At 38.4% G+C, this 72,089-nt stretch overlaps 2 protein-coding genes and 1 long non-coding RNA gene across 3 annotated transcripts; 1 reads left to right on the top strand and 2 right to left on the bottom strand.

The window, feature by feature from the left end:
* Window positions 1–19,267: 19,267 nt before the first annotated feature.
* Window positions 19,268–30,455, top strand: LOC120421105 (wee1-like protein kinase). Its single transcript, XM_039584257.2, has 4 exons — window positions 19,268–19,719; window positions 23,163–24,779; window positions 24,844–24,986; window positions 29,353–30,455. Coding segments are annotated over exons 1-4 (1,953 nt in total). The 5' UTR covers window positions 19,268–19,717; the 3' UTR covers window positions 29,544–30,455.
* A 446-nt stretch (window positions 30,456–30,901) lies between these two features.
* On the bottom strand, window positions 30,902–63,644 carry LOC120421107 (cilia- and flagella-associated protein 251-like). Its single transcript, XM_039584261.2, has 11 exons — window positions 63,430–63,644; window positions 63,221–63,376; window positions 62,388–63,162; window positions 62,126–62,330; window positions 58,113–58,252; window positions 57,763–58,049; window positions 57,466–57,702; window positions 57,205–57,410; window positions 56,988–57,147; window positions 33,730–33,804; window positions 30,902–31,273 (listed from the first exon to the last, which is right to left on the bottom strand). Exons 1-11 carry the CDS (start codon window positions 63,499–63,501, stop codon window positions 30,944–30,946), a joined length of 2,643 nt encoding a protein of 880 aa, XP_039440195.1. The 5' UTR covers window positions 63,502–63,644; the 3' UTR covers window positions 30,902–30,943.
* Window positions 63,645–65,427: 1,783 nt separating this feature from the next.
* On the bottom strand, window positions 65,428–65,857 carry LOC128092845 (uncharacterized). The gene is made up of 2 exons (XR_008212039.1): window positions 65,671–65,857; window positions 65,428–65,602 (listed from the first exon to the last, which is right to left on the bottom strand). It is a non-coding gene; the product is annotated as an uncharacterized LOC128092845 (long non-coding RNA).
* Window positions 65,858–72,089: the final 6,232 nt, after the last annotated feature.

The raw sequence follows: 72,089 nt of genomic DNA, 5'->3' as shown, positions 1-72,089 counted from the left end.
GAAACTCTATAAATGTCACCCAGTTTATAATTTTTATAAAAACTGCTATTTATAATTTTCAACTCAAGGGATTTCACATTTAAAAATAAAACATTTTTATTCCTAAGTCTTAAAAATATCATGAGATTCCTTTGAATAGTAAATTACAAGAGATGATTTACACCATTTACCCCTTTTTTTGAGTGATTTTTTGTCAAATAACTTAAGCTACCACAATCTCATTTTTTCTTATTTTTAATTGTTGAGCTTAAGTGTAACGCAACGCTATGTGATATACTGCCCATGTTCGCATAAATTTCCCATCTAATCTAAACTAATCTAATCTAATCAGACCCTAGCGCAGCCAATCTTTCGAAGGGATCCTGGAGAGTGCCTTAGGTTAGATGACGCCTAGCACTCTTCTTGTCATTTTATTAACATTTGCAGTGCGCCATTGCATTAGAATGCATTGAAACATCACAAGCGTTAAAACGGCCAGGCCTACTGCGTAAAGCCCTATCGCAGAGATGATTCGTAATTGGGTTGAGTTTGAGCACTGAGTGTTCGAACAACAACACAATTCTGAATCGACAGGGGAGGAAGAAGCGTGGGGACACACCACCATACGCTCCGAGATTTGGTTATATTCGTTGGGAGCACCATGCTAAGAAGGTTTGGTACTCCGGGACCCTCTGGGATGGGACATTGTATTTCCACGAATGCCCTGGACACTATTTGCCGTGGTTATAGCGCCACAACTCGCTCTCTGTAACAGTAGTCCTAATTCCAGTCCAAGCTTACCAAGTCGTCATGGCCTAGTGGTTAGCATTTTTGCTTACCAACCCAAAGGACGGGGGATCGAACCCCGCCTTGAGCGACTTTGATTTTTCGTTCATATTCATCATTTCAAATTCTAAGTACTTAACTTTCTCGTTGGGAGCAGATGGGAATCGAACCCAGAACCATTCGCTTACAAAGCGAACACCGTAACCAGTCAGCCACGGCCGCTCCTCAACCATGTTCGCATAAATGTCCCATATGAAAAAACAGCATGCTGAGAAAAACGCATTTGAAGTTTGTCCCACACATAAGGCTACGTGCTAAGTTTTCGCGAAAAACCTGGATTTCTTCCTGATTTTTAGAACAAAGTACTGGATGTTATAGGCTTTTCTGAAAGAGCACACGATTTTGAACCAAACTGCATCATTAACTCAAAAACGATGAAAATGCATATGGGACATTTATGCGATCATGGACAGTATAGAACGTTTAAATCCAAGATGGCGGCAAAAATGGCGACGATAAAATATTGAAAAATGCATCTTGTAATTGAAAAAGCAATCAATTATTTAAATTAGACTGAAATGGAGTCACAGAACTCGAATTTAAAATTAAGGTCGTAGATGGTGTATTTTAATTTTGGGACAATGACTGTCAATGATGGTTCTGAATTCAGGGTCCAGAAATAGTAAATTGAAATGAAAAAATAATCACTACATGTAAAATTCTTCTACAAACAACACAAAGAAAACGATCTTTTGATTGATACATTCTGGATCAAGATTTGAATGTTTTTCTAAAACAAATGGCCGATCGGGAATGATGCCTTTAAAAAGCATGAAAATAAAAAAAATACGAAAGAAAATGTTTCGTTCATAATTCTTTTTTCTAAAGTCCTATACAATCGGGCCACTAATCGAGTTTACTGAACTGTTTACTTATAGTTAAACACTGGTTGAATTTTACAATAACTTTGCAGTTTAACCCCAGGATAGCATTTGATATGCTTAAAGTCTTTTTTTCCTTGATGAATTGTTCCAACTGTTGGCAACACTGCTACTGCAACTGTGACTCATGCATGAAGGTTGCAAATGCAAACGATTTCTCCGGGTACTTTAATCCAGCAAGGATTCATGATACGGAAATTGTTTCTCAGTGCGCCCGTGTGTGTTCGTAGGGGAAATAAACCCATTTTAAGCCAATAAGCGGTCATGTTTGAATGATGCTGGATAATCTGGAGTGTTCCTTGAAATTTACTAAAACCAAGTATACCAACGAGTAGAGCAACTTTTTGTGAACATTTCTGTTTATTTTCACTTTTACTAAAAGTTATTCTATTCCTTTTACAAGCATTTGAAAAAAATATTTCCAAAATGTATTCTAATCAAACGAATGCATTGGGCCACGCCCATCTTCCTATTTTCAGCTTAGTTTTTTTTACTTCCACCGCTCTTTTGGGTCTGCCTAGTGCTGCCAAAATTGATGAAATTTTAAGCGAACACTCACGAAAAGTAGCATTTATAGAGAAAATTTCCTGGCAACACTGGCTCACTCCAACAGGCGCTGCGGTGGTGTTGGTAGCCACCCTTTGTTCTTTATTTGCCTTCGCTTCTCGTTCGGTTTTCTTCAGCCTTCGATTGGAATGGGTAGTCAAAATTGAAACGTCAAAAGACTTAGCGCGTTTGTTTTCTTTTTTTTTTTTTTGTTGGTGCTTGTTAATTTTTAACATGTTTCGGGATTATTTTTCAAGTGAGTGACTAACTAATGTGCAAAAGAACATGTTGCCGAAAGATGGGGCAGTTTTGTATCGAAAGCGCCGTGAAAATGTAAGCAATAGTGAAAGTTGATTTTGGCGATATTAAGCGTTTGAGGGTTTCTCTTTTTTTCTCTTTGTGGCCAACAAATGGCATAAATTTACGTGCTTACTTGAGGCGGTGCTGTTGCAGGGTAGTTTATAGCTTAAATAGTATTTTTGGAGCTTTAATCGAGTATTAAACCACAGACCACAAACTCTCCATATGACGAAGATAGGTGTTTGATTGGAAAGGGTATATTTCCCCTACTGAGTGTGCTGTACTTCATACTACAACACAAGTGTGAAAAGAGTGTGCGAGATAAACTGGGACGAAACCGATTCAGTCCTTGCCAGCAGGAACGTTACCGTAATTGGTAGCTTATTTAGTTCTAAACCCGGAGGATACAGAGGATAATATGTCAAATTCGGACTGTTTGACAAAGGTTTTAAGGTTTCTTTGCAAAAAATACCATAGATATATTATAGTTTTTTTAAAATTTAATTTAGGAATTGTGGGATCCAAAGGTCTTCAGTTCGAATCCCGGGGTGGATGGAAACAAAGGTGTAAAAAGAGGTTTGCAATTGCCTCAACTATCAAGTCTTCGAACACTTAGTTTCGAGTAGGAATCTCGCAATCGAGAACGCCAAGGCATTGCTGTAGAGCGAATAATTTGATTTGATTTTTGGATTGGGGACACTCCGAAAACCTCTTGGACACTTTGTTGGATATTTCAAAATCCCTTCAGTTGATCTTAAAAAAGGTTAATTATGGAATTTGGACTAAATTAGTATCGATAGAAGTTGACTAAAATTTTAAGAAATACAAATCTCCTCCATCCAACAGTGCATAAACCAAAAGGGGACCATGCATGCATGAGGAGCAGCAATCGTAAAGGACCCAAAGCAAGGAAATGGTCAAAAGTGGCAGCATCCTCGTCGAAGGCGCTACTCCATGGAGATAAACCCCCTCCAAAAATGCTGCCCCTGCTCGTGAAACCATCAGAACACAGACGCAAGAACTGCGGCGCCACATTAGTTCTATTTCTATAATATTTTATTTCTTTTCGTCTGGGAAAATTTGCCAAAAAAAAGCATACGAACGAGTATACGAGTGAACACAAGCGGTATATTATTTATCATCTTGTGCTTGAATGATCCACACGGCGTGAGGGACTGGGGCTTGGGATCGCCAACCCTGCGGACCTCGTGAGGAACTGGACACGTGAACACTAATTCCACCAAGCATATCTCTATTTTTCATTTTTCTTTCTACATTTAATTTATCTGTTAATATTAAATCTATTTTAAAACTTCATGATCAGAAAATTAACGGTTAATTTGAAATTTCGGAAACTCACCACCGTAATTCTGAACTCATCACAGCTCATTAACATGAAAAGTAAATAATCTTTTTTCCACTTGAAAGTACAAGTGTTAATAGGAAAAGGGAAGCCCCAGACACGCTGCATGTCATTGCGGGTCGAGTTGTGGCTTGCCAGACGCTCGCTCTGTTGGTGATTTGAGTTAGAACTTTCGATGACCCTGTAACAAGTTGAAGTCCAATCGGGAGCTTCTTTATTTGTCCCCCCAGAATGTCATTTCAGACGATTGCGAGACGGTTCCTGATGGGTGTCATTGACGGGACACACTCCATTGAACCCCCCCGCTGGCAACCCCTTTTTCGAATGTCCTTTCGAGCGACTGACGAATGGTCCAAAAATCGTCATTTAGGCGAACTCGTCTTAGAAGTCGCATTTGCCGACGGGGTTGCATACTTTGGGGCGGATTCGATTCTTGGGCAGCAGGGACATTTGCAATGCAAGTTGGCGGCGCTTGGCAGCAAATATATCGTTATTCAGCCAAATAAATATCTCGAGCCCCCCCTTCCTCGGACTGGAGACAAATAAAATAAACACTTTGGCTGTTTTGCAGCTTGCCAAACGACACTCCTCCCCTGATTTTGAGATTGCCTTTCTTTTTAGAAAGTATTGGAACGAATTGTTGAGAAAAAAAAATCAATACATAGGTTTAATCACATGCTTTACTTTAACATAATCTTGTTTTAAAGCAGGATTAAGCTCAAAATAAAAACGACAAATTCATAGTTAAATATTTGAGAATTTTGCAGTTTTTTTTTTGCATTTTTGTTTTCATTGATAACAAAATATCCTGATTTAATCAATAGAAATTACGCCAAAACAGTCCAACAAAACACTGCTAGGTGAATTAAAGTCTACAACACATCCAACAAACACATTCTGGGTTGAGCTGCAACATTATTTATTTGATTTGTAGTTTTGAATGATTAATGGAACTCATTTTTGGCACTTTAGGCAGTTGGCGACTAAATTCTCGGCAGCCTTTTTAAATTGAGTTTTTATGTGTACGTTTTTCCTGATTTGATGAACTGCAACAAATCGGAGCCAATGTCCGAGCTAATTGTGGTGTAATGGTCATTTCGGGTGGACATTAACTTGAAAGAATTATTCGAATGGGGGGGACCGCTTGGACAGTGATGCATTTTAAGTTATTGTGCTAGACATCAGTTTATCATGTTGGTTGGTGTGTAGACGCAATTCTAAATGATCCCAAAAGCAATTGGGCACTCATTATTTGTCTGACAAGCATGAACCAAAATTATATGTATTTGATTTATTAAATTTGTAAATTGAATGCAGTATTTGGACACTGGAACTTTTTAATAAGATAAAAACAATTCTCACCACATTTTTTCCTTTATTAGTTTTTGAACTAATCATTCAATTATTTTTTTTTCGAATTTCAATAACTGTATTTTTAAAACAATTCTAAAAAACTATTTTATATCACAGGTTCTTCCATACAAGTTTGTAAGTAGTTTATGAAAAAGTTTATGAAAAAATCGAAAAACCTGTATTTTTTCTTTAGAAAGATAGAAATATGATTCTGAAAAACTTCACCTCATTTTTTAAATGTTGGAACAAAAAACAAAAAACCATCAAAAATACATTTAAGAAAACTCACCAAATGAACGGGTGATTTTGTATTATTATTTAAATTTTCAAGCTTCATACAAGCTGTAAAAAACAAATTTATTTGAGTTATTTTCATAAATTATTGTGTAAAACTGTATTGTATAGAATAATGGTTTTCATCGATTAGAATGCAATTCCCTTTTTTCATTTACTTAAAAAAAACTGTGAAATTACTATGGTCGTTGCAAATATTTGTAAATTTAAGGTCCCAATACTTTTTTTTACGAAACACATTTTTTTGCGGTGCTGGTCATCGTAATTCCAATATTGCACAAAATATTTTTTAATGATTTCAAATATTCAAAAAATATAGCAATATATAGCAATATCCATCATTTAATTTAATTTAGTTTTGAATCTTTGAAAAATATTCGCAGCGATCTTTTTTTCAAAACTATGAATTTGCTAATATTTTGTAACTTTTTTCAAGCTAAATTTTATCCCTTAAAGTCATTCTAAAAAAACAAAAACATTATTTAAGGCAAGCTAGCTTACACATTTCCTAAAAAAATAAAAAAATCATAAAAAAAACTTATAAAAATATCAGAATTTAAAATTTGGATTTTGTTCGGTATATTTGTAGCCAACAATCCAAGTTTTTTCATATATGATATTCACAATTTTTACGAGTGCGCTGACCACGGGGACGCGCTGTCTTGTTTTTGCATGCTCATTTTCATTTCTTTTGTGTCGCTGTTTGTGTGCTTGGGTGCGTGGTTATTATATATAGGTGAAGGGATTTTATTAAATGATCATTATATTGCATTATTATATTTAATTGATTATATAACCACACTATATTATACACATTATACAAAACTGTGAAACTGTAAACAGGAGCGTTTGGTACGGTATGTCCACGCATCCTTCCTCCCCTGTAGATTTTGTGAAATGTGCTCCGTTCACAGAATCTGTCTCTACGGTTAATGCAACGCAGTAGGCCTGGCCGCTTTAATTTATGCAATACATCTTCGGGGTTACTCAAGTGTACTGCAATAATTAATATTGACAAGAAAGAACTTGGGGCGTAATCTAACCCCAAGTTCTTCCAGGATGCTTTCTTCGGACTGGCTGCGCTTGTGTTCGATTAGATTAGATTAGATTAGATTAGATATGATATTCACAATTTTTACGAAATCGAAACTTTTGGCTATGGTGTATTTTTTTCAATTAGGAGCGAGTCCACGAACAGGGCATATCCCTTTGAATGGGATGTTGTTTGGACCTCACCAATCTGCATGGGGTGTCACAAATTTCAGGGGTTATTTGTACGTATATAGAACTTGCATCTGGCCAAAATATGAGCACTCAAGGTCAACGGGAAGTGGGAAAAATCGGGACACAAAATTTTATGAAAAGGCTATAACTAAGGAAATTCAATTAAATTTCAAAATTTGAAATGCATTTCAAAGGGCTTAAAAATGCAACAAAATGCGGGGTAAAACATCTCAATTGGTTTAAACTAAAGAGAGTTATTGGCATTTTAGGGAAAAATAGCACAATTTTAAACTCAAATATAAAAGTGGTCCATCCAGATATCAACTCGATTCCACCTGGGGACATACAGTATGTAAAAAAAGTATTTACACCCCTTGGGCACTATGCACATTTTGTGATGAAACATGTAAAAAATTTAAAGTTTGACAGGAACCTAGTACTACGTTTTGTTCAGAAACTCATGCCAAAAATTTTGCTACAAAAAGCTCATGAAAAGATGATTTCTATAAAAAGTTATATAACAAATACTATTACGAAAATAAAAAAGGTGCAAAAAAAGTTTGTACACCTTTCGAAAAATTAACATAAATAATGTTATTTGTTGACAAATCACCATAAATCCAGTCTCCCAACTCCAAATAGGCATCCTTGACTGATTAAAAAATAATTTGGATGGAATATAAAGTTTACTAACTACTTAGTAAAAAAGTTTATATAACTCTGGAAATTCTATATAAAACTTATCTAAACTTAATTTTGCAAACTTTTAATTCAACTAAATGTCAATATATTACCATATAATTGCTAAATAAACATTTTGGAGTGGGTATAATACCGTTTTGGGGGTATTTGTATCGATAGAATAGATTTTTCGTTGGAATTTCGTACCAACCCGGAATTACGTCGTAGGAAAATCCGCCGGCATCCGAACCGGTCCACGATTCACAAGTCAACCTATGTGGAATCGGAAAGGGCTTAAAATTTCCGATCTTTTGATACCCAAACATCTAGTTTTTCTTTAAAACCTACGTTTTTAAATACCTGGGCAAAAAGTAAGTTTGATCCACGAGAACAAAAATTACGAAATTCCATACATTTTTGGCAGGTTGCTCAAACGAAACCATTACAACGTTTTTGCTTAGGTATTTAAAAACGTAGGTTTTAAAGAAAACCTAGATGTTTGGGTATCAAAAGATCGGAAATTTTAAGCGCTTTCCGATTCCACATAGGTTGACTTGTGAATCGTGGACCGGTTCGGATGCCGGCGGATTTTCCTACGACGTAATTCCGGGTTGGTACGAAATTGGGTCTCGTGGCGCAGGGGTAGCGGCTTCGGCTGCCGATCCCGATGATGCTATGAGACGCGGGTTCGATTCCCGCCTTATCCACTGAGCTTCTATCGGATGGTGAAGTAAAACGTCGGTCCCGGTTTCTCCTGTCTCGTCAGAGGCGCTGGAGCAGAAATCCCACGTTAGAGGAAGGCCATGCCCCGGGGGGCGTAGTGCCAATAGTTTCGTTTTTTTTTTTACGAAATTCCAACGAAAAATCTATTCTATCGATACAAATACCCCCAAAACGGTGTTGTACCCACTCCAAAATGTTTATTTAGCAATTATATGGTAATATATTGACATTTAGTTGAATTAAAAGTTTGCAAAATTAAGTTTAGATAAGTTTTATATAGAATTTCCAGAGTTATATAAACTTTCATACTAAGTAGTTAGTAAACTTTATATTCAATCCAAATTATTTTTTTAATCAGTCAAGGATGCCTATTTGGAGTTGGGAGACTGGATTTATGGTGATTTGTCAACAAATAACATTATTTATGTTAATTTTTCGAAAGGTGTACAAATTTTTTTTGCACCTTTTTTATTTTCGTAATAGTATTTGTTATATAACTTTTTATAGAAATCATCTTTTTATGAGCTTTTTGTAGCAAATTTTTTGGCATGAGTTTCTGAACAAAACGTAGTACTAGGTTCCTGTCAAACTCTAAATTTTTTACATGTTTCATCACAAAATGTGCATAGTGCCCAAGGGGTGTAAATACTTTTTTTACATACTGTATGGGACTACCATCTGAGACTGATAATGTTTTGAGTAAGGCAATTTAACATATATAATAGACAATTTTTCTTCCAGTGAATTTTTTGCTTGTACATTTTTGCTCGAGGAACCCCTTAGATCCCATTTTCTGGTGGTAATTTTATCAAACTCGTTTTCTTGAGTCAATTTCACAATAGAAACATGCATAACAATGTTTATTATCATCCATTTTAACGCATTAAAAAATTAAAGAAAAAATGTCTTTTTAAATGCTTTCAAATGCATTTTGAATTTTAAAATTTAATCAAATTTTGCCTAAGATACCGCCTTTTAGAAAATTTTGACGTTTTTTAATCCTCAAACTTTACGTCCCGATTTGCCCGACTTCCTGTTGACCTAGAGTTATTTTGGCCAGAAAACCTTGAAAATTTCAGGCAGATTGTTGAGGTCGATGCTTTGCTCGTGGACTCGCTCTTGAATAATTGGCTCTAAAAATATTATTTTAGAATAAAAAATAATTGAATTCTGAAGTAGTTTTAAACAAATTTGTAACCAACATATTTAGATGTATCAACCACAATCACGTGACCTTAGTGCTCGTTAAGCACTCAACGAAAAAAAATCACAACTTGTGAAATAAACAAAAAACAATTTTCACTAGATTGATATTCAACGACCGCGAGCCTACACTGCTAACCAAGCATCAAACCTAACTAAATGATTCATATTTAGGCCAAAGTGTGTTAGTTTTCTTTTATTTTCAAAAAGGTGTTACATGCTTGAATTTTTGTATACATTTGCAATTCAGAGAGTTGGAAAACCTTTCAACTGAGATCAATTCACAAGCCTTTACAGGGAGGTTAGAGGGAGGGTACATAATTCTAAGTTAGATTTAGATTTTGTTAGCTGAGTGCTTTTTTAGGGAAAATAAATTTTGAGAAATTATAAGTACGTTTGAAAAGTAAATTCGAAGCTTAGAAGAAGATGTTCAAAAGGTCGATAGGAAGTATATAATTACGCGTTTTCATTTAAATAAAAATATGTCTAGATCCTAAAAATCCAACAAAATCAAGCAAAAACCAGCCGAAAATCTCAATTACTTCAAATTTCAGACTGACCCTTTGATCTTTTTCAAACCATTTTTATTTGGATGATTGGATAATTTAAAGTTTCCTTTTAAAGACACCAAATTGAAATGGATGCGTTTTCGAGTGTTTCTATCAAAATTACTGTTTATTTCTGTTTTTCTCTCAAATAACTCTAAATTATTTTTTTTCGAAAAAATTTAAAATATAAATATGATTAGTTGCACGTGAATAGGTGGCATTTGTACCGTAATCTGGGGCGAATCGGGACTACAGTCTGAATAGGGACAGCAGTTTTTAGAGCACTTAACGTGAAGACTTCCATCATTGTCATGATTTTTCGTTCAAAGATATAAATTTTGCATCGCTTTCAATATTTTGACAAAATTCCTTCAACAAGTTGTTTAGAATAGTGCCCTACACATGCTGATTCCTTTTGGTAACGATTATTCCATTCCTTGCAGGCCAAGGGTGCATGATACTGATGATACTCGTCGGTTGACACACCTAGGCGAGGAACATCCCGGAAAGAGCCCAACTACATCCGTAGTGCTGTTTGGACAAAACAGCATGGCTCTGGTTCCTTGCATGTGTCCTATTTTCTCTCCACGTTGGCTTGGTTTAGTCATCATGATGACAAGGTGTAACCTAGCTGGTGGCCTGTGGAAACGACTCGTAAACCTTTGACCAGCGAGGTTCAGAGTCGAGACGGCTAGAAGAAAGGGGCGCGTCAATGTGGGAAAGGGAAGTAATTTGTGATTGTAGACGGTATTGTTTTGATTCGCAGTATGTTGAGTCAACTGCTGTGGATGTACCTGAGCATCGCAGAACGGGGTTTCTCTTCTTTCCATTTCAGCTAACAGCTATCTTTTGTTTATTTATGCTGTAACAAACTGTCTGCTTTCCCTTAATTTGGCAGCGATGTCAATTTGTTTATCATGTGCCTTTTCTTTATTTATCTATTTGAATAATTTCTCATCTTCCCTGTAAATTGCCCTCAATACAATCTCAGCTTGTTTGTTAATTTCTTTATCTACTTCATAAATTACTATCTTTCTTTTACTATTGAGCAATTCTCTACGAAAACCGGAAATGGGTTTTATTTGTATTTTTGATTTGGCTTAAACTTTGTAAGTGACCAAATAAGCTATTTTGTGTCATTGGTTCACCCATACAAGTCTCCATACAATTTTGGCTGCTGTCCATACAAAAATGGTATGTAAATATTCAAACAGCTGTAACTTTTGAGTGAATTTTCTGATTAATTTGGTGTCTTCGGCAAAGTTGTAGGTATTGTTGAGGACAATTGAGAAAAAAATAGGTACACGGAAAAAAAAAATTTGCAGATTTTTTTATCAACTTTTTTTTCACTAAAACTCAATTTCCCAAAATAAATATTTTTTGATTTTCGAGATTTTTTTATATGTTTTAGGGGACTAAAATCCGCAACTTTTGAGCTATCGAGAAACATGGTAAAAAAATCTGCCGCCAAGTTATGAATTTTTGAAAAATAGTGATTTTTGTAAAAAAATCCAAATTTCATGCAAAAACAAATTTGAAGTAATTTTTTAATGCAAAATTGAATTTGCAATCGAAAACTACTCTACAATTTTTTTGATAAAGGGCTTCGTTTTCAAGATATAGCCACCGAAAGTTTGATTTTAGCAAAATATTTACAGTTTTTCGATTTTTAAAAATAGTGAGCATGAGCGACCATTTCTAAAAATATTTTTTTTGAAAAGTTCAGAAAATTTGCTAAAAAATTGTCTCAGAGACATTGAAGATTGGACCTCGGGTTGCTGAGATACAGCCGCTTTAAGAAAAAGAAACACGAAAATTGAAGTTTTCTAAGTCTCACCAAAACAACCCACCATTTTTTAATGTCGATATCTCAGCAACTAATGGTCCGATTTTCAATGACAATGCATGAAACATTCGTAAAATTTTCCGATCTTTTCGAAAAAAATATTTTGAAAATAAATAAATCAAGACTAACATTTTAAAAGGGCCAAACAATGAATATTACGCCCATTTAAAATGTCAGTCTTGATCTATTTTTTTTTCAAAATATTTTTTTCGAAAAGATCGGAAAATTTCACGAATGTTTCATATTTAAACATTGAAAATCGTACCATTAGTTGCTGAGATATCGTCATAAGAAAATGGTGGGTTGTTTTGGTGAGACTTAGAAAACTTCAATTTTCGTATTTCTTTTTCTTAAAGGAGGTGTATCTCAGCAACCCGAGGTCCAATCTTCAATGTCTCTTAGACAATTTTATAGCAAATTTTCTGAACCTTTCAAAAAAAAATATTTTTAGAAATGGTCGCTCATGGTCACTATTTTTAAAAATCAAAAAACTGTAAATATTTTGCTAAAATCAAACTTTCGGTGGCTATATCTTGAAAACGAAGCCCTTTATCAAAAAAAATGTAGAGTAGTTTTCGATTGCAAATTCAATTTTGCATTAAAAAATAACTTCAAATTTGTTTTTGCATGAAATTTAGATTTTTTTTTTTTGCAAAAATCACTATTTTTCAAAAATTCATAACTTGGCGGCAGATTTTTTGACCATGTTTCTCTATGGCTCAAAAGTTGCGGATTTTAGTCCCCTAAAACATATCAAAAAAATCTCGAAAATCAAAAAATACGTATTTTGGGAAATTGAGTTTTAGTGAAAAAAAAGTTGATAAAAAATCTGCAATTTTTTTTCCGTATACCTATTTTTTTCTCAATTGTCCTCAACAATACCTACAACTTTGCCAAAGACACCAAATTGATCAGAAAATTCACTCAAAAGTTACAGCTGTTTGAATATTTACATACCATTTTTGTATGGACAGCAGCCAAAATTGTATGGAGACTTGTATGGGTGAACCAAAGACACAAAATAGCTTATTTGGTCATAGGGAAGGCCCCCACAAAGTTTGAGTCAAATCAAAAAATACAACAAAAAAGGTGCAGTGGTAATGCTACAGGCATAACCATCATGACGAAGAACTTCGGACACAAAAGTTAATGATTTTTTTTATAGTTTTATTATTTGCGTTTCTTGGCCACAAAATCAATCACGAAACGGTTATTTCTTAAGATCTATTTATTTCTGCTTTAAGATCTTATGGTATTTCTGCTCTAAGATCTTATGGTATTTTGACGTTGGATAACGTCTAAAGTTTTGAAACGCTTCACAGCTAATCGTAATGTCTAGATTTTCGTGCCAGTTGATTTGAAATCATTTCATCAATTAAACTTTTGGCATTGAACAATTTTTTAGAAATATTTTGAAATAATAAAAAGCCATTATCAGGACTCCAATTCATTACAGAGAGCCAGTCTGAACCATGTGTTAAAGATTTTCTTTGCGTCACAACAAATTTGAATCACATTAAACGATTTATTCCCACACATTACAAGACTTTTTTCTCGTTTTGACGTTTCTACGGTGTTCTCTCTGCCTTCCTACAGCATTCGCCACCTAGATTTCTTCGTTCCACGAAATCCCAAAACGAAAATCTATTTCATTTGCGTACTCAAATCACTCTCGACAGTCTACGAGGAAGGGACGACACAGCGGCAACAAAGATAGCTGAAGGCGGAGAAGCATCGCGGCGAAGGGGCAGACCGAACCTGGAAGGGTTCAATGTTGTTCGCGATGGGGAAATGTTTTGGCAAGGCTCTAGCCAGCCATCGGCGACAGCCAAGTAAATTTCAACAGCAAGCATTAAAAAGCCCTTTTTAGGGCTCAAATTGATTACGAAAGAGTTATTCTCAATTTCAATAATTTCGCAATTATCGATTTTTTACCCCCAGCGATTTATTACTCATATTGCCAAAAAGTTCAAGATGGTATGTCAGAGACAAAACCGAAAGACATAGGACCAAACATTTTGAATGAGTTTTTGGATTGCTAGTGAAATCTGGGATAAGATTATTGTATTTTGTTTCATAGATTTGTCGGCAAAATTGTCCTAAATGTTCCCCCAAGGTGAACTTTCCATGAGGGCACCGGCAACTCCAGGTTGTGGCCACTACTGTCGAAATGGCCATTTGCAGGTTCAATATCAAAACAATGAATTTTGATACCCATATTGCAACAACCCGTATGTTTCGGTTAATGTTACCCTGGGCCCAAGAGGAACCTGCTTTGAGGGCACCGGCCACTCCAGGTTGTGGCCACTACTGTCGAAATGTCAATTTTAGTTCAGTATCAAAAACCATGAATTTTGATACCCATACTGCCACAACTCGTATGGTTCTGTAAATGTCCCCCGGGCCCCGGGAGAACCTGCTTCGAGGGCACCACCCAGTACAGGTTGTGGCCACTACTGCCGAAATGGCCATTTTCATGTTCAGTATCAAAAACCATGAATTTTGATACCCATATTGCCAAAACTCGTATGGTTCTTTAAAAGGCCCTCCGGGCCCCGGGGGAACCTTCTTTGAGGGCACCGGCCACTCCAGGTTTTAGCCACCACTGCCGAAATGGCCATTATCATGTTCAGTATCAAAAACCATGAATTTTGATACCCATATTGCCACAACTCATATGGTTCTGTAAATGTCCCCCCTAGACCCCGGGGGAACCTGCTTTGAGATCACCGGCCACTCCAGGTTTTGGCCACCACTGTCGAAATGGCCATTTTCATGTTCAGTATCAAAAACCATAAATTTTGATACCCATATTGCCAAAACTCGTATGGTTCTGTAAAAGGCCCTCCGGGCCCCGGGGGAACCTTCTTTGAGGGCACCGGCCACTCCAGGTTTTGGCCACCACTGTCGCGAAATGGCCATTTTCATGTTCAGTATCAAAAACCATAAATTTTGATACCCATATTGCCAAAACTCGTATGGTTCTGTAAATGTCCCCCCAGGCCCCGGGGGAACCTTCTTTGAGGGCACCGGCCACTCCAGGTTTTGGCCACCACTGGCGTAAACAAAATCTTTGAACGAATTGGGGGAAGCTTCCTGGCTGACCCGGCTGTGCATCCCGGGGCCGTGACTAATTACACGAGCTCGTAGTAGATTCGTTCGTTCATACAACAGGGCTACAACAATTTTCACACAGTCTACAGTTAAACGATTTTACTCCACTGCCTAAAAGTTGCCTCCGCTGGCGGTTTTGCTCTTCCCCGGGTGTATCTGTAGTTAGTCGCAGTCTTTGATGGCCTTTTCAGGTGACGAATTTAGATACATCAATCGAACATCCGTGGAAGGGAAACTCGACGCATCGAACCCAATCAGCGTGTACCATGAAACGGGAGTGTGTATGTATGGTGTGTCATTCTACGGCATTCGCACACAATTCTCTCTCTCTCTCTAGATTCTAGAGTCTAGAAAATAAAGGTAATTTTTCAGAAGAAATCCTTCTCCGGAAGAGAGAATTTGGGGCTCTCTCTCTCCCTGCTGCTGCTGCTTCACCCGTCTGCGGCTCAGATATTATGAGCCGACCCGACTTGTTCAGCATCTCGGTGGCAACTTAGTGGAGTGGAAAGGGTAGAATGCATTTTTATACTTCTACTTCGCTATTACTTCCCCTCTTTTCACAAGCACGCAAGATTTTTTCCTCATTTTGCCGTTCCTACTGCATTCGCTCTGCCTTCCTACTGCATTCGCCACCAAGATTTGATCGTTCCGCGATATGCCAAAACAAAAATCTATAAATATAGGTCGATTTGTCATTTTCGCAATCATTTCACTCTCGACTTTCAACGAGGAAGGGACGACGCGTCAGCAAATGAGGAAAGGTGAAAAACGAGAAACAGACACGGTAGTCTCGAGCTGGGCCGCAGTTCCCGGTCGGACGAGTCAACCAAACCGGGAATACCTGACGGCGGAGATGCTTGAGCTGAGGATAAAGTTGAAGCGTTCAACGTCGTTTCGATGGGGCTTTTTCTGAGCCAGTGTTTTTTGAAGGCTGTTGCCAGCAATCAGCGACGGCTCCAAATTTTCGAAAAAGTTATTCTGACTTGTGCATTTTTGCAGCAGGCGATTTTTCCCTCTCCGTGCTCACACACACACACACACACACACACACAAGCGCGTATGACATTCTACCACACAGAAACAGTGGTTTCATGCTAACTCTGTGGTGAAATGATATTTATTCGATCTTTTTTTAAATTTTTAGGGAACATTCTTAGAGGGAAATTTTGAAGGAACAACTCTTTCGTGAGATATTTGGTAGCCCTGAAAAGGGCCGTTTGTTTATCAAATCTTCCGCGAGGTGTAGTGCTTCATTCGAGCCGCTTCTCCGGTCAACGTTGAGGAAGATGTCCATGGCTTTGGTCTGGGTCAACCTGCATCAGCACCACGTTCCTAAGTGCTACTTGCGGCGGGGCTTTTGCTTCTTGTCCGTTACACTTGCGATGGTGGAGGAGCTGCTCTTCTTCTTTCCCGATGGTCTGCAGTGGCGATTCGTTCCGAAGTTCCGATCCTTCGGGGTGATGGCGGCCAGATTCGTTTCGTCAACCAGCGGACGGGCCGCGGGCTTGGCCGGTTTCCTCTCTCCTTCGGAACCTTGGCCTGTGGTTTGCTTCTCCTGCGGTGCAGCGTTTGTTCTTCGTTGTTTGTCCGTTGGGCTGCCTAGGGAAATTTTCGCCTTCTGCGCCCTCTTCTGCTGCAGCTGATGTGGCCTCGACGACGATCCAAAAATTATGAGCTGAAGTGGGGCGCAGCAGGCTGAGATTTTTGGACTGCACGCGCTTACACTCACACACACACATATGTAATCGCTCGTAAATTTCGAGGTGATTCTGATAGAGTTATCTAAGCCCGCTCTCACGCACACTAGCACGCCATTTGTTTTGCTGGACTGTACAAAATTTAACCTCAATCTTTTTCGTGTACGTACACGCAATACATACGCACGTAGATAACTTTATTCCGAGGCTGGATTTAATTTCATTTCCGTTTTGCGTAACCGTGCAGCAACATCACAGAGGAGCAGCTACATTTTGATACCTTTATTGCCCCAACTCTTATGGTTCCGCCAATTTCAAATTTCATGTCCAGTATCAAAAACCCTGAAGTTTGATACTTATATTGCCGCAACTCGTATGGTTCCGCAAATGTCCCCCCATCGGAACACGCCCGAGGGATCCGGTCATTCCGGATTGTGGCCACTACTGCCGAAATGTCAAATTTCATGTCCAGTATCAAAAACCCTGAAGTTTGATACCCATATTGCCCCAACTCTTATGGTTCCGCAAATGTCCCCTCATCGGAACACCCCCGAGGGCTCCGGTCACTCCGGATTGCGGCCACTACAAATTTCATGTCCAGTATCAAAAACCCTGAAGTTTGATACCCATATTGCCCCAACTCTTATGGTTCCGCAAATGTCCCCTTATCGGAACATCCCCGGGGCCTCCGGCCACTCCAGGTGGTGGCCACTACTACCAAAATGTCAAATTTCATGTCCAGTATCAAAATCCCTTAAGTTTGATACCCATATTGCCCCAACTCTTATGGTTCCGCAAATGTCCCCTTATCGGAACATCCCCGGGGCCTCCGGCCACTCTAGGTTGCGGCCATTACTGCCAAAATGTCAAATTTCATGTCCAGTATCAAAATCCCTAAAGTTTGATACCCATATTCCCCCAACTCTTATGGTTCCGCAAATGTCCCCCTATCGGAACACCCCCGGGGCCTCCGGCCACTCCAGGTGGTGGCCACTACTGCCAAAATGTTATATTTCATGTCCAGTATCAAAATCCCTTAAGTTTGATACCCATATTGCCCCAACTCTTATGGTTCCCCAAATGTCCCCTTATCGGAACATTCCCGGGGCCTCCGGCCACTCCAGGTGGTGGCCACTACTGCCAAAATGTCATATTTCATGTCCAGTATCAAAATCCCTTAATTTTGATACCCATATTGCCCCAACTCTTATGGTTCGGCAAATGTCCCCTTATCGGAACATCCCCGGGGCCTCCGGCCACTCTAGGTTGCGGCCATTACTGCCAAAATGTCAAATTTCATGTCCAGTATCAAAATCCCTAAAGTTTGATACCAATATTGCCCCCACACTTATGGTTCCGCAAATGTCCCCTTATCGGAACATTCCCGGGGCCTCCAGTAGGTGGCCGCTACTGCCAAGCGCTTGCGAGAGGAGCTGAGCTCCTCTCGCTTCGGTGGTAGACCACCGACTGAAGCCAGCCTTCAAATTTCCCGTGGTTTTGTAGGAAAGAGAGAAGGCTGGCGCTCGCGAGAAGAGCTGAGCTCCTCTCGCTTCGGTGGTAGACCACCGACTAAACTAATGCTGTGGAGGGGGTGGCGTTTATATTTATATCAAAACCGTCGGCCGCGCTGCTTCTGTGATTTTCCCCTCTGCTTGGGGAAGGTGTTTCATTTTTCGGTTTCATTTCGCTTCGCGAAATTTTGGATTGCTACCCTGTATAGAGCCCTAAGACGAAGTTCTTCGTCAAAAAAATTGTTGAAATCGGCCGATTTCGTAGAGAGTTGCTCTATTGATTCTTTACATAGTATATTTCCTTCACTGTCCATTGTTTTGAAACTTCACATTTTTCTTAAGCCCTAACTCAATTTATGGAATGATTAAAGGATTAACACAAATATTACTATTGTACTTTTGAAATCGAGTGCCACAATATCACATCACTACGTTGACCAAATATATTTGGAAAAAGACTCGCCAACAAAAATCCCGCTTGCATGACGAAGACCGATTAAAACAAAATTAAATATATTGCACACAAATTGACTAAAATAACATACTGCCAGTTCTAGTCTGCCCCCGTCATCAATCACGTGTTCTTCTCCAGTTTCAAAAATTTGAATTTATTCCACGCGCTTCACTCTCCCAAACGCCAAAATGCACGCAACCGGCACAACCAGCACCGTTGGTACCAGGCTTCTCGGTTCAGCCGCCAGAGGCAGCACCGCTGCCTGACGGTTTGAACTTCCGGTCAAATCAAAACACGCTCACGCACACACCCTCAAACGTGGTGCAAAACAACTTCAAACTGGACCAGTGCTGCCGGTTTCACTGCCGTTTGAGGGGTGTCAATTTTGTTTGGTATTTTCAAACACTGTTCTGTGGATTTTTTTGAGTAAAATTGGACAAAACTGGACATGGAATTTATAAAATGATTTGATTTGTGCAAGTCAGTTGAAATGCTGGGGAAGTTTTGAGGATTTCGCGTTATTTTGCTGAGCGTTTAATTATTATCTCGTAATCCCCCCTGGCATCACTTCCGTTGACGGGCAGCCCTCTGCCGGCTCGCGAACCAAACAACGAGAGAGAAAACAAGAAAGAACGCGTCATCTGGCCGGAGAGCGAGCGAAAAGGAAGGAGAGAAGAAAACACACCAACCGAACTCACGCACACAAACAAACAGTTTCAACTTCAACTTCAAACGGACGTTTTTTTTCGGCTGCCCGTCAAATTGCAGCTGCCTGGTTCTAAAATCGCAGAATTTACCCGTTAAAAGTGATCGCAAGTGCTCGAAATCCGCGTCGGAACGTGTCCGCGAGTGTCGTGCGTCGGGGAAAAGTGAAGTTTGGCCGGAAGTGCGAAGCAATCGGTGGGAAAAAGTGACCTTAAATTTCGAACCCGGTGGTTGTTTTCGTTTGTGAAGGGGAGGTGTGTGTGTGCGTGTGTGTGGCCTTGCCAAACGGCTTGCCCTCTCCTGTGAAGCGATTTTTGCGTTGCCTGCTGCGCGGCGGCCGAAATTTTGACGGTTGCTCTGCTGCGATATGTTTGTTTGGTTGGACGAATTCCGCAAGTTTTAGAAAGTGAAGAGTTATTGGAATTTTGAAGTGAGCTGGTTGTGGATTCATGTGAGTATAAATTAAATTTTTGGTTAAGTTGGGCCTTAGGTTAAACATATTTTTGTGTCGGTCTGTTTCGCATTATAACAGGTAATTTTCATGTTGTATCAAGTTTGAAGCATTCAATAGTTTTAATTTCAAAGGTTGAATTATTTAAACCCAACATTTGTATGTGTCGATAGAATATTTTTTAACTTTGCCTGTAAATTTGCAACTAGTTAGGCTTTTAAGCAATTTTTTTTGTGAAATTGTGAAAGTTGTCATGGCAAAAAGGTGTACAAACCAAGTACAAACCCTAAATAATCAGCTTTAAAAATGTTAACCCTCTAACGACCATGGTAATGCTGCACTGAAATTTCAACTTCGAAATTAATTATGTAATGTAAAATAAACTATTTTTTTTTGTAAACTATATTTTAGTTCAGTTCATATTATATCTTTGCACTAGTGCACTTGAAATTACAAGCCAACACTTTAACAAAGCAAAGTTTTTTAAATGCATTTTACACTAGTTCAGTTATCTTCACAGTTCAGTTTTCGAAAAATTTAAGATTCGACAAAAACAAATACCTCATTTAGCAAAAACAAAACTTTCCGTTTTCGTTTTTTTTTTCTCAAAAATTATAAAGCTTATGCTTGAAAGAATGGAAAAACTCAAAAAATATTGCAACAAGCTAGAATATTTTCTGGACTGGAAAAAAAGCAAACCGTTTACTCAAATTTAAACAACTTCATGAAAAATACAGTTCTTTTTAAGTTTAATTTTCTTATATTTAGGTTTAATTCGGATGTTTTTTTTTTTAAATTGAATTTTCTAATATTTAGGTTTAATTTTGCTGATTTTTTTAATTCAGTTGAGACAATCCGGGCTCAAAAGACTCTTGTCTTAGGTGATCTTAAAATGCAAATCAATAATATAAAACTTTATGAAAAGTTTGTTTTTTATCCACAAACAGATAAAACTATGAAAAAAAAAACATTTTCAAACACATTTTTTTTAAATAATTGTGTACAGGAATTGCTTGGTAAAAATTTTCAGAAAAGTATTTTTTGTTTAAATCGTTTTTGGTTCTTCGATGTCGAAAATCTTGAACAGGGACCATCCATAAACCACATGTTGCTTTTTTATAATTCAAAATACCTTTTTTGCAAAAATCGTATCTTTTATCAAAATTTGAGGTAATTTGTAAAACTTTGAGTATTCAACAAGAAAAAACAACTCTAATAGTTAAAATGAATACAAAATTTTGCTTCGTTTGATATCCGTATTGCAAATTATGAAAATTTTGGTATTTTCGAAAAAAAAAACAGATGTTTTGAGATTGTATGCTTTAAAAATGTCTATATAATATCAAAAAATATATTTTTAGAAATGGTTCCACATTTTAAAAATCAAAAAACTGCAACTATTTCACTGAAATCAAACTTTCGGTGGCAATATCTTGAAAACGAGGCATTTTATCAAAAAAAATCTGTTAAATACTTTTTGATTGCAAATTCAAATTTACATAAACAATGAGGACATAAAATTTTAAGTGTGAAACTTCGATTGTGTAATTCACTATTTCTTCATAAGTTCATTACTAGGCGGCAATGCAGGCCAAGTGCGAATGATGCTGATAATACCTCTTCAGTTGACGCTCAGGCGAGGAACATCCTGGAAGGAGCGTCACTGACTACGTCCGTAGTCCTGTTAGATCATACTTGATCAAGACAGTATAGCTCTGGTTCCTTGCAAGTGTCCTATTTTCTTACCTCCACGTTGGCTTGGTTTTCATGATGACCTAGCTGGTGGCCTGTGGAAACGGATCGTAAACCTTTGACCACCGCGGGTCAGAGTCGAGACGGCTAAAAGAAAGGGGCGCGACAATGTGGGAAAGGGAAGTAATTTGTGATTGTAGACGGTATTGTTTTGATTCGCAGTATGTTGAGTCAACTGCTGTGGATGTACCTGAAACATCGCACAACGGGGTTTCTCTTCTCTTCATTCTCAGCTACCACCTATCTTCTGTTTATTTTGTTTCACTGATTTTCTAACGCGGCTTCTGTTTACTATCCTCCATTTGATTTCGATTTTACTCATTTGATTCTCTTATTTCTCAACGCTTTTTCACTCTATTTTACCAATTGATGCTGCTGTAACATACTTTCTGCTTTCCCTTAATTTGGCAGCGATGTCAATTTTGTTTATCATGTGCCTTTTCTTTATTTTTCTATTTGAATAATTTTTCATCTGCCCTATAAATTGCCCTAATACAATCTAAGCTTGTTTGTTACCTCTATTTATTAACTATTGTTAATTTCTTACTTCATACATAAATATCTTTCTTTTACTATTGATTCTTCAAATAGTATATTTCTTTCACTGTACATTGTTTTCAATCTTCACCCTTTTCTTTAAAAACAAGTGAGGTTTGAGCCCTTACTCAATTTATGGAATGGTTTAAGGATTAACACAAATATTACTATTGTATTTTTGGTAAACTTTTATAACATGCTTAGGACCAAAAATTGTAACAAAACACCGCGACAAAAGAAATAGCAACATATAAACACGACTCAACACTAGGAAATACTTAAGGAGAAAACAATACACAGTAAAATAACAATAAGTTTTTGATTTCAAACTAAAAATAAAACAGTTTTTGCTTTAATGAAAATTGATAGGCACACTATAGACGGTTAGGCGCTTATACTTACATCAAACCCTACGTAATGTACCACCCCCGGCCGAGTTAAAATGCGTAACCGGAAAAGAAGGTGTGCATGCCTGGCACGAACACTCAAAGCGTGTTCTAGCGTGCTGCTCGTACTGACTCAGAGCAAGGGTGAGATGTAGGTGTAAGGGCAGTGCGTGTTCGTCGGGAACCTGGTGCATAAGATCGGTCAAGGCCCGTTCTTACACTGAAAATTGCGAATTGCGAATTGCGAAGTTCATTACTAGGCGGCAATTTTTTTTACCATACTTCTAAATGGCTCAAATATGGCGGGGTTTCGTCCTCTAAAACATATGAAAGTACCTTGAAAATCAAAACTACGGATTTTTTTTGGAAATTGAGTTTCTGTAAAAATAAGTTAAAAAAGTTTCCGTGTACCGATTTTTCTGCTTGCCAGAAAATTTCTTGAAAAGTTACAGGTTTTCGAATATTTATGTACCATTTTTGTATGGACAGCTGACAAAATTGTATGGAGACTCGTATGGGTGAACCAACGACACAAAATGGCTTCTTTGGTCATAGGGAAGAAGTTTGAGCCAAATAAAAAAATACAAAAAATAAAAATGTTCGAAATCGGCCGATTTTGTAGACTTGTTGTAAAAGTAGTCCTCTCCTGAAAAATTCATGGAGCTATCAGTAGAGGGTTAATATCAGTCTTCTTATATTTCTTGGTATTGTATGTTAAAGAATAATATTTACAATTTTCTCCCTTTCTTCTCCTTCCCCCGCACACAGGTCGATGGATACCTACACGGAGAGCAGCGGAGTGGACTCATCGCCGGACATGAACTCTAGCGTGGAACTGCCCTCGCCACCGGACGCACGGTGCGTCGTAATGCCGCGCAAGCTCACGTTCGGCCTGTCGCCAGACGGTAACAGCAACGGTGGCGGCGGCAACACTGCCGACTATCGGCGCGCCGGTCTCACCGTCAGCCCACGGAAGCAACCCTCGGTTTCACCACCCTACCGGAAGGTCCGAGCGCTGCGACTGTTCGACTCGCCGGCCACACCCAAGACGATTCTGCAGAAGAGCAAGTTTGGGAAGACGCTTGGCGCTGCCGGGGGAGGGGACGTGTTGGCCAAACCGATCGACGGGACGACGACGGGGTCGTTGATTTGCGAGAAGCCTCGGGCGGTGCCGTTGCACCGGAATTACGAGAATGTGCTGCCACCGGCGAATGTGAACCCGTTCACGCCGCCGGGCATGTTTATGCGGACGAAGAAGCGGACGCGGTCCGGCCAGGACAACAACAATGACAACGGGCTGAACGTGAGTCTGCCGGTGGCGTTCGCCTGCAACAGGATCAATCAGCAGCAGCCGACGGCGGCGGTGGCCGCGGCACCACATCGGGCTAGCTTTGGTCACTTTGGCCAGGTGCAGAAACCCCCGGCGGCGAGTGGTGGCGGGGACGTGCTGAAACCACTCGAGGATGATTACGGAGAAGTTCGACAGGCTCCGAAGCGATTGGCCCTGCAAGACTCGAACATTTCCCGGTACGAGAAGGAGTTTGTCGAGTTGTCGCTGCTGGGCGTTGGCGAGTTTGGGTTGGTCTATCAGTGCCTGAACCGGTTGGACGGATGCGTGTACGCGATCAAGAAGAGCATCAAACCGGTCGCCGGAAGTTCGTTCGAGAAGACGGCCCTCAACGAAGTGTACGCCCACGCCGTGCTCGGCAAGCATGACAACGTCGTCCGCTACTACTCGGCCTGGGCGGAAAACAACCACATGCTCATCCAGAACGAGTTCTGCAACGGCGGAAGTCTGCAGACGCTGCTGCAGGAACGCCCCCTCAAAGAATCCGAACTCCGCACGCTGCTCCTTCACATCGCCGAAGGGCTCAAGTACATCCATTCCAACGATCTCGTCCACATGGACCTGAAGGCCGGCAACATCTTCCTCACCAAAGTGCCAATCCGTCCGGCGTACTCGTCCTCCTCGTCAACCTCCTCCGCCGCCCATCACCCGGACGCCGCCGACGACGGCTTCGAGGACATCTTCGACGACCTCGAGAACGAGTTCGTCATCACGTACAAAATCGGCGACCTCGGCCACGTCACGTCCGTCAACGACCCGCAGGTCGAGGAAGGCGACTGTCGCTACCTGCCGAACGAGATCCTCCAGGAGGACTTCTCGAACCTGCCCAAGGCGGACATCTTCTCGCTCGGAATAACCCTGTACGAGGCGGCCGGCGGCGGTCCGCTGCCCAAGAACGGCGACCAGTGGCACCTGCTGCGGAAGGGCAGCTTCCCGGACGTGCCCACGCTCAGCCGGGAGTTTAACGAGCTGATCAAGCTGATGATGCACCCCGACCCGGAGAAGCGACCGTCCTCGACGACCATCTTCAACCATGCGTAAGTTGTGACGATCTCAGCTTGGGTTAGAACCAATCCTAATTATTGCTCTTTTGTCAAACAGGGTGCTCTCGCCGATCGACTCGAAGACGAAGGCCCAACTCTGCCTCGAGCTCAGCATGGAGCGGCAGAAGAACGAGGTGCTGCTGCGGAAGCTCAAGGAGCAGAGCAAGATGCTCAAGTCGTACGAGCAGGCGCAGACGCCAAGTAAGTAGAGTTGGTTTTTCGTTTTGTTTATGTTGTGTTTTATTGCTGAGAGAAGAAGAATGTCTGGAAGCGATCGTTTTTGCTATGTGAACCTAAATTTAGTTTTGTATTTTATGAATTTTGAGCGTACCTTATATAGAAGGTATTGAATAAATGAAGTGGTCTTCAATCTTAATTTAAAACAATCTCTTATTACTTATATCCGAGCTTTGGACTTAACGAGGGTTATGATGTGAAATATTAGAAGAAATTGAGGAAAAATCTTTAGTACCCAAATACAGGTTATACCGTCACCATTGGGTCTGGGAGGTGAGATTGGGTCATACAAAAATGCTGAAATTTGTATTACCCAATCGCACCCCCAGAACCAATGTCACCCCTGATGACGGAACGGTTTTTATCGTGATTGGGTGTTGGCCAGTCAACGACAGACTGTGCCGGTTGAGAATCAAGGGCCGATTCTGCAACATGAGCATCATGGAAATCGACGCCAATAGCGAGCTTCTTGGCCATGAGTACAGCAAGTGTCCAAAACACGACGTCAAGTTTGTCAACGGCGACTCAAACGCTCAAGTTGGCAAGGAGGAGGAGTTCAGACCGACTTTTGGAATGTTCAGCGCTCACCAGCAGACGGACCAGAACGACCGGCGACTCAACGATTTCGCTACCTCCCGAAACATGGCCATACGTAGTACCTTCTTCCAGCACACCCCCCTATACAAGTACACCTGGAGACCATCAAATGACACGTAGACACAAATCGACCACTTCTCTGACATAATCGACGTCAGAATCTACAGTGGCACGGACCACTGCCTGGTGGCGGCAAAGCAAGAATTTCTCTCGAAAAAACATCTAAAATAAATTGCCGCCAAAGCTAATACCATCATCTTATAGGAAATTTTCATCTGAAAAAAAAAACGCGAGTTCTAAACGATTTTTGAGAATTTTTCGTTGCACAAAAACCTATCGAAATCCGGGTGAGTCCGAAGGTTTCCACCAAATCGCAATTTTTTTTGGGACACACTAGTCTTGATGTCTCATTAGTGATTGTTTAGTAAAGTTATGGTAAGATTGTTTTGTGAAAAATGGAACCTATGATATTGCATATATTTAGAAAGGTATTAAAAAGCATTCGACTATGACAAACAAACAAACTCTTTTTTGACACCGGTTCTCAGAAAATTTTGATGAAAATAATGGATCCATTGCGACTCATCCTTGGATGTGTAATAGGAAAACTCATGAAGAAATCGAAGCGAAATTTTGTATGCTTTTTAATTTTGATTTATGATTGGTTTACTTTTATTTTTTGTTAAAAAAAATACATATTTTAACAAAATACTTTTTTTCAAAAATGTTCAAATTTTCATAATTTGCAATATGGGTCACAAACGTTTTCACAAAAAAAAACTTATTTTTTCGAAATCGGGCCGTGGCAAATATATTTCTAGGTTTCGAAAAACTTTACAAATTGTAATGAAAATTAAAGTTTATTCAACTGAAAAGCAGTTCAAATACATTTTCCTGCGTTTGTAATCATATTTAGCATGTTTGAACTCCTTTGAAAACATTTAAAATTTTCATGAAATACAGTCAGAAAAACGTTTTTTTCGCGAAAAAAAAATTCCGTCGTTACCTCGATATTTCAAAAAACTAATGACTGGAAAGCTACTGAGTGCTTGTAAAATGCATTTTAAAACACTTCTCTCATCCAAATGTTAAAACCTAGGCTTGTAATTTAAATTTCTATTTTTTTTTTTTCAAACGCTTTGAAAGATTTTATGGATTTTTATTATTTTAGATTTTTTTATGAAAATACTTTAATTTTCACAAAATATTTTATTTTTCTGAAAATACTCAAAAATTTCATAATTTGCAATCTGTGTATCAAACGATGCGAAATTCCGATAGATTCGTTCACCGAAATTGTGCAGAATAATGCAGAAGGGTTTAAATCATATATTTCATTCTAAATACTAAAACAGTGAAAATGCGTGCAAAATTTCGAATCGCCTGACACCCGTATAGTAAATTATGATAATTTGAGTATTTTAATGAAATGCTGTATTATTAAAAAAAAATTACAAAATAAAATTTCAATAAAAGTGAAAAGGCATACAAATTTTTAGCTTTGTGTGAAACCCATATTGCAAATTATGAAAATTTTAGTATTTCAGAAAACTGCGGTATTTTTTTGTTTAAGGGGTTACATACATGTAGAAAATCACAAAATTTTATATTACAGAATCTTTGTTAAATCCACTCACAAGATGATTATTAATCACTCCTGAAAGTTTCATGAAGATATTTCATGATTAAACTGAGTAAGAGACGATTTAAGCTCAAAATTTTGCCATGCGCAAAGCGGGCTGTCAAACTTTGTTGGCGTTTTTCTCTAAACCCTGAGTTGATTTACGGGTGCCACGATATCTCGAGATGGGATGGACCAAATTGGCTGAAATTTGAGGTGAAGACTCTCAAGATGTATCCCGTGTGCATGACGAAGCCTAATTTTTAAAATCTGCTTTTTAAAAAATACAAAAATCAAAAACTAACCGTTTTTCATATGAAAAACACAAAAATATTTTTATCTTTTTTTAAAATAAACTTTTTGAAAATCGGGCTTCGTCATGCACACGGAATCGGTTTAACGAGTCTTCACCAAAATTTTGAGCCGATTTGGTCAAGACAGTGTTGAGATATCGTGGCACCCGTTTTTTGAAACTGCTAACTTGAAATTGATATATCCCGGCAATGATGCAACCAAATTTCTTCAAATTTGTTTTGTTAGTAGGTGAAAATGTATATTTCAATGCCCTGAAAAAAAGGATTAAAAAAAGATGCGGTGTGTGCTCATACTAACCCTTGACTTTTTGCCGATATACATGTATGTAACCCTTTAATTATGTTTTGAAAATATATTATATTCTTAGTAAAACATTAACAATTTAACATGATATTCTGTAAGTTTTTTTTATAGTTTTTTCCTACTCTTGCTAGTGCTTTTAGTTAAAGAAATAATTGTTCCTAAATGGATTATGATGCAACACACAGCTGTAAGGAACTCCAAAACTCTGTTATGCACTTCAAAATAACTCATTGTATCTTGATTATTCACAGATAAAACCGAATTGAATTGAATTGAATTTAACATGATATTGGTAGATTAAACAAATTTTAGAAAGGTTTAACAAATGAGTTATCGTCCGTTATCGTTGCGTCAATAATACTATCGTAAACAACCTTGAGCACTATATCTGCTCTTATTTTTGAACTGTAGTTTTTTTTTTAATGGTGACGGCTTTTTTGAAGTTTTTGTACTACGATTTGTATGGAAAATAATAAGCCTCTAAATCTGAAATAAAGGGCACTAAATAGCCTTAAATCAGCACTAAATTTTGACCTACAGGTTTGCCAAAATGTCCGCATGTATTTTCAACTTTGTATGGCGTTTTGTAGGCGCACTAAATCTGGTATCTGGAGCACTAAATAGCATTAAATAAGAACTTTTCTGCTCTTTGATTTTTTCGGACCTTTGACTAATTCTGTCATTTAATTTTCTGCTGATTTAGAATTTAAATTTCTGTCAATTGACCTATTCTGCTATCTCACCTTTCTGTATGTGAACTTCTGTCATTTGGCATTCTGTCGAACAATTTTCTGCCAATTGACCCAACCCGAAGGTATCAACTATCTAAAGGTGGATTAGACAAAGTTTTTTTTAATCCTCTACAACCTAACCCCGCCTTTAGACGGGCTTCGATCTAGAAAATAGCCAAAAATCCATTTTTCAACCAATTTTCGATCTTTAAAAAGCTTTGGATAGAAGACAGGTTGAATGTTTAACTTGTTTTACGTTACTTTGCCAATGTTGTTTTTTTTTTTTGTTACTTTTTAGGGGTCAACTTTGGCTGTTTTTCCAACATTTCCTATATTTTCAGTAAAAAGAAGTATGCAGTAATTATTGTAGTGCCCGAGACTATGCCCCTACGCATTTTTTACAATTAAAATGATGATTGTGCCCTTCTATAGCAGAAAATGTGAAAACAAGCAAAAAATTGAAAAAGTGACTGTTCAAACGTGAAAAAATTAGATAGGCAAAATGTAATTATATAAGGTGGTAGAATATGCCAAATATGTACTACCAAAAACAAACATAAACTAAACAAGACAAAAGCAAATTAAAATACTAAAAATAAAACAAGAAAAACATAAAACAAGAGAAATGAAGTTTTTCGTAGAACAAAAGTTGCTCTAATTGACCTCCTGAACACGGGAAAAATAAAAAAAATCGAAAAAATAGAGGGTTAACCAAAGTCTATTTAACTAATGTTTACTCTAATTTTTCTCTCACCTCTTCCAGTTGGCCGCAAGTGCCGCGGCGTCAACTCAACCGGCGGCGGCACCACGGTCACCACGACGACGACCGTCTCGAGCCGCGACCTGACCGTGTCGGACCGCAAGCTACGCTCGTACTCGCGCAAGAAGCGCCTCGGCAGCCTGATGACGACGCGGCGCGGCATCCGGGACAACAGCAAGGGCAAGGAGTATTGAGGAGAAAATTTTTCGGACGTTGTTTACTCTTTTTTATATTTTTCTAGCACTTTTTTCGGTTATTTAGTTTTTTTTGGTCGTCGAAACAGCAGCACTTTAATTTCTTTTACTAACGTCACTTTACCTTTATTTTTCGATACTCTTTTAATTTTCTAAATTTTAACTCTTTTTTCGCTTTTAAATCATTAATTCCCTTTTCTTTTTGTTTAAACTAATTGAACTCTCTGCTACAAAGTTAGGATTACCTGAAAAATTGCACCCATCTAAAAGTAAAAAAAACAAAGTGTTTCAAAGTTACATTCGTTTTGTTTTCGGAAAAAAAAGTTGAACTAAAGCTAAAAGTTTAAATTGTAAGTGTTCGAATTGTTTTCAAAGAAAAAGATAAGAAGAAAAAAAATACGAACAGAAGCTGTGACTCGTTGTTAAGAGAGAGAAGAGAAAAAGAAGAACGCGTGCCTTTCACCCGCAGATGAAATCATCAATGTGTTACAAATTATACTCCGCTGCACGGTTAATTCTTCGCCTTTTTTTTTGTAGGGCGAAGAAAAGCGCAGCGTTCCAAACCCTAATTGTGATTGTTGATATGAGAGAGAAGGAGAGATATCCCATCGAATGAGAGAGAAAGAGAGAAAAAAAAGTTTCGAAACAGGATAGACTTTAGAGATTAGGATTAGTTGCAAGAGGCACACTCACGCGAAGGTCGCCTTTATAGATTCCAAAAAGAAAGAGAGAGATAGAGGAGGAAGCAAGAATTTAAAACGAGGATGAAAAGTCCAAAGTTGTGTGAAAACAAACGAAAGAAAAAATAATTTGTGATCTAAACTGTAAGCGCAAACAAAGGCGAAAACCGATCTGTATCTGTCCAAATAAAAAGCAAACAAAACTAGCTAAGATAGAATGTGAGCAAATAGAGCAAGATTTAAGCACCTTTTATTATAATGAAAGCAACAAAAGAAAATGAAAAAACAAACATTCAAAGAGAGATGTCTTCTAGGTTCGTAGGTTTAAGCAGCAAACTAGTAACGTGTAAATAATCCATTAAGTTTCTTCCACTCCAGGTTAGCGTGTAGGGAATGTGGCGCCGCGCTGCGGCGATCGAACCCCGTTCGTGGATTCTCGCCGCTCGCGTGCGCCACTTATGTTTAACTGTCTCGCCAATAATGCCATAGAACAGAGAAAAGGTAGTCGTTCCGCTTTTCTAGCTTTTAAGAAAAACTCTCAGAAAGAAAATGTTCCCAAATAAAGGTATATTTTTGTAATAAGTGATCACCCCCCCAATCCCCCACCCCCTCTAAGATTAACCAAAACTATTGTAAACCCCGCCCCCCGTCGTCGCAAGACGAAAAGAGAAAAAAAGATTTTAAATAAAGAGAATATTCAAACCAGAAAAAACACAAATCTCAACACAATTTCTCCGCCAGCTCATCGAGCGGCACCAAAAACGAACCACCCTCTTCATCCCCCCTTGGAACGCACTCGGGAAACAGAACCTCCCCATAGAAATTCAATTCCCGAGCGTCGATTCGTTCGCCCAGCGACGAGAGCGCCCCCACAAAGGAGCCCAGCTCCACCGACTCGAAGATGCCACCGGTGACGCAGGTGAGGGCGGCCTGGATGTCCTCGCAGCTGGGATTTAGCAGGGAGCGATGGTTCAGGAACAGTTGGACCACCTCGGCGAAGGTTAGGGAGGGAGTGTTGAGGAGGGCGATTTCGGCGGTGAGGTTGTCTTCCTGGAATGAAAAATGAAAAGGGTATTACAGTCCAGACTCGATTCTATGAAGGTCTGGAAAAATTTCACTTCAGATGATCGAATCACGGAAAAAATATAATTTTCGTTGCCTTGCTTCTGATTGTCAAGCGCACCGCAACGAATCTTTGCCGACTGAAGCGCGCGCAACCATTCGTGAGCGAACACGACTTGCTAGCTGCCAGCGACTTGCGACAATCGCTTAAGAGCAATGCTCTACCACAACCGGAAATAGATTTTATTTGTATTTTTTTATTTGGCTCAAACTTTGTGGGGGCCTTCCCTATGACCAAATAAGCTATTTTGCGTCATTGGTTCACCCATACAAGTCTCCATACAATTTTGGCTGCTGCCCATACAAAAATGGTATGTAAATATTCAAATATCTGTAGCTTTTGAGTGAATTTTCTGATCAATTTGGTGTCTTCGGCAAAGTTATAGGTATTGTTGAGGACTATTGAGAAAAAATAGGTACCGTAAAACGGGGTGACTTTGATAGGTTTGCGATATTTCCGCAAAATGAAGAGTACAATTGAAATACGTAAGGAATGGTTTAGAAACATACTGACCGTGATAGAGAAGTGTTCATATGATAAGAAGAACTTTTCATCGAATTTTGAAAATTTCATAAAGTTAGTTAACTATAGTTAAGAAAATGTTGATGAAAGTCATTATTGTAAACTTCTCAAAGTGTCATGATTTTTCAATGAACATGATTTTGAATTGAAGAACGGAATGCATTTTCGGAATCCTTGGACAATTTTGCACTAGGAGAAGGTTAAATAAGTTTGTAAATAATAAATAATTTGTGTTTTTGAAACACAATTAAAAAAATCTCCAAATTTATAAGCAATTTAAGTTGAACAAATTTCATGTAAAATGTGAAAACTGGTGATTCGTGCTTCGAATTCTGTATAAAATGCAATATAAATCGAATATTTTGTAAACAAAACTAGTTATAACAAATTTCAGGCAAAATTCCGACTTTTTAACAATTTTATTTGTATTTTGTTAAAAGCTTATAAACTTAGTAAACTAAATATAAACATTGTTTTTTCCATAAAAACTATATCAACTACTTTAGTGATGGTACATTTAACTTACAAATAAAGTTTGTACATCTTAAATATGATTTTAACAAGAAAAAACTATGACTGTCAAAGTCACCCCGGAATTAAATCTAAGATTTTTTAACGTATTTATTTTTTTAAACACTATTGAAAAAACTTTTTTTCTCAAAATAGTGCATGGACTTTGTGTGGCCTACCCCAGTACATGTTTTAAAAATAATAATCTTGAGAAAAACCTGACCTGTTGGAAAATATTCTAAAAACAATTTGAAATCCTATCAAAGTCACCCCGGTTTACGGTACACGGAAAAAAATTGCAGTTTTTTTATCAAATTTTTTTCTCTGAAATTCAATTTCCCAAAATACATATTTTTTGATTTTTGAGATTTTTTAATATGTTTTAGGGGATAAAAATCCGCAACTTTTTAGCCATAGAGAAACATGGTCAAAAAATCTGTCGCCGAGTTATGAATTTTTGAAAAAATAGTGATTTTTGTAAAAAAAATCGAAATTTCATGCAAAAACAAATTTGACGATATCTTTCAATGCAGAATTGAATTTGCAGTTGAAAACCACTTTACAGATTTTTTGATGAAGGGCTCCGTTTTCAATATATAGCCACCGAAAGTTTGATTTTAGCGAAATTTTTGCAGTTTTTCGATTTTTAAAAATAGTGACCATGAGTGACCATTTCTAAATTTTATTTTTTTTGAAAAGTTCACAAAATTTGCTATAAAATTGTCTAAGAAACATTGAAGATTGGACCTTGGGTTGCTGAGATAGAACCGCTTTAAGAAAAAGAAACACGAAAATTGAAGTTTTCTAAATCTCACCAAAACAACCCACCATTTTCTAATGTCGACATCTCAGCAACTAATGGTCCGATTTTCAATGTTAAAACATGAAACATGCGTGAAATTTTCTGATCTTTTCGAGATAAATATTTTGAAATTTTTTAAATCAAGACTAACATTTTCAAAGGGCCAAACATTGAATATAGCGCCCGTTTTAAATGCTAGTCATTTTAATCACTCTAAGCCGTTCGACCAATGGAGCACCCGCAGTCGAGCAGTTTTTGACAGTTCGCTCCATAAGAAATACATTGTAGAAAAAAGCTAAAACTGCTCGAATGGAAGTGCTCCATTCTCATCACTTTTGCCGTTATTGGCTATTAAATCATTATCAGAGTTGGAAAGTTGCTTGATCACTGTTATTTGAGCTATTTATTAGTTTAGAACAGTCCAAAACAATTTATGAAAGCTGTAATTTATGATCAAAGTGCTGATAGACCGATAAAGCTTATAGTTCCCCTACTCTAAAAACGTTCAACTTGCAAAATCACATTTAAATTTATTTGTTGGACTCTTACCTCAAATTGCGTCATATGGAAGCCGATGCTTCTCATGTAGTTTGGAATATCCCGTATGTCCATAGCGTCGCGGATCTAAAAAGAAAACAATATGATTAAATTACAAGTCAAATTTGCAAACTCATCCGCGGTTATGTTCAATTACAGCTTTTAAATTACGATGTCATACCATATATGACCAAATTGCTTAAATTAAAGAAAATTTTCTAAAACAGCATGGGAACCATCTGAAGCATTTATATTTTAAATTACTGCTACAGCCATCCCTCATATTCGGAACAGTTTACAGATCGGCCAATGTTCCAAAAATCATAAAAAAAACGATAATTGAACTTAATGATTCGCTTTTACCTTCATTTGAAAGCTTTTCTTGCGATCTTTCGAATGCTTTATCGAACATCTGCAAATTTTAACTTTTATATGAAGTTTTTGAAGAATTACTTTGACCCTTGAAATCCACAAATTCGGAACACTTTTTTCTTACGAATGTAAACAAACTTTGGATCTCTCCAGGAGTACATTTTTATTACCAAATAATGACTTCACACACTGAAACCAATGAAACTCAAGCTTAGTGATGTTTTATACATGGTTTGATAACTTTTTTTGTGAAAATATTAGTTAAATTCAGGTGTTCCACAATTGTGGGAGGCACAATAACATCCCACAATTATGGAACAGGCAATTTGGAGGCAGTGTTTTGCAGCTCAAACAGTCTCGAAATTCAGTTTTTATTAAAAAAAAAAGAACTCCTTTTGCTAGTGAAATAGCAAGAGAATGTCCAAATGAAGGTCCTAAAAATAGAAGGGTCGCCAGAAAAGATTCATTTGGCATGCTATTGACAAATTATCACAAAAGTGTTCCGAATTTGTGGGTGTTCCGAATATGAGGGATGACTGTATTTTTTCACAGCTTCCTGGAATCATCTTGATTATATTTATTATATTTATCATATTTATTATATTTATTTTATATACTATATTTATTATATTTATTATTAATCATTATTACAAAACTATATGCTTATTAGATAATACACTAAAGACTAACATTTACACTTACAAACATCCAAATCATGTAATACATTACGCATTCAACCATTTTCATTGGCCCGATGAAATTCCTCTAACCCCCATTCCAAACCTCCCAAAAATATTCCGTTCACTTTTAAAAGTCGCATGGGTTCCCTGCACTTTTGCCACTAGTGAACAACAAAAACATCCCCTCCCAAATCCCCACGGGACTGTATGGGCGTAGCCTTGGAGCACAGTGTGGAAATTTACGTTCTCAGATATTCTTGGTTGTACCGGGCAGCAATCAAATTGTCTAAGAATATTGAATTGACCATTGTGGAACCCCCTACAGCGTGGTGCAGACCCGTTATGCTATGCTATGCTATGCTATGCTTACAGCTTTTAAATTACGATGTCAACTGTAATCAAAAGTTTAAGGTAGTAGATGGTGTTCTTCACCTTTGGGGAAATGACTGTCAATTATGGTTCTGAATTTAGGGTCCAGAAATAGTAAACTGAAATGAAAAAAACAATCACTATACACAGAAAAAAAAATGATGCTAATATTCATCAGGAAATGGTGACAGATTTTGTGTAAAAAAAAATGATTAGTTTTACCCCAGAAAATGATGAATTTTCATCAGTTTTTGATGAATATTTATCAGGTTACCATTTTACACATTTTTATGTAATATTTCTAAAAAAAGAGGTAATATTCATCCTATCAAATTTTCAACATTCCAAAATTCAACTTTTTTTTCTGTGTACGTAAAATGCTTCTACAAACAACACAAAGAAAACCATTTTTTTATTGAAACATTCTGAATCAAGATTTGAATGTTTTTCTTTAACAAACATGGCCGCCAAATGACCGATTGGGGGATGATGCCTTAATACGAAACCAGCAAAAAGAATTCTCTTCCAAGTTTATCAAATATTTTTTTTTAAATAGTATAAATCGATGAAATGAGTGGATTAGGATCGGATCCTTAACCCAGCGATAATTTTCCTTAGCTCGAACCACCCTGACAAACCTCCCCTTGATCATCCGCGCACTAAAACAATAGCAGATCATCCCCCGATGATCATTCATCCTTTCAAAATCGCAACGTGACTTCCTTCGTCGTAACCGTTCAAAATGCCGCGAAACAACCTTTCCCGCCGCTACAATCCGGAACTGGTGGAGCGGAACGATCGCTGGGACAGTAAGTAACAACGCGGGTTGCCACACGGTGGGTGGATGTTCCGGGACTAATCATGACCAACTTGTTTATTCTCAGGAAAGTTCTGCAGCCTGTTCTGGTCGCCGTTCGAGATCGACACGCCTCAGTTCCGGACGGAAAAAGGACGCGCCGAGGAACTGCCGTCCAGTGAGGACGAAGAGGAACCGGTGTCCGGTGAAAGGTAAGGTTGGCTGTGTGGTTCTCGATTTAATTGAAACTCATTTGCGAAGAAACGTCCTTTAGCAGCAGCAGCAGCACTCCGGAAAAGGACACGGAGCAGCTCTCGTCCAAACTGGAATCTCTGAACGTAGCCGACACAGAGTCCTCCGAGCTGGATCCGATGACCCTGGTTTCCATCGCGATCAGCGAATCTTCTTCTTCCGAAGTCGACTACCACGTTACCGGTGACAGCCACATAACCGGCGATAGCCACATTACCGGTGACATTCACATTACCGGTGACAGCTACGTTACAGGGGACACCCACATTACCGGTGACTCCGGTTACGATTCCAGCATTCCAGCCCAGCTGCCGTTCCCATGCCCAGAGTGTCCCAAGCGGTTCCGGCTGTTGCAGTATCTGCGCGCGCACTCGATTGTCCACACGGACGAGCGTCCGTATGGGTGCGAATGTGGCCAGCGGTTCCGGCACCGGAACGCGCTGTACAACCATCGCAAGCGCCACGGACACCACGACTGGCAGGCCACTGGCGTGGCGTGCTTTGTGTGTGGCCAGTGTAGGAATCTAACCCTGGTCAACACTGGCTGACAGATCAACTATGTTTGACGTCTAGAGATGAGAAGAGTTAGTTAGTGACAATCAGAGTGTACCGCGGTCGGACACGCGAGTGGTGGCGGCAATAAAAGTTATTAGCCGCCAGTGATGTGTTTTATTAATAATCCGCGTCTTCCTCTGGGCCCAACGTCTACATTGGCGACGAGGAGAAAATATCCAGTGAAAGTGGAAGTGTCTCAGGAAATCTAAGGTAGTGTACGGTAATTTTTGTGAAGAGGTGGAGGAGGAATTATAAGAACAACAATCTGTAAGTATGTAAGCGGGTGCGTGAGATTGTGAAAGCAGTAAGAGTGTATGCGTGTACACGTAAGCGGTGGCAGTTGAATGGAAAATATACACATTGTGCATTTGTTTACATAGTTACACGGCTAAAGAGGGTCAGTTAGGTTTGACTTGATTTTCAGTTTTGTACTCAGTTTTGGGTCCTCTTAAAAGTCTTCGTTTTGGATAACAAACGGCCGTAATTTAAGTTTTAAATAGCATCTTTTTTTTGTGTTATAAAGGTCAGAGGAACCGGGACACGTAGTGTGGAGTAAGCGTAGTTTCCTCTCACTCAGTCGGCTTGAGTTCGATCCCAGAAGGCCCCGGTGGCATTTTTCGAGACGTGATTTGTCTGATCACACCTTCCGTCGGATGGGGATGTAAATGTCGGCCCCAGTCTAACCAAGAGGTTAGGTTGTTAGCTCAGGCCAGGGGTAGGAGTCGTTTCCCTGGGTCCTGTTTTGGTTGAGTCGCAAGTAGGCAGTTGGACTCCAAAGGTCATCAGTTCGAATGGAATGGAAGCTAAGGTGTAAAAATAGGGTTTGCAATTGCCTCAACGATCAAGCTTTCGGTAACCTAGTTTCGAGTAGGAATCTCGCAATCGAGAATGCCAGTCGGTCAGAAAAAAAGTTGTCTTGATCTTATTTCATTCAAATAGGGTCACTAGAGACAAGACGACAGGTTAATCTGGTATTTTGATTCATTCCTTCACTCGCAAAATGGAAAACAGTTCGTAGTCGGTTGAAGTGATTGGAATCTTGTGGGCATAATTCAAAGAGCGTTTCTATTGGTGCATTCGTTTGGAAGCTGGTTAGGCATGGTTGCCGCATTTCAGTTCAGCGCTTAATTCAGTTCAATCTGAAACTGACTCGGTTCTAAGGTTAGAAATTTGACAGCCCTTGTGAACTGTTTTTGCACGCGTGTACTTAGGTAATTGTAATTTGTGCGTTTATTTATAACGATAACCTGTTAGTTAACAACTTTTTTTTATCAGGTCAAGGAAGTAACTGTAGGAACAATATAATTGATAGAAATAATCCATACAAACTGAGTACTGTAACTATTCGTTAAACTAAAATTAAGTAGAAGCGATTGGTAAACCGTTCCAGCAGGTAGCTCCGTGAACCAGGACACTTTTTCCGCTTGAAATGGTGTGTCTAGGGATGATGAAGCAGCGGGTTCGCTGCTGCTGACTGCGTTGCAGGTGTTGATGGATGTAGTCTGATAGGTTGTCGTAGTCGGCTTGTCTAATAAAACTGCAGATCCTTAGGCGGTATTTCGATGGCAAGTCAATTCCAAGGATAGAGTTGCGGACAGCTGCTGTGGATCTTGTTCTAAAAGTTATGGATGGCTTAGTGTCGAAGGTGGATGGATTAGGATTAGGATTAGGATGGCTTAGTGCCGAAGGTTGGCTAAAAAGTTATGGATGGCTTAGTGCCGAAGGTGGCTTAGTGCCGGAGGTTGGCTTAGTGCCGAGGGTTGGCTTAGTGCCGGAGGTTGGCTTAGTGCCGGGGGATGGCTTAGTGCCGGAGGTTGGCTTAGTGCCGAGGATTGGCTTAGTGCCGGGGGATGGCTTAGTGCCGAAGGTTGGCTTAGTGCCGGGGGATGGCTTAGTGCCGGAGGTTGGCTTAGTGCCGAGGGTTGGCTTAGTGCCGGAGGTTGGCTTAGTGCCGGGGGATGGCTTAGTGCCGGGGGATGGCTTAGTGCCGGAGGTTGGCTTAGTGCCGAGGGTTGGCTTAGTGCCGAGGATTGGCTTAGTGCCGGGGGATGGCTTAGTGCCGGGGGATGGCTTAGTGCCGAAGGTTGGCTTAGTGCCGGGGAATGGCTTAGTGCCGGAGGTTGGCTTAGTGCCGAGGGTTGGCTTAGTGCCGGAGGTTGGCTTAGTGCCGGGGTTTGGCTTAGTGCCGGGGGATGGCTTAGTGCCAGAGGTTGGCTTAGTGCCGAAGGTGGGCTTAGTGCCGGGGGTTGGCTTAGTGCCGGGGGATGGCTTAGTGCCGTTGAGAGGCTGGTGGATGTTCACTTATGCCTGGTGGAGAGATGGCTCGTGAATATCTGCTGTAAGGCCTGGGGGAGAAGAGGCTTGTGATTGTCCACTCATGCCTGGTGGAGAGATGGCTTGTGGATGATTACATGGAAGCCTGGTGAAGAGGAGGCTGGTGGATGTTCACTCATGCCTGGTGGAGAGATGGCTCGTGAATATCTGCTGTAAGGCCTGGGGGAAGAAGAGGCTTGTGATTGTTCACACATGCCTGGGGGAGAGATGGCTTGCGGATAATTAAACGGAAGCATGATGAAGAGGTGGCTTCTGAATTTTCGCTCTGCCTAGCGGATGGCTTGTTAATATTTAGACCTGGGGTAGGGGCTGCAGGCTTGTGTATGATCATCGAAAGGTGAAGTTAGAAAGATTTGTATTCGTCAACATTGTAACATTGTCGTAAGTTACAGTTACTGTTAAAGTTAGGAATTCAAGGTACAAACTACGAGGATATTTTTAAGGAAGTTCAGTAGTGCCATTAGGGATCATTTTTGCACAAGTTAACAGTTGAAATGATTGAAAAGTAACAGGAAAGTTTAGGGTATTTGGTAATTCGTTTGGGTGCAGGCGTGTTCGAATGGTTACGCTGTTCGCGTTGTAAGCGGATGATCAGGGGTTCGTTTCCCATCTTCTATTGACTTCCATTCGGATGGGGAGTAAAACGCTGGTCTTCGCCCTTAGTTGTTGTTAGGCCGTAGAGTAATTCCAGGCGTAGAAGTCGTCTCCCTGATATACGAACAAACAACACACCAAACCAAACCTGCTCCGGTAGAGTCGCTGGTCGGCGGCTGGACTTGCAATCCAAAGATCGTCAGATCGAATCCGTGGATGGAAGGAGTAAAAAGAGGTTTGGATGCTCTTCCCATTTAAGCTGTCAGACTCCTAGGCGCGAGCAGAATCTTACAATAGGGGCCATAAAAGATCTGGGAACGTTAAAGTGGAAGGTTTGTTTAGTTGGTTGTTCTAATTCGTTAAGGTTATGTACTCATCAAACGTATACAAGAGGCAAGATATTGTGTTCTAATAATGTAGAAGTTGTAAAGCCAAACTTTAACCTGCTCTTAAATACTAAAACACAATCAGTGATTAAACCTACAAAATACTTTTTTTATTACTGAGTTTCATTAGCAACAGGTCACAGGAGGAGGAGGTTTTGCCAGCACACGTAGTTCGTTCGGAGAGGTCTTACTGCGTTAGGCCGAATTCCGCGTGAACAACACACTGAGGAGAAGGATGAACCACGAGCTAGTGCAGCTCAACGGCAAACCGGGTTTTCAGAGAGTCACCTGGGTTTACCGGATCCTTTGGGTCGTGACCTGGACGGATTTTGTGCGGCCCGGAGCCGAGTTGGCTGGCGGCTCACCTGGAGACTGCTGATGAACTAAGGGATGTCCTTAAGATTTGAAGGAGGATGGTTGTAAGATAGGGTTCTGTTTGGGGGTGCGAAGTTGTCTTCGTATTCCAGAATTGTCAGGTTGACGGACCCAATTCCGTTATAATTTGATTGTACAAATAGTTAGGTGTTGTGGTAAGTAGTTTTCGAGACGCTGCTTTATGGAGTTGATTAAATGCTGGGGAATGTGTGAAGGAGTATTGATGCAGGGGGCTCTGATTGATAGGCACCGTGAAATTGTTAATAATCGGTAACTCCATAAGACAATGAATGAGAAATAATTTATATTCAATTCATGATTATTAGTTGCATTTATCATAATACATTTTGCCTAACTAATTACAAAATGCAGAGTTTTGGAGATACTTACAGCTACAAAATAATTCAGATACAATCATTAGACGAAATAAGTTCAGTAATTTCAATAAATTAAGCGAGAGCAGATAAAACTGTTTAAAACAACTGCTACTTTTGCTAGGGGAGAAGAAAAAGGATAGGAAAGCTTAAGTTTATATCACAGAAAATTTGTCAGTTAGTTAATTAAAGCTAAGACTTTAACTGCAGGGCATAGATACTTTCCCATCAGCTCTTGCAGCGCAAAGAACTGCTCCAGCTTGTTTCCGCAAACAACTTATTTGAGCGACTGTTATTGTTTTAAGATATAGAATTGTGAAACGATAGTTGAGGATTATCTTTATTCATTCAAATCTACCGGACTCAAAACAAAGGGAACAAAAAAAAAAAAAAACAAGTCATTTTTTTTAGAAAGAGGTTGAAACAAGTGTCTTATAAAATCTAATATTATTTGCATTGGAATCTTAAAAAAAAATACTATCTGAAAAATGCTGCGTACAAGATTTTAGACTCATTAATTTATTGAGTAAATTTGCTCAAATTATAGGAAAATAGGGAAACGCTTAGCATTCTTTTAACTTTAAATTAAATTGTTTTAAGTGAAGGAGGAGGTAGTACTGGATCGATTGGATAGCGGTTAACTGTAGTGAATTATGGATTTACAATTACAAGATTAATAAATGTGACGGAGCAACAATTAAATTGAACAGCTAAGAAAGGAGAGTGAAAGGCCAAAAATTCATTGAGTGTAATGGCTTAGTTCAAAGTTCAAAGGACGCGACAAGAGATTATACTGTAAACACAAATGCTCGTTTGACTCAGCAAAAGATATAAGATTATAATACTATTGTTATCAACAAATACTAGATTAAAAATAAATCCACTCGTGTGTTCAGATCAGGGCAATTATGAGGACAATCTAGTTTGCTAAACTGTTAAATTATCAATTGTGAAGTATCTATCATTTTCAAGGAAGAGAGGGATGTAGGAATCTAACCCTGGTCAACACTGGCTGACAGATCAACTATGTTTGACGTCTAGAGATGAGAAGAGTTAGTTAGTGACAATCAGAGTGTACCGCGGTCGGACACGCGAGTGGTGGCGGCAATAAAAGTTATTAGCCGCCAGTGATGTGTTTTATTAATAATCCGCGTCTTCCTCTGGGCCCAACGTCTACAGCCAGCAGTTCCGGAGCTCCGGATTTCTGTCCCGTCACACGGCGGCGGCTTGTGTCCGGTTCAAGGCGGCCAATCGGCGCAAGGAGGCGGAGGAGGAGATTTATGGGGTTTGAAGACGACCTGTTTTAATGTTCGCTTTTGTTTCTTATTTTGATACTTTTATTTCTTTTCAATGATTTTATGAAATACATTCTCTCTTGTCACAACCTTTTAACATTGGATAATGTAATTTTTCAAAAGGATATAACCTTGAATGTAAACAAACAGTTCATTCCACTCCCTGAAACAAACATTAAACTTGCTGCCAGATATCTAGCCAGATTCAGTGTGTCTATCGAGAAATTAAATGTGAGAGTGTGTGCAACATGGAGTTAAACTTTCTGTGAAGTTGCTGTGAAGATTACCATGGCACTTTGAAAAGTTTAACTCCATGTTGCACGCATACACTCTCACATTTAATTTCTCGATTCTAGCCATTCTAGCAGTTTTTGCTACTGTCATTTCTATCACTCGAATCGGGTGCTCCTTAGAGTTATCTACGTGCGCATGTATTGCGTGTACGTACACGGAAAAGATTGAGGTTAAATTTTGTACCGGCCAGCAAAACAAATGGCGTGCTAGTGTGCGTGAGCTCGGGCTTAGATAACTCTATTTTGACCATTTTGACATTGGTGAGAGTGCCGAAAAGCGAGGTTATATCTAGCAAAACATTGTAATTGGGTACTAAAACAATTTTTATGTCCAACGGTAAAAAACACGATTAAAAACCATTTCTGATCACTTTTTTCATTTTAATGCAAATAAAATAATTACGAGACAACATTTTTTCGATGCATCAACTATGATCCCCTTGGAACGAGCTGTCAAGTAGGAGTTTTTCTGTCAAGAAGGACCGCGAGGTTAATTTTTCAAAATTGATTTAATAATCAATTTTAACTTCTTTGTGGTCGTACAAAGAGCCATTGTACTCAGAAAAATAAGCTTTATTGCTGTAAATAATAATTTCAGCAATCTAAGCTTCATTTTAGGACCCAATTGGGCCAAAGCGGAAGTGTAAACAAAGAGTCTCTCCTGCTCGTTCTTAATATAAACATCAACTGACGTGAGCAGGATAGGCTCTTTGTTAACACTTCGGCTTCGGCCCTATTACAATGTTTTGCTAGATGTGTTCAAAAAACAATGTTGTTTTACGCCTACTTTAGTTGGAGGTTAGAAAGGAATTCACGGTGTTTACAATTGGTTTACAATGTAAACAGTAAAATGCATTGTAAACTTTTTATTTTGGTGCAGAAATTTTGTTAAATTAACACAGAGCGCTATATATGATGATCAATTTTCCTTGAAAATTATGGACGTTAATTTTGCTCAGAAAAATTGCCAATGCTGGCTAAGATCATATCGCGTACGTGTACTTTGTATCCAGGTTTTTAAGCGAAGATGGCGTTCGAATGGTGAACGTCCCAAATGTCAAAATCACGCAGTGGTACCAACATTACGAAAAAAGTGTGCCATGTATGACAGCCACATTTTATTTTCTAATGTTGGTGCTACTGCGCGATTTTGACATTTGGGACGTTCACCATTCGAACGCCATCTTCGCTTAAAAACCTGGATACACTTTGTAAGGACACTTGTAAGAAACACCAAAATACGCGACAGCCGAAGGGACATAAAGGGACTTCCATTTAGGGATCCTATTTAGGGTCTCTACTTTCATTGCCCAAGTCCTTGTGACTTGACAGTGATTAAAAAATCGGAAATGTTGCCAACAAAATTTCTCAAATATTTTTACGTGCTAAATCATAATTTCAACCGAAAATTACAGTCATCCCACATATTCGGAACACCCACAAATTCGGAACACTTTAAAGATAATTTGTCAATAGCATGCCAAAAGTAGCTTTTCTGTCGACCTAACTATTTTTAGAACCTTCATTTGGACATTATCTTGCTATTTCACTAGTAAAAGTAGTACTTTTTGAACAAAAACTTCATTCCAAGACTATTTTGTCCAGAGCAGCAAAACACTGCCTCCAAATGGCCTGTTTCATAATTGTGGGATGTTATTGTGCCTCCCACTATAGAGTTATCTAAGCCCGTTCTCACGAACACTAGCACGCCATTTGTTTTGCTGTCGGGTACAAAATTTAACCTCACTTTTTTTCGTGTACGTACACGCAATACATGCGCACGTAGATAACTCTATTGTGGAACACCTGAATTTAACTGATATTTTCACAAAAAAAAGTTATCAAACCATGTATAAAACATCACTAAGCTTGAGTATCATTGGTTTTAGTGTGAGAAGTCATTATTTGGTAATAAATATGTACTCCTGGAGTGATCCAAAGTTTGTTTACATTCGTAAGAAAAAAGTGTTCCGAATTTGTGGATTTCAAGGGTTAAAGTAATTCTTCAAAAACTTCATATAAAAGTTAAAATTTGCAAATGTTTGATACAGCATTCGAAAGATCGCAACAAAAGCTTTCAAATGAAGGTAAAAGCGAATCATTAAGATCAATTATCGATTTGCTATGATTTTTTTAACATTGGCCGATCTGGAAACCGTTCCGAATATGTGGGATGACTGTACCTTAATTTTTTGTAGGGTGCACCGTCCAAGGCATTTTAAGATAGTTTTTTTTTGCAATTTAAAAATAATTTTAGCATGAAAGAAACTCTGCTGAACATTCCTTTAGAAAAAAAAAAAAACTGAGAAAATTGCCTAAGGTGGTTTAAATTTTAACATTTCATCAGGGCCGTATCTAAGGGGGGTGTTATGGGTGTTCAACACCCCCCATGGAAAAAAATGGCTTACACCCCTAACGCCCCGACAAAAACAAGGCCCGAAGGGCCGCCATTATTTATGATTATCAAAATTTAATCACCCAAGAAAAAAACTTCACTCTCACTAGATACACCATCAAGTGAAAAACTCAACTCTCAGTAAATACGCCCTCATAAAAAGATTAAATGCTAAGAAAAAAACTCCACTTTCAAAAAACACGCCCTTCTAAAAATATTCAAAAATTACCATGTTCGTTGACGCCTAGAAAAAAACTACACTCTCGCTAAATACGCCCCTTTGATCGTTGACGTCTAGAGAAAAACTGAACTGTTACTAAATACGCCCTCATAAAAATATTTGAAAAAAAAGTTGATCGTTGACGCCCAGAGAAACCTCAACTCTCACTCGATACGCCCTCACATTAAAAAAAAATTAAAATAAACTTTGACCGTTGACGCCTAGAAAAAAATATCTCACTAAATACGCCCTTCTGAAAAGATTTAAAAAATCGTTGACGCCAAAAAATAAACTCAACACTCACTAAATACGCCCTCCGAAAAATAATTTAAACAAATTTGATCGTTGACGCCAACAGAAAACTCAACTCTCACTAAATACGCCCTCATAAAAATATTAAAAAAAAACTTCGATCGTTGACGCCTAGAGAAAAACTAAACTCTTACTAAATACGCCCTCATAATTTTTTTTGCAAAAAAACTGAATGTTGACGCCTTGAAAAAACCCAACTTTCAATAAATACGCCCTCAGGAAAATATTAAAAAAAAAACTTTGATCGCTGACCAATCGCTGACGCCTCGAAAAAACTCCACATTCACTAAATACGACCTCAAGAAAATATTAAAAAAAAACTTTGATCGTTGACGCCTTGAAAATAACTCAACTTGCACTAAATACGCCTTCATAAAATAATTAAAAAAAATACTTTGATCGTTGACGCCTTGAAAAAACAAAACTTTCACTTCACAACTTTCACGTTGACGCCTTTAAAATAACTCAACTTGCATTAAATACGCCTTCATAAAAATAATTTAAAAATAACTTTGATCGTTGACGCCTTGAAAAAAACAAACTTTCACTAAATACGCCCTCAAGAAAATATTAAAAAAAAAACTTTGTTCGTTGACGCCTTGAAAAAAACTAAACTTTCGCTTCATAAAAATAATTAAAAAACTTTGATCGTTGACGCCTTGACTCAAACTTAATTCTCACTAGATACGCCTTAATAAAATAAAAAAAAAAACTTCCATCGTTGACGCCAAGAGAAAAACTCAATTGTTAACATTTACTGAAGACTTTGGTCATTGACACCAAGAAAAAAACCTTACTCTCACTAAATGCGCCTCATAAAAATATAAAAAAAAGTTCAAGATGGTATGTCAGAGACATAACCGAAAGACATAGGACCAAACAATTTGAATGAGTTTTTGTATTGCTAGTGTAATCTGGAATAAGATTATTTTATTTTGTTTCGTAGATTTGTCGGCAAAATTGTCATAAATGTTCTCCCAAGGTGAACCTTCCATGAGGGCACCGGCCACTCCAGGTTGTGGCCACTACTGTCGGAATGTCAATTTTCATGTACAGTATCAAAAACCATGAATTTTGATACCCATATTGCAGCAACTCGTATGGTTCTGGAAATGTCCCCCCAGGCCCCGGGGGAACCTTCTTTGAGGGCAGCGGCCACTCCAGGTTATGGCCAACACGGTCGAAATGGCCATTATTATGTTCAGTACCAAAAACCATGAATTTTGATACCCATATTGCCACAACTCTTATGGTTCTGTAAAAGTTCCCCCGGGCCCCAAGGGAACCTGCTTTGAGATCACCGGCCACTCCAGGTTGTGGCTAACACTGTCGAAATGGCCATTTTCATGTTCAGTATCGAAAACCATGCATTTTGATACCCATATTGCCACAACTCTTATGGTTCTGTAAAAGTTCCCCCGGGCCCCGGGGGAACCTGCTTTGAGATCACCGGCCACTCCAGGTTGTGGCCAACACTGTCGAAATGGCCATTTTCATGTTCAGTATCAAAAACCATGAATTTTGACACCAATATTGCAACAACTCGTATGGTTCTGTAAAAGGCCCTCCGGGCCCCGGGGGAACCTTCTTTGATGGCACCGGCCACTCCAGGTTGTGGCCAACACTGTCGAAATGGCCATTATCATGTTCAGTATCAAAAACCATGAATTTTGATACCCATATTGCCACAACTCTTATGGTTCTGTAAAAGTTCCCCCGGGCCCCGGAGGAACCTGCTTTGAGATCACCGGCCACTCCAGGTTGTGGCCAACACTGTCGAAATGGCCATTTTCATGTTCAGTATCAAAAACCATGAATTTTGATACCCATATTGCCACAACTCTTATGGTTCTGTAAAAGTTCCCCCGGGCCCCGGGGGAACCTGCTTTGAGATCACCGGCCACTCCAGGTTGTGGCCAACACTGTCGAAATGGCCATTTTCATGTTCAGTATCAAAAACCATGCATTTTGATACCCATATTGCCACAACTCTTATGGTTCTGTAAAAGTTCCCCCGGGCCCCGGAGGAACCTGCTTTGAGATCACCGGCCACTCCAGGTTGTGGCCAACACTGTCGAAATGGCCATTTTCATGTTCAGTATCAAAAACCATGCATTTTGATACCCATATTGCCACAACTCTTATGGTTCTGTAAAAGTTCCCCCGGGCCCCGGGGGAACCTGCTTTGAGATCACCGGCCACTCCAGGTTGTGGCCAACACTGTCGAAATGGCCATTTTCATGTTCAGTATCAAAAACCATGCATTTTGATACCCATATTGCCACAACTCTTATGGTTCTGTAAAAGTTCCCCCGGGCCCCGGAGGAACCTGCTTTGAGATCACCGGCCACTCCAGGTTGTGGCCAACACTGTCGAAATGGCCATTTTCATGTTCAGTATCAAAAACCATGCATTTTGATACCCATATTGCCACAACTCTTATGGTTCTGTAAAAGTTCCCCCGGGCCCCGGGGGAACCTGCTTTGAGATCACCGGCCACTCCAGGTTGTGGCCAACACTGTCGAAATGGCCATTTTCATGTTCAGTATCAAAAACCATGAATTTTGACACCAATATTGCAACAACTCGTATGGTTCTGTAAAAGGCCCTCCGGGCCCCGGGGGAACCTTCTTTGATGGCACCGGCCACTCCAGGTTGTGGCCAACACTGTCGAAATGGCCATTTTCATGTTCAGTATCAAAAACCATGCATTTTGATACCCATATTGCCACAACTCTTATGGTTCTGTAAAAGTTCCCCCGGGCCCCGGGGGAACCTGCTTTGAGATCACCGGCCACTCCAGGTTGTGGCCAACACTGTCGAAATGGCCATTTTCATGTTCAGTATCAAAAACCATGCATTTTGATACCCATATTGCCACAACTCTTATGGTTCTGTAAAAGTTCCCCCGGGCCCCGGAGGAACCTGCTTTGAGATCACCGGCCACTCCAGGTTGTGGCCAACACTGTCGAAATGGCCATTTTCATGTTCAGTATCAAAAACCATGAATTTTGATACCCATATTGCCACAACTCTTATGGTTCTGTAAAAGTTCCCCCGGGCCCCGGGGGAACCTGCTTTGAGATCACCGGCCACTCCAGGTTGTGGCCAACACTGTCGAAATGGCCATTTTCATGTTCAGTATCAAAAACCATGAATTTTGATACCAATATTGCCAAAACTCGTATGGTTCTGTAAAAGACCCTCCGGGCTCCGGGGGAACCTGCTTCGAGGGCACCGGCCACTCCAGGTTGTGGCCACTACTGTCGGAATGTCAATTTTCATGTACAGTATCAAAAATCATGAATTTTGATACCCATATTGCAACAACTCGTATGGTTCTGGAAATGTCCCCCCAGGCCCCGGGGGAACCTTCTTTGAAGGCAGCGGCCACTCCAGGTTATGGCCAACACGGTCGAAATGGCCATTATTATGTTCAGTATCAAAAACCATGAATTTTGATACCCATATTGCCACAACTCTTATGGTTCTGTAAAAGTTCCCCCGGGCCCCGGGGGAACCTGCTTTGAGATCACCGGCCACTCCAGGTTGTGGCCAACACTGTCGAAATGGCCATTTTCATGTTCAGTATCAAAAACCATGCATTTTGACACCAATATTGCAACAACTCGTATGGTTCTGTAAAAGGCCCTCCGGGCCCCGGGGGAACCTTCTTTGATGGCACCGGCCACTCCAGGTTGTGGCCAACACTGTCGAAATGGCCATTTTCATGTTCAGTATCAAAAACCATGAATTTTGACACCAATATTGCCACAACTCGTATGGTTCTGTAAAAGGCCCTCCGGGCCCCGGGGGAACCTTCTTTGAGGGTACCGGCCACTCCAGGTTGTGGCCAACACTGTCGAAATGGCCATTTTTATGTTCAGTATCAAAAACCATGAATTTTGATACCCATATTGCCACAACTCTTATGGTTCTGTAAAAGTTCCCCCGGGCCCCGGAGGAACCTGCTTTGAGATCACCGGCCACTCCAGGTTGTGGCCAACACTGTCGAAATGGCCATTTTCATGTTCAGTATCAAAAACCATGCATTTTGATACCCATATTGCCACAACTCTTATGGTTCTGTAAAAGTTCCCCCGGGCCCCAGGGGAACCTGCTTTGAGATCACCGGCCACTCCAGGTTGTGGCCAACACTGTCGAAATGGCCATTTTCATGTTCAGTATCAAAAACCATGAATTTTGACACCAATATTGCCAAAACTCGCATGGTTCTGTAAAAGACCCTCCGGGCTCCGGGGGAACCTGCTTCGAGGGCACCGGCCACTCCAGGTTGTGGCCAACACTGTCGGAATGTCAATTTTCATGTACAGTATCAAAAATCATGAATTTTGATACCCATATTGCAGCAACTCGTATGGTTCTGGAAATGTCCCCCCAGGCCCCGGGGGAACCTTCTTTGATGGCACCGGCCACTCCAGGTTGTGGCCAACACTGTCAAAATGGCCATTTTCATGTTCAGTATCAAAAACCATGAATTTTGACACCAATATTGCAACAACTCGTATGGTTCTTAAAAAGGTCCTCCGGGCCCCGGGGGAACCTTCTTTGATTGCACCGGCCACTCCAGGTTGTGGCCACTACTGTCGAAATGGCCATTTTCATGTTCAGTATCAAAAACCATGAATTTTGACACCAATATTGCAACAACTCTTATGGTTCTGTAAAAGTTCCCCCGGGCCCCGGGGGAACCTGCTTTGAGATCACCGGCCACTCCAGGTTGTGGCCAACACTGTCGAAATGGCCATTTTCATGTTCAGTATCAAAAACCATGAATTTTGACACCAATATTGCAACAACTCGTATGGTTCTGTAAAAGGCCCTCCGGGCCCCGGGGGAACCTTCTTTGATGGCACCGGCCACTCCAGGTTGTGGCCAACACTGTCAAAATGGCCATTTTCATGTTCAGTATCAAAAACCATGAATTTTGACACCAATATTGCAACAACTCGTATGGTTCTTAAAAAGGTCCTCCGGGCCCCGGGGGAACCTTCTTTGATTGCACCGGCCACTCCAGGTTGTGGCCACTACTGTCGAAATGGCCATTTTCATGTTCAGTATCAAAAACCATGAATTTTGACACCAATATTGCAACAACTCTTATGGTTCTGTAAAAGTTCCCCCGGGCCCCGGGGGAACCTGCTTTGAGATCACCGGCCACTCCAGGTTGTGGCCAACACTGTCGAAATGGCCATTTTCATGTTCAGTATCAAAAACCATGAATTTTGACACCAATATTGCAACAACTCGTATGGTTCTGTAAAAGGCCCTCCGGGCCCCGGGGGAACCTTCTTTGATGGCACCGGCCACTCCAGGTTGTGGCCAACACTGTCAAAATGGCCATTTTCATGTTCAGTATCAAAAACCATGAATTTTGACACCAATATTGCAACAACTCGTATGGTTCTTAAAAAGGTCCTCCGGGCCCCGGGGGAACCTTCTTTGATGGCACCGGCCACTCCAGGTTGTGGCCAACACTGTCGAAATGGCCATTTTCATGTTCAGTATCAAAAACCATGAATTTTGACACCAATATTGCAACAACTCGTATGGTTCTGTAAAAGGCCCTCCGGGCCCCGGGGGAACCTTCTTTGATGGCACCGGCCACTCCAGGTTGTGGCCAACACTGTCGAAATGGCCATTTTCATGTTCAGTATCAAAAACCATGAATTTTGATACCCATATTGCCACAACTCTTATGGTTCTGTAACAGTACCCCCGGGCCCCGGGGGAACCTGCTTCGAGGGCACCGGCCACTCCAGGTTGTGGCCACCACTGTCGAATTGGCCATTTTTCATGAGAACCGCCGCATCATAGTGACTTCAACGCGGTCCGCTTCGCTCGAATTTCCTCCTTCTGCTGCCGGTGGTTCTTCCTTCTGTTTGCTGGTCCTCTTCTTCTATTGGCCGCTGCTGCTGCTGCTCCGCGCCGGTCCGACGTGCACAGTTCGAGTGCTCGTTCCAATGTGACTTGCTTTTGCGAAATTTTCTGCTTAAATAGCGGCACAGCCGGAGAACGGCACAAAAGGGGCGCGGTCTCGAATGCATACGCTCGCTCTGATTGGTCATCTGTCCGATTTGTACTGAAAAATTACTCATTTTGATTGCATGTTTTAAGTGCTTTAACTATGTTTAGTCAGACTATCTATGTAGTTAAACAATAGCTGAAGTCTTCCTCTTTCGATTGGTGGTCCAACCATCTGGATTAATTCACAGGGAAAAAAGATATAAGCGTTCAAAATGTCCCCTTTTTTAACGCTTAAAAGTGACGCTTTGGATCGAATTTCTGAACTGGCCCCCCAATATAGTAAGAAGAGACATAGTCCTATGTCAAAATGATCATTGATGGCCACCGAAAAACTCAACTCTCACTAAATACGCCCTCAAGAAAATATTTAAAAAAACTTTAATCGTTGACGCCTTCAAAAAAACTAAAGTTTAGCTTAACCAAAAGCTTAACCCTATAACGCCCATGGTTACTCCAGAGCACCACTAATTTTTGTCTTCAAAACTAAATTTCTCTGCATGCATGTTTTCAACCTGATTCAACTTGCGTTAGTTTATATAGATTGTTAGCTTATAACAGGGGGCGACATCTATATCTCACTACAGGCAGCTCGCCCGTAGCCAACACAAGCTGTCAACTTCGGCACCAGAACGAAAGGGAAATGTCAACTTCGGCTCCAGCACAAAAGAACAGCTGTTCGTTACGGAACCAAAAAACCAAAAAAAAGTACAAAAACGGCAGGCATAAAATGGAAATAAAGTAATTATTGTTTTTATGTAAAATTTTACCGCAATGTACGTTTAAAAGTTAGTGTATGTTTGTGAGGTGAGTTTTATCAATTTATTTGCAAAATAAAGTTCTAAAGATGGGATGATTAAGCACACATCGGGCCGATGACCTCATTTAAAGTTGTACTTTTATCACATGAAACGTTTAACTTAACTACTGTGTAATTTGACTTTTACTACAGTAATTCTTATAACAAAAATTGAATTATTAAAAAAAGAAATATTTTTGTTTTCACTGTGCACAGTTTGCGCGCGTTATCAATCTCAATCACCCAAGATGGCGGTCTTTAGCATCCCCCTGGCTTATAACCATTAGAATTTCATCCAATTTGGTCGGTTCAGTTACGAGTTATGGTGATAAACGTAAAAATCTCGATTTTGCTATGGGCAGGAAGGGGTTAATACGCCCTCATAAAAATATTTCAACAAATACTTTGATCGTTGTCGCCAAAACAAAAACTCAAATTTTACCAGATACGCCATAAGAAAAATATTTTGAAAAAAATAATAAGACAATTTGATAGAAACACACAGAGAAAAATCGAAATGTCACTAAAAACGACCAGCTATTTTTATTATAAAGCCTTGGAATAACTGGATAGGCCCTTCTGGATTTTAAGTAAAATAGTTACTTAGATCGTTATCGGCCAGATCCAAATCCAAATTTGGCGAAACTGTTTATCATTATACTGCCCCAAAGTTTTACGATTTGCGCCAATTAAAAAAAAACTTTGTCAAATATTGTGGAAACCAAAAATTATAGAGCAATATTCGACTGCTATTTATAAATGAAATTTGACGCTGATTCAATTCATCGTCATCATTTTGATTAAAATCAAACATGGCAGCATTTTGAGCAATTAAAAAAAATGATGCATGGATCGATGTAGGTAAATTCTGCTACTGCAAGCTTATACGTTTGAAATTCACATGAGATTTCATTTTGCCCTTACAAGTAAAGTTTGATTCGAATCAAAAATTTGATGACGCAATATAGGTAATTCAGCGTTTATTAAAAAAGCAGTCGAGTTTTGCTCTATTATTTTTTGTATCCAAGTATAACCATTTGAAAACTAAATTAAAAAAAATAGGTGAAAATCGTAAAACTAGAAGGGAAAAAAGAAGGGATTTTTGCATGTTTCGATAGGATAACTAGCTCCGCTAAATTTTAAGCATGTTCTGAAAAAGTCAATTTCGAGTGGTGTTCCGCTTCGTGAAATGGCCTCGTAAGCAATTATATGGGCAGCTGTCAAACTTCTATGGAAAGTTGCACGGACAAATCAATGTTTTTTTTATTTATGAAGCTTTCACAACTAGGAATATTGTTTGCTTATATGTTGGGCAACAAAAATTATTTTTGTCTAATAAATTTAAATATTAGGCCATATAATCATATAACTAAAATCAAACCATAAATGGAACCATTAAAAATCATTGAAAATACAACTTTGTATCATATGAAATTCACCCAAAGAATGCAATACCATTTTTCAAAAACTCACTTCAAATATTGCAAAACTTTGAGTTGTGATTTCATGAAATAGTGTTTCAAGAAATTAGATTTTTGACGCAAATTCAATGTTTATCAATTTATTCACAAGTTGAAAATACTAATTTGCCATGAAAAACATTATTTCTGCTTGATATATTTTTTTCATATCAACTTTGTGGCCACTGAGACAAATTTAAAGGCAATTTTATTGTTGTGGAGCATAGATTTTCACTGTCCAAACACTTTGATTAACCCTCTACAACCTAACCCCGCCTTTAGACGGGCTTAGATCTAAAAAATCGCCAAAAATCAATTTTCCAACCGATTTTTGATCTTTAAAAAGCATTGGAAAGAAGAACTCTTAAAATTTTAGAAAATTTCAGGGTTGGAAGTTAAACTTGTTTTATGTGACTTTGCCAATGTTTTAAAAAATGTCATTTTTTAGGGGTCAACTTTGGCAATGTTTTTTACTAACATTTCCTATATTTTCAGTAAAAAGAAGTATGCAGTAATTTTTGTAGTGACCCAGACTACATTTTTTTTACAATTTAAATGATGATGGTGCGATTCTATAGCAGAAAATGTGAAAAACATGCAAAAAATTTGAAAAGTGACTGTAAAATCATGAAAAATTTAGATAGGCGAAATGTTATTATATTAGGTGGTAGAGTAGGCCAAATACTACCAAAAACAAACATAAACTAAACAAGATAAATGCAAATTAAAATACTAAAAATGAAACAAGAAAAACATAAAACAAGAGAAGTAAAGTTTTTCGTAGAACAAAAGTTGCTCAAAATGACCTTCTGAACATGGGAAAAATAAATATTTTCGAAAAAAAAAATTTGGGCAGTAGAAGTAAAGTAAAAGTAAATCTTTCCCAGTTCCTGAGGGGAACACCCTTGAAGAGTATCGGGGCCGGCATTTACAAAGCGGATTCAGTGGCAGTTTCATTCTCAACTTAATGTTAACATGTTAAGGTTAATGTTAACATTCCATAGGTCGCCTCCCTAAGGTGTCGTGATAAGGTCCAGTTTGTGACGATACACTACCTTCCCTTTACTAAGCAATCGATTCCAGAAGGGAAAAGATCACCAGTTGTGTTGGTCCGAGCCGGGATTTGAACCCCGATCTACCGCTTACGAGGCGGAAGCGTTACCACTGGGCTACGTGGCTCGGTCAGGGTTAAAAAAATACTTCTTTTTGATTTGGTACGAACAAATATCGCTGATGTCTTCGGCAAACTTGTTCCATAAAACACGAACTATAAGCTCATGATATTTAAGAAAAATAAAAAAAACGACGAAAGCCAAAACGCATAGATCTTACGAGTTGATTTCCATTTTAAATTGATTTGGTCTGGGATGGCTCAAGTTGTGTACTGGTAAAAAAGGCTCTCCTTTAAAATTTTCCCGAAAAATTTGGGGGCAAAAAAATTGCAGATGATAAAAAAATTAATTGAAAAAAAAATCTAAACTATTAAGGATGCAATAACGTTATTTCAATATTTTCAATCACATATATCACATCAATAATATATGCACGAATAACAATATTTTCATGAACTTATTGATGTTTAGATATTTTTTTAGCATTACTGTTACAATATATAAAGCAAATTTCACGTTTTTTTGATACTCATTTGTTCACTATATACGCCTTTCCTATAACACACATACACCCCTAACGCCTTATGGGAGGAAACACCCCCCATTGAAGAATCCTGGATACGGGCCTGCATTTCATATAACAGAAAATCAATAAATCCACTGAAGAGATGATTTACAATCACTCCTGAAAGTTTCATGAAGCTTGAAATTTTGCCTTACACAAAGCGTTCTGTCAAACTTTCTGAGAATTTTTCTCGAAACATCGAGTTGATTTACGAGTGCCATGTTATCTCGAGCAAAGTTGTTAATCGATAAAATTATCGTCGCTCAAAATTGTTCACAAAAAAACCGAATTTTCCGAAAGTACTATAATTATCATAATTTGCAATATGGGTATCAAACGGAGCGGCATTTTGTTAACTTTTTCAATTTTTATAGTTTTTTTTAATAAATTCTAAAATTTTCACAAAATACCGTATTTTTCGAAAACATTAAAGAATTTAAAAATTTGCAACGAAGAGAACTTTGTTATGCATTTTCAAATTATTTGAGTCTCTTTTGGAAAATGCTAAAATTTCACCAAATATTTTTTCAAAAAAAAAAAATGCAGAATTTCTGAAGCTATTTTTATTTTTATTTCACTGACAATTACATTTTTTTGAATTCTGAGTACGCTATTAAATCGGGCGTCCAATTTTACAAAAAAGTCCCTTTGACACCAAATTCCAAAATCATCACCATTTCAGGCTCCAAATGATTGAAACACGTCTTTTCTCAAATGTTCAAAAATGGAAGGGATATTGAGAGATATTGAGAAATGGAGCTCGTATTCGTGATCAGGATCAAAAATTACCATTTGTGACATAGTTTCAAGCAAATTCCAGAGGGTTCGGGCAACTTTTTTCGATTTCGTGTGATTTTTCAGAGAATTACCCAGTTGTATCTCGGCAATGATACAACCAAAAGTTTTGACATGCATTTTGTTAGAGGTTGCTAATTAAACCCTCCTTTTCTAATTTGCGATATCTTGTAAATTATTGGTTAAATTTTCAATGAAAAAATAAAACCTTTAAAAGTGCTATTCTGCCGTTCTACGCATAATTGTCCCATGTTCAAAAAAGTGCAACTGAGAAAAACGCGACTGAAATTTTTCGACCGTTTTCTGTGTTTCTACGCATAATTGTCCCGTGGGTTCCTATTCGCCCTATGTGTCCCTAATCACCCCAGTTAGCAGTTTATCACCCTTATTTGCGATTCTCTTGCTATACAACAGGTAAACAAGACATAATGCTTAGTAAAACTAATGATTCCGTGTAAGAAAATACTTGGTGGGACAATTATGCGTAGAAGTTTAACGATGGGACAAACAGACTTGGTGTTGTTTTTGATGAGTTTCCGAACAAAGTACCAGATTTTATGTGTTTTTCTTAAAGTACACATCAGACTGAACTTAAAAATGGCATAAAGTCAAAATCGTCCAAAACTGACATGGGACAATTATGCGTAGAACGGCAGTATTTACACTAAAACTGTCTTCGAAATTTAAAATCATACAGTTTTTACCAGCCTGTGAAAACATTAAAAATTGCGACTCAATATAAACCAGTCAAACATATTTTTAATGTTTATAAAACTAAAAAAATAATTAAAAGAACTATTTATAATATTTAAGTAGAATCAGAAGTTTAACAAATGAAAAATAAAAAAAAAATCGGAAAATATATGAATATGCTATTGCAATAAATATTTACCGCAATTTCCGTATCGTCATCGCCATTTTTGGGCGAAATTTGATTGTAGAAAAAGAGGCTCAGCATCTCTTTGACGTAGCATCCAGTTTTCCCACCGGGAAGCAACGTACAGAACGGATCCAATCCAGGGCCACAATGTTTCTGGTTCTCAATCAGAGGACTGCAATTGTTTTGAATTTTTGTAACATTTTAATTTAAATTGTAACTTTAAGCTTACACAGTATTCATCCTCCACATGCTTATGGCATGATCTCCTTCACCAAAGCAAAACATCAGCTGATCCTTCATAGGACGGCTCGCTTTTAGCAATTTAGGGTGGGCAAACATTCCCATGTACTTGAAGGGATTGCCATCGATTGGAAGCTGCTGGATGTAGAGATTCTTGTTGGTCATGAATGTGATGAATTGGCCACCTGGAAGCAACTGTTGGAAAATTATTAAAAAATTGTCTCGAAATCTCAAGGAATATCTTTCTCACACTCAACTCTCGAACAGGTCCATCGAGAAAAGGACCCAAAAAGGTGTGCAAAATGCCGAACGTATTCAGGTCAAAGATTTTTAATTTCAGCTGATCGTTGCTCACGAGCAAGCGATCTTCAGGCAACATAAGAGCTGATACCGTATGAGCTGATTGTTCAATTTTGATCCGTTCTGTGATGTTGAAAGTTTCCACTCGTCCACTGTCTCCGATTTCCGTTTTGTATTCAACCAAATGCTAGAAAATTTCAAGATATTATTATTGAGCTCTACATACATGAACATTATCAATCATTACTCGATCATCTCCAATCGAAAGAAACCTCGATGGAGTCACAAATAAAACCTGCACCGTTTTATGTGACACACATTTGCCCAGCAGCTTCCAGCTTTCGTTCTCCCGCTGAAGCAGACCCACTGATCCTTCGTCGTCGGCAAAGACCAGCAGCTTCGAGTCCGGGGCAAACACCAGCTGGCGAATCTTCTCGCAGCTGTACTGCAGCGGGCTGTCCTCGCTGATGATCATCGTCGCCGGGTTAATCGCCCAAATGTAGCCATTTTCGGCGCCACCCACCAGGAAGGTGCCTGAAAGTATAGGCAAGTTTGGGTTGGATTTTGTTAGCGGAAATTTATATTTTGTTGATTTACCGCATGGTGAATAGTTCAGGGCAGTGATTCGGCCACGGCGAGTTCGCTGGATTGGGACCATAAGGCTCATGATGGGTTGTTTTTCTTTCAGGTCGAAAATTGTAACCTTTCCGTTTCCGTCGCAGGAGCAAAGGTGTTGTCTGAGATATTTATAAAAAAGGTTACACAAAAGCTAAACAATGGAAATAAATAACGAGCAATTGGGTCCTAAAATGAAGCTTAGATTGCTGATATTTTTGTTTACAGCGATAAAGCTTATTTTTCTGAGTACAATGACCCTTTGTACGACCACAAAGAGTTTAAAATGGATTTTTGAATCAATTTTGAAAAATTAACCTCGCGGTCCTTATTGACAGAAAAGCTCCTACTTGACAGCTCGTTCCAAGGGGACCATTGTTGATCCATCGAAAAAATGTTGTCTTTTCAATTTTTTTTGAGTTAAAATGAAAAAAAAAGATCAGAAATGGTTTTTAATCGTGTTTTTTACCGTTGTACATAAAAAATGACACAGGGCTTTAGTACCCAATTCCATGTCAAATAGGGAATCGATTGCACCCGACCCTCTCCGATTTAAATGAAACATTGTAGACATGTTATCCTACGCTTATATAAGCCATTTTTGTGTATATGGAGCCAGTTTCACTCGGTAGTGACATTTGAAAAGGGCGTAAGTGTTTTAAATATTTTTGTATTTCGTAATTTAAATATTGCTGTATCTCGAAGCCGTTGCTTCGTATTAAAAAGTAGTCAAAGACAAACTTGTAGGAAATTTGACGGGCTCTCCGAAAAAAATACACTGAAACAAAAATACATTGCACTTTAATGAGATTTTTTAATTTTTAAGTATAAAAGTCAAATTTGAAGGTGAGCCCACGATGTTTTTTCGTTCAATTTTTTTGTGAAAATAGCCCAAAATGTTACAAAAAGACTCACGAAAAATACAGGATGGAGCAACTCACCTAAAATCGTGTGCTCACCTTCAAATTTGACTTTTAAACTTAAAAATCAAAAAATCTCATTAAAGAGGAGTGTTTTTTTGTTTCAGTGCATTTTTTTTCGGAAGCCCGTCAAATTTTCTACAAGTTTGTCTTTAACCACTTTTTGATAAAATGCAACGGCTTCGAGATACAGCAATATTTAAATTGCGAAATACAAAAATGTTTAAAACAGTTACGCCCTTCTCAAATTTCATTATCGAGTGAAACTGGCTCCATATACACAAAAATGGCTTAAATAAGCGTAGGATAACATGTCTACAAAGTTTCATTTAAATCGGAGAGGCTCGAGAAAAAAGTACCTTAAAAAATCCTGTTTTGGGCTGGAATAGCTCTAACATACAATTATAAGTTTTAAGTAATTTTTCACAAATACTTTATTTAATATAAGAACCGGCTTGAAGTTATAACTAGATTACATTTTGAAAACAACCAATGAGCCATGGGTTTCCTATGCTGATAGGAAATTTTGAAAAAGTAGGAAAGATATAAAAGTATACAAATTTGTCTTTTTTATAAAGTAAAATTAATTTCAATAAAAAATACATAGTACATTTTTTTTTGAATTATGATATTAATAAAAGTTGTTAATAGATAAAATTATCGTCGATAATATTATCGTCTGACGATAACGATAATCTATAGTTCTCGTTATCGTTATTTCGATAATTCTATCGTGGATAATGGACGATAACTCATTTTTTAAATCACTCTAAAATCGATTAGCTCAACAGGATATGGCTAAATTTCAATGCTGTCTCTAAGAATATATTTATGAAAATGTAGTAATTGTAGTAAAACTTAACTTTCAATGTATAAATCCAAAGTTTTTCCAAAGGTCCTATTAGCTATTGTCTTTTATATGTTTATAGGACCTATTAAAAAACCCTAGAAATATTTGCTCAAAATTATTCACAAAATACCATGTTTTTTCGAAAATACTAATATTTTTGTAAAATACTAAAAATTTGACAAATTACCGTATTTTTTCAAAATTACAAAAAAAATTATAGTTGGCAAAATTATTCGCAAAATAACTTATTTTCAAAAATACTTAAATTTTCACAAATTAACGTATTTTTTTTAGAAAACACTGAAATTTTCATAAAATACTGGTTTTTTGTTGAAATTACTAAAAAAAAATTAAATTTACAATGTTGATATCAAACGAATTGAAATTTGGTATGCTTTGTATTCGCTTGCAATGTATTAGATTTTTTATTAGAACTCTTTCAATGTGAAAAAGCTAACAAAATTTTGCTTCGTTTCAGACCCATGTTGCATATTTTGAAAACTTGTGTATTTTCGAAAACATTAATTTGTGAAAATTGAAGTATTAAAAATAACTCTAATTAGGTGAAAAAGCATACAACATTTCCCTTTGTTGTCCCTCATATTGCATTTTTTGAAAATTTTAGTATTATCGAAAAAATACGTTAATCAGTGAAAATTTTAGTCTTTTTAAAAAAAAACTCTTATAAAGTGAAAAAGGGTACACATTTTTTCTTCGTTTGATATCCATATTGAAAATTATGAAAATTTGAGTATCGTCATATAGGGCGATATCGGACACATGGGACGATCAATGTTGCAACCTAATATTTAAATATTTTTTAGTGGTTAAAACATGAGAAAAAAATATTGATGAATAGTATGATTATTTTCTCTAGGAACATGAATTTGAATTGGAAAACGGAATGAATTTTTGGATTCTTTAGACAATTTCCTTTAGAAGAAGGCAACATAAATTTGGAAATACCGTCAACTGGGGCGAATTGGGACACATGGGGCGAAATGGGACAGCAGTTTTAACCATGTTAGAGCATAATATTTTGATTTTTCTGGTTGGTTTCGGATAGAACAGACTCAGACCAACAAAATGTGTACATCCATTTCCAAATTTAAAACCTTTAAGTGCTCTAAACACTGCTGTCCCTATTCAGACTGTAGTCTCGATTCACCCCAGATGACGGTAACAAATATTATGTGTTTTTGAAATATAATTCAAAAGATCTCCAGGCTTTTTCAGTAGAACAAATTTGATATAAAATGTGAAAATTTTTGATTCGTGCTTCGAATTCAGTTTAGAATGCAATATGATTCGATATTATTTAAAGAAAACTGGTTGCAACAAATTTTAGGTGACATTCTGACTCTTAAACAATTTGACCTAAAATTCATATATATTATGTTATTTTGTTTTAAATTTATGTAGCAACCTTAGTGGTCGTACATTTGACGTAAAAATAAAATTTAAACACCTTAAATCTGATTTTAACAAGAAAAACAACGACTATCCAAGTCACCTCGGAATTCAAAATAAGTATTTTCAACGCAACTAGTTTTTTGAACAACATTGAAAAAACTTTTTTTTTAAATAGTGTATGGACCTTGTGAGGACTACCTTAGTACATGTTTTAAAGATAATAATCTTGATACAAACCTTACCAGTTGGGAAATATTTCAAAAATAAATTGAAATCTTATCAGTCCCGCCCGTGTGGATCAATCGGACCGCGCACTGGGCTCACAATCCAGAGGTCGCTGGTTCGAATCCCGCGGCGGGCGCTCTAAAATTCTTTGTGTAAATATGGGTATTCGGAGCCATCGCTCCGTGCCATACTTTCAAACACTTAGGAGCCCAGGGCGGCGAAGTCCTTGGAGTTAAAAAGGAAGACACTAGTGGTTGGTACTAGCAATGGTGGCCGACAGCTATAAAGTCAACTTCGTTTTCTTTCCGGTTTACGGAAAATATTTTACTTTAAAATTAACTAGATTTTTCAAAAATATATTCTTATATTAATAATTTTGGTTGAATTATCGAAATAACGATAACGATAGATTTTCGTTATCGAGCCTCGATAATTTTATCGTTAACAACTTTGATATTAATATTATCTGATCCCTGAACCCGATTGCTCAAAAATAAGTTTAATTTATCAAGAAAAAATGCGAGAGCATTAACAAGATCAATCCACGAATACTTAAAATCATTTTTTTGTGTATTTTGAAAACTTACTCTTTCGGGTGGACGTCAAACGAAGTGATGATGCTTCCGGAAGGATAGTACAGCTCCTGAATCTTATTCTGTACAATATCCACATCGTAAATTCTTCCCGATTTCGTGGCCATTATGAAACTCCTCACAATCACCGGGTTGCCTTCCAACGACACATCCCTCGGCAGTGAATCCATGCACAGGACCTCCTCTTCTTCGTTGTTTACTGAGGAAAAATCTTCAATTCAATTTTGAAAATTCGAATGAATAAAATTTCTATTACCACTCTGCTGCCCGCCCTCAAAAACGTACTTCCGCGGCAGCACCCCGAACGAAATGGTCCGAATCGGTTCCGGATCCTCTTGCTTGAACCAGTACAAAATTCGCATGTGCGCGTCGTAAAAACGAATCTCCCCGTCGTCATCCCCCGTGATCAGCTTCCGGTCGCAGCACTTGATCACGTTGATGGACGCGTACTTCAGGTGCAGATACTTGAGGAACTGTTTCTTCAGCTGTCCGTCGATCTTTTTGTCGTCGGCCCACACGATGACCATTCCAGCACCCGTCACCGAAACCGCCCGCGCGCTCTCGTCCACAAAGACCGAATCGTTGTAGTCCTGGAAGCCGTGCTTTTTGGGCACTTCGACGAAGAGTTTCTGCTTGCGGGGGTCGAAGTACCCGAAGATTACGGCGTTCTCCAGGGTTATTATGAAGTGGTTCTTTTTTCCGTGGTCGGCGCAGAAGCGAATGTTCTTGATTTTGCCCAACCGCGACGGGAGTTCAACGGAATCATCCGGAGCGTCGTTGCCGACGGTCCACTGCCAGAGCTGGAGGAGATGTTGGGACCCGCTGCAGGCGGCTACCAAGTAGCGGCCATCTTGGCTCAACCCGATGGCGTTGATTTCTGATGATTTGAACGGTTCGTAGATTGTTCGAATGGCCAGCGGAGCACCACCTGGATTGCCTTCGCGGTCCCAGATGTTGATGCTGTACAGATTGTCGGCGGACGCTACGAACCGCCCGGACGCGTCGGACAGAATCATGGTGACGTTGGATTTCTATCAAAATAACACTTATTAGAAGTCTCAGTTTGAACTAAGTCACATGTGTTCTTACATGACCAACCAAGGTATGGGCGACCTCCGTCTGGTTCTCCAACTTGTAGAAGATGAGTGCATTGCCGGATGCCATCACCACCTCTCTGGAGTCCTTTCGGGTTGTAAGGTTGACCAGCGGAACCCGCGGGTTGAACCCGAAGATCCATTCTAAAACCTTGAGTAAATTTTGGTAACGAACTCACCGAAATTGAATCAAGAAGGACTTACGAACGGTTGACAGCGGTGTTGAAGATCATCGATCGAGTCCTCTATTGGATTGTAAGGGACAGTTTCGCTCATTATGAACAATACAATTTAGACCGATTAGAATTTAGAAAACTGTTTAGGAATTCGATGTTCAATTTATCATTCAAGAATTTATTTACCAATAACATTTACTGGTTGCTAAGTGCAATGCCAACATTGGTTGACATCGAATCTCAACTAGGGTCATTGCTTAAAGCAAATTGGCGCATGCTCTTTAAGAATCTGTTGTTCTATGAAGTCCGTTCCAGTGGTAGCAACACTGAAATTGACTCGTGAAAATAAATATCGTTTAAGATATTAATGTTAGATTGATCCTTTTAATGCATTAGTTGAGATTTGTACTGAATCTTATAAAAAATTAAAAAATTAAGTAATACAACAACTATATTTGACCTCAGTTAGTAACGGGTTACGTAACAATCCAGCCAAAAAAAAAAGGCGCGTCAGGTCATCACCAGAGAAGAAGTGTGTTACGAAATACGAGTTTATTCTTGCGGTCATTGCATACAGTTTCAATTTATTCAGCACATTATAGCGGCCCATGGGCGATGACGTGCTCTGTCTCCTTGCGGGGATCATCAGCCGGTAGCTAACTCGGTTCGACGGACGATGTTAACTGAAATGGTAATCCAGTGTGGAATATATTTCAGGTGATCTGCGTAATCGAAGATTGTGGGTCATTTATATATTACGAAACCTTACAATTTATCCAAAAAAATGTTTATTTTTTTATTTTTGTAAAAGAAGTAGATCATAGTCAATATCCTTAAACGGTTCGCTACGTATTTAAGGTATGGCCCATCGATTAAAATTCTTTTTTTCTGAATTGGGGGCGGTATTTAAAATCTCAAAAAAGGTACAAGGTGATTGTACTGTTACCATGCCCCGTACGACACGGTCTTTGCGTAATCACTGTCTGTCAGACGGAAGGAATTTATGAAGGGAAATTCTTCATCGATGCATAGCAATGACAAATATCATCATTCAGAACATTCCAATCAATTTTGAAATTGCAGTATCTTTTTACTTTTCAATTTATAAGACTCTGGTATGGAAGTGATATAAAAATAAAGTGGTTAGTGTATTTCACTCTTATAACTCAAGAACGGTATTATGGAGTTTCTTTCTCTCAGAAGTGATCCGAAATTTTGCATTGCTAAAATTATTCAGAATCAATTTCGATGAAGAAGCATGGTACATTAACACTCAAACGCTCGGGTAGTCATTTGACCTCTATCTATTCTTTATGTAAACTAATGTCAAAAACATAAACAATGATTTTTATATCCCGCCGTTTGGCATGCGTGTTTTGATTATCCCGCCAAACATATCATAGTAACCTTGGGTTGCGATGGAAAAAAAATGTGTCAAAAATTTCCAACTGTTGTTTTGAACAGTTTGGAACGGACCCAACGATCGATTCGGAATCGGAAAATTTGGCAGGAGAAAAGGAAAAGCCGTGCCGGCCTATCGGATCACCCACTATCTGAGCCAGCCCTGTTATTTGAATTAACAGACTGGAACAAACGGACCTTGGTCAGCCAGTGGGTCGAGTTCCAGCTGACCTCCAATCTGGATCTTATCCCATCGGCATCTGTCCGCGACCCAAAATGATGGCCGTTTGATCGCAAAATTAGCAAGCTTCTGAAAATTATTGGTTCCATAGAATGAGCTACAGAAGCTGTCAATTTAACGCCGAAATTTTGAAGCAAATACCAAATCGGAAAATATGGAAGAAAAATCTACTAAATAAGATGTCAAATGATTTTTATATGACTATATAAAGTTTAAAACATTTGAACGTATCAGCTAGAGGACATTGAGAGCTCGATTTTACTATCAGGTTGTTTTAAATAAAATAAAAAGATTTATAATTTTTATAAAAGGGTTTTATTTGTACATATTTCCAGGGTTTGCTTTAGGAAGATCAGAAAAGGTAATCTTGAGTCTTTTTTAAAAATAACTTGACGCTACCAGGGCGGAGTGCATAGCGCAGATCTTCTTGGGACATAGCATTTTTGATAGTTTTTATCTTAATATAAGCGTATCTCTGACGGACAAAGCATAACTCAGAACAGCCGGCTTCGTGTAATTGATGATCCGAACGTACTTCAGCTCGCCACCAGCGCCACCGCTGTAATGCAATTTGTTTGTGAGTTGCGTTGATCACTCCACTAATTCGTTGAATTTGCCGCAACTTACCTTGAACAGATCCACCGTACTATGTTCCAGATAGTGGACGACCAACAGACAGGCCATGTCTGCCTATTTTCTCGTGCCAAACGGTCAAGATGTTGCAATCTAGCCAGTCGATTATTTCTAATTCCTAATCGCTGGGTTGACCCAGTTCCAAACTGTTCAAAACAACAGTTGAAAATTTTTGACACATTTTTTTCCATCGCAACTCAAAGTTACTATGATATGTTTGGCGGGATAATCAAAACACACATGCCAAACGGCGGGATATAAAAGTCATTGTTAATGTTTTTGACATTAGTTTACATAAAGAATACAGCAATTCCATTTCAAAAGAGCCTAAACCGAAAAAAAAGTTCTCCGATCGGGCTCAATTTTTTTCTAGGGGTTCCTTGGCCAAAATAATTAGACCCGTATTTTTTTGTTTGGCCATTAGGGTGACCTACATCGTGCTAGGGTGGTTCGAAAAATGGCAATTTTTGTTATTTTTCGCAAAAACCTCTTTTTTCAAAAAAATCATAGCTCCGCGCCATTTCATCCGAATTTCGCTGTCTTAGACGCAAAAGAAAGATGATGGGTTTGGCTATTTGGGAAAAATAGTAAGAAGTTTCGAAAATCTAGCTTAACATTTGAAAAAGTCGCATGAAAACTTAAAATGGCGTTTTGACCGTGTCTGGACCAAAGAGCCTATGTCTGAATATATTTTTATCGGATTCCTCGGAAAATTTCACATAACTTATCAAAAATTTGGCGATGTCGAACCGTACTATTTGGAGATATGATTTTTTGAAAATAAAAACTGAGTTTTTCGTCGCGCCACGCGCAAAAACGGGAAAATGACGAAATCGGGGGGTCTCGTGGCGCAGGGGTAGCGGCTTCGGCTGCCGATCCCGATGATGCTATGAGACGCGGGTTCGATTCCCGCCTTATCCACTGAGCTTCTATCGGATGGTGAAGTAAAACGTCGGTCCCGGTTTCTCCTGTCTCGTCAGAGGCGCTGGAGCAGAAATCCCACGTTAGAGGAAGGCCATGCCCCGGGGGGCGTAGTGCCAATAGTTTAGTTTTTTAGTTTAGTTTTAGACGAAATCGGCAAAAAAAAACAACTTTTTCCACTAAAACTGCGATAACTTAAAAATTTCAGCGATGACCTATACATGTCTGGGTACCAAAAGTTGCGTCTTTCAATTACAAAAATTTTGATACCCAGACATGTATAGGTCATCGCTGAAATTTTTAAGTTATCGCAGTTTTAGTGGAAAAAGTTGTTTTTTTGCCGATTTCGTCATTTTCCTGTTTTTGCGCGTGGCGCGTCGAAAAACTCAGTTTTTATTTTCAAAAAATCATATCTTGGAAACGTACGGTTCGACATCGCCAATTTTTTGATATGTTATGTGAAATTTTCCGAGGAATCCGATAAAAATATTTTCAGACATAGGCTCTTTGGTCCAGACACGGTCAAAACGCCATTTTTCAAATGTTAAGCTAGATTTTCGAAACTTCTTACTATTTTTCCCAAATAGCCAAACTCATCATCTTTCTTTTGCGTCTAAGACAGCGAAAATCGGATGAAATGGCGCGAAGATATGATTTTTTGAAAAAAGAGGTTTTTGCGAAAAATGACGAAAATTGCCATTTTTCGAACCACCCTAGCACGTTGTAGGTCACCCTAATGGCCAAACAAAAAAATACGGGTCTAATTATTTTGGCCAAGGAACTCCCAGAAAAAATTTGAGCCCGATCGGAGAACTTTTTTTTCGGTTTAGGCTCTTTTGAAATGGAATTGCTGTATATATATAAAAAAAATCGACGGTTTTGTTCGAACGCGAACCAATTCAACACGGACGTCGGATCGAGGTGCTCTTTGTTGCGTTGGGTTCGTATAAGTCCAAGGAAGGTTCTTACGCCAAAAAGTTACAACTTTGGCCACTCTGGAGCCGAATCCGGCAAATCTGTGGATTGTATAGAAAAAGTTACGTAAACTCAAACTTAGATCACAGGAGGCTGAATAAGCAAACAAGCTATACGTCAAGAAACAAAAAAGCCAAGACGAAGTTTGTCGGGTAAGGCTTGTTTTTTTCATAAAAATCTCATAACTTTGGGTAGAATTTGGATGCTTCTGGTTGTAAAAGATCCAGATTTGTCTATATTTTCAACTGTCAGATGGGGGACAAATATGGTCCATTTTTACCGGGATATTCCGGATTCCGTTGAGGTACCTTGGCCCTCCTATTTTGGTTTTTGGAAAATATAACAAAATTTATTCCACAAAACAAAGCCACAAATGATGCAAAACTTCAATACATCATCATAATACTTTATCCTGCATAGATACATGACATGGTCAAGTCCTTCGGGCACCGGAACAGGTTCCAACCGGAAACGGTTCACTGAGCTGATGTCGATTGGTGCCCAACTGGAACCGGCTCCGGTGCCCCGTAGGACTTAACCATGTCAATTATTTTTGCAGAATGATGTATTAGAATGATGCCTTGAAGTTTTGCATCATTTGCGGCTTTGTTTTGTGGAATAAATTTTGTTATATTGACCAAAAACCCAAATAGGAGGGCCGAGGTACCCCAACGGAATCCGGAATATCTCCGGTAAAAGTGGACCATATTTGTCCCCAAATATAGACAAATCTGGATCTTTTGCAACCAGAAGCATCCAAATCGGTCAATTCTACCCAAAGTTATGAGATTTTTAAGAAAAAAAATAGGGGTTAAATGACTACCCGAGCGTTTGAGTGTTAAGTAACGTTTTTTTTTCAAACAATCATGACATTGATAGGATTTGAATTTTGGTATACTTTCCAACTAGTACGGTTTGTCTCGAATTTTTTATTTTTAAAACATGAACTAGGGTACGCCACACAAGGTCCTTGCACTATCTTAGATTTTTTAAAGATCACCCTAATCGCCAAACAAAAAAGAATACGGTTCTAATTATTTTGGCCAAAGAACTCCCATCTAAAATTGGATATGGATCCTGCTGGTTTGTCATGGAATCGCATATTTAATTTTAAAATTGAAACTCAATTATCTGAAGTAGGTAAGGCTGTTAACGATAAAATTATCGAGGAACGATAACAATAGTTTTATCATCGGGACTAGAGAGCCTGGAACTTATTAATATAAGCTCCAGGTTTTCTAATAGGGACTATCGCTCGTCGGGACGATAACGATAATCGTAAACTCATTTTTTTAATCTTTCTAAAATCGATTAATTCAACCATATCATGTTAAATTTCAAATGCTTTCACTAAGAATATAGTTTTTGAAAAAGTTTCAAGGTAAAATATATTCTAAAAACTGTTCACAAAATACCGTATTTTTTCAAAAGTACTCAAACTTTCTATATGGGTATCAAACAAAGTGAAACTTTGCATGCTTTTTCACTTAATTAGAGTTTTTTGGAAATGCTAAATTTTTTACCAATTACCGTATTTTTTTGAAAATACTAAAATTTTCAAAATATGCAATATGGGTATCAAATGAAGCAAAATTTTGTATGCTTGCACTTTATTAGAGTTTTTTAAATACTAAAATTTTCACAACTTCCGTATTTTTTCGAAGGTTCTCAAATTTTAATAATTTGCAATGCAATATCAACAATGCGAAATTTTGTTTGCTTTTTCACTTTCTTCAATTTTTTTTTGTAAAATACTAAAATTTTCACAAACAACCGTATATTTTCGAAAATACTCAAAAAAAAAAAAAATATGCAATATGGGTATCAAACGACGCAAAATTTTGTATGATCTGAAGCATACTCAATTTGAATGTTTGTATGAAGCATGCAAAATTTCGCTACGTTTGATACCCATGTTGTATATTTTGAAAATTTGAGTATTTTCGAAAAAAATGGTATTTTGTGATTTTTTTTATTTTTATAAATATTTATTATCGTCCCGACGATAACGATAACCATTATCGTAATCGTCGAACGGTAATATTAGCGACGAAAAATTTATCGGTTAACAACCTTGATCTGAAGCGTCGTATCCAAAGTTGCAATTGAACGAAGTTCAATTATCCGAAGGATTTCAAAAAGCCTCGGATATTCCAATCATTGAAAATCTTGTATTTTTTTATTTTTGGAGCAACACGAGAAAAGGGCAGATAGGCATTTTGACAACTGGCACTATTTTGCAAAGTACGAGACACTAAGTAACTTTTTAACAAAAAAAGAAATGTGAAACAATAGCTGGCCTTCACAGTTTCCTTTTAACACTGCGGGTTTTGTTAAATAGATATCTGTTGTCTCGGAATTTTCAAAAATGTTAAAGCTGTCAAAGTGCTTATGCGCCCTTTTCAAATGTTGCTCCAGATTTTCTCATTCAAACGAGTTCAGCTACTCAAACTTCTTATTCTATTCAATATTCATTTCATCTCTAAAGTTTTTTTTTTAAAGGTCCAATAAACAAAATTTCCAGTTTTTTTTCTTTTTGGTTGTTTTTGAAACCGTCTTGAGTCAGGGGTCTTTAAAAACATTCAAAAAGCAAAACTAAAATTTGGTTTATTGGACCATTTAAAAAAACTCCAGATCTGAATTTTTGAATCACCTCTTCACCTCCTTGCCCTGATATGCAGTGTAAACTAACAGGATATCGTTTCAATAAAATTACAATTACAATTACAGTCACACAGAAAAACATTCAAGATAAGATTCATCAGGGAATGATGACAGATTTTGTGTTAAAAAAAAGTGTTATATTGCAATAGAATCTGGTGAATTTCATCAGATTTTGTTAAATTTTCATTAGGTTCAAACTTTTTTTATTGTAAAATCGCGATAACTTGTGATGTTTATTAGCAAACCTCTTATGTTTATATATCATTTTTTGTCTGCTCTACAACTTTGCAGAACATTGTTACACTCTATAAAATAACCCTGCAAAGTTAGAAAAACACGAAATTTTAAAATGAAAAATTTTACTCTAAATGAAAAATGACTCTTCTGGGTCAATGTAGATTCGAAAAGAACATTAAATTTCCAATAAAATGACATGTTCCAAATTTTTTACAGTCGAGTAATGGAGAATGAAAGAATTTTTAAAAATTCTGAGTACGCCATCAAATCGGGCGTCTAATTTTACATAAAAGTCTCTTTGACACCAAATTTCTATCTCATCACCGTTGCAGGCTGCAAATTATTGATACACACCTATTTTTCGCATGTTTAAAAATGAAAGGGGCCGTACCGCCCTTCCGTCACGAGATATCAAAAAACGGATCTCGGATTCGTGATCAGGGACAAAAGTTACCCCTTAGAACAAAGTTTCATGCAAATCGATGAGCACTATGGGGTTTCAGGCGGCCATAAATCGAAAAACCGACATACTCTAATTATTTTTTGGTATTTTTTTTCGAAAATAAACATTCTAACTAAGAAAAATCCGGAGTTTGAAAGTTGTAGGTTCAATATTCACTGAATTGCAGACCTTCAAAGGCGAAAATGGTAAGAAAAAACATGTTTTTTTGACAAAAAAATGATTATTTTTCATAGTTGTACTGTGTAGCTGTTTATGTATTTTTTCCTGCATCATTATAAATATTTAGAAAGGTAATTGATTCAACTTTTCAATAACATTTTACAAAACACACTTTTATAGGCTAAAAAAAAATAATAAAAATCAAAAAAGATGGATTTTTATTCAAAATTTAGTTTTTTTCGACTTTGTTAATGGAGTACTTTTTTTGTGTGCATTTGTGCGATCTGAAAATTTTGCAGCTTAAAATTTGAACCATGTCCTAACTTGTCTCCAAATTTCAAAGTGCACTTATGTGCACTTTTTGAGTTATGCCATTTTGAACATTTTGATTCATGCAAGAAAATTAATGATTTCGCGTATACGCTTGGTTAAAATCACATTATTTACCTGCGGAGGCAGAAATGACGTACCTGCTATGTATGTTTTGAAATTGATTTGATATTCATGACTTTGTTGGTACCGTAAACTGGGGTGACTTTGATAGCCCGGGGTGACTTTGATAGGTTTTTCAAATGCCCGTCAAATTAATATTTAAACATTTTTGAGAATTTTGAGTATGTAAGCATTAAGGGAAAGCTTATTATCGAACATATATGCAAAAATGTGACTGTTACATTGGATGTATCAAAAATAGTGGCCAAATCAAATTTCTATCAATGTCACCCCGGGCTATCAAAGTCACCCCAGTTTACGGTACTTAGGTACGTTTAATAAAATTAGAAATTCCTATTCTAAGTATTTTACAGAAACGATTCGTCGAATATTCATATCAGTTCGTTGTTGTGTTCTTTTGAAAGTATGGATAATAATACCGTAGTGTCCCTGTACGATATAACGAAGCACTATTCTGAAAACGTGAGAACTGCTTTCGAGTATATTTGTAAGAACTACAACATTGCAGAACCATCACATGATCAACTCAGGAAAAACCCAC

Source organism: Culex pipiens, chromosome 2, assembly GCF_016801865.2.
Source record: "Culex pipiens pallens isolate TS chromosome 2, TS_CPP_V2, whole genome shotgun sequence".
Lineage (NCBI taxonomy): Eukaryota > Metazoa > Arthropoda > Insecta > Diptera > Culicidae > Culex > Culex pipiens.
Note: the sequence above shows the minus strand (reverse complement) of the source record. Positions and strands in the feature narration are given on the sequence as shown.

Coding starts and splice junctions, on each gene's coding strand:
- LOC120421105 (XM_039584257.2), top strand. Junction 24,780..24,843: donor ACGACCATCTTCAACCATGC/GTAAGTTGTGAC, acceptor TTTGTCAAACAG/GGTGCTCTCGCCGATCGACT. Junction 24,987..29,352: donor CGAGCAGGCGCAGACGCCAA/GTAAGTAGAGTT, acceptor CACCTCTTCCAG/TTGGCCGCAAGTGCCGCGGC.
- LOC120421107 (XM_039584261.2), bottom strand. CDS start 63,501: ATGAGCGAAACTGTCCCTTACAATCCAATAGAGGACTCGATCGATGAT. Junction 63,377..63,429: donor AACACCGCTGTCAACCGTTC/GTAAGTCCTTCT, acceptor AATTTACTCAAG/GTTTTAGAATGGATCTTCGG. Junction 62,331..62,387: donor TGAGGGCGGGCAGCAGAGTG/GTAATAGAAATT, acceptor ATTTTTCCTCAG/TAAACAACGAAGAAGAGGAG.